Source organism: Dermacentor andersoni, chromosome 1 (genome assembly GCF_023375885.2).
Source record: "Dermacentor andersoni chromosome 1, qqDerAnde1_hic_scaffold, whole genome shotgun sequence".
Classification (NCBI taxonomy): Eukaryota; Metazoa; Arthropoda; class Arachnida; order Ixodida; family Ixodidae; genus Dermacentor; species Dermacentor andersoni.
In genome coordinates, this window is record NC_092814.1 from 136,326,197 (window position 1) to 136,398,285 (window position 72,089).

The 72,089-nt window shown below is 47.1% G+C and overlaps 1 protein-coding gene and 1 long non-coding RNA gene across 3 annotated transcripts; one reads left to right on the forward strand and one right to left on the reverse strand.

Annotated features, from left to right (window-relative positions):
• The first annotated feature begins 13,001 nt into the window (after window positions 1–13,001).
• On the forward strand, window positions 13,002–49,058 carry LOC126545969 (uncharacterized). 2 transcript variants are annotated; one of them, XM_050194019.2, is made up of 3 exons: window positions 13,002–13,103; window positions 47,729–48,128; window positions 48,870–49,058. In XM_050194019.2, the coding sequence occupies exons 1-2, from the start codon at window positions 13,086–13,088 to the stop codon at window positions 48,092–48,094; spliced, it is 384 nt and encodes a 127-aa protein (XP_050049976.1). In that variant the 5' UTR covers window positions 13,002–13,085; the 3' UTR covers window positions 48,095–48,128; window positions 48,870–49,058. The 2 variants fall into 2 exon arrangements, with proteins under 2 accessions (XP_050049976.1, XP_054918052.1); XM_055062077.2 differs by having other exon boundaries at window positions 13,015–13,103; window positions 47,717–48,128.
• A 3,541-nt stretch (window positions 49,059–52,599) lies between these two features.
• On the reverse strand, window positions 52,600–57,404 carry LOC129388229 (uncharacterized). The gene is made up of 2 exons (XR_008615258.1): window positions 57,163–57,404; window positions 52,600–55,405 (listed from the first exon to the last, which is right to left on the reverse strand). It is a non-coding gene; the product is annotated as an uncharacterized lncRNA (long non-coding RNA).
• Window positions 57,405–72,089: the final 14,685 nt, after the last annotated feature.

Genomic DNA, 72,089 nt, shown 5'->3' on the forward strand with positions numbered 1-72,089 from the left:
TTACGCTCAACAATTATAAGACTTCTGTTCACCTTCCCGTCACGAAAGTGCTGTCCTCTCTAACTTAGCACCATCTGTATACGTAGCGTCTATTTGCCGCGGTAGGTCAGTGACTATGGCGTTGCGCTGCTGTGCAAGATGACGCAGGTCCAATCCCTACCGCGGCTGTCATCTTCCTATGGGGGAAGAATGCAAAGACGCTCGCATACCGTGCATTGGACTCACGTTAAAGAACACCAATTGCTCAAGCTTAATCTGGAGACGCTCACAACGACATGCCTCATATCATATAGTGGTTCCGGCAACTAAAATGTAAAAATTTATCTTTTTCATAGCGTCAGAGCAGCAACACTATAGGTTGCTAATGCATTTGTTTTTCTTTAATTTTAACGGCGAGTAATTTTTCAAAGCAGCAAACGTTCACGTTAGTTAATAATGCTCCCTAAACAAGACAAGCCCATTTATTGATGAAGCGGGACAAAGAATGCTTTGCTTTAAAGATCCGGCGGGCCCCGCGATGATTGGAACTCTGAGCAATACGATGCCAGTGGAAGATTTTATCTCTCAGACGCTCCACCGATGCAACAAAATAGAAGGATACTGCGCCTGAAGAGCATGATCTCACCGCGAGCTCTTATAAGAATAGCTGGCGCTATGTTCTGCAGGTTATCCATAAACCATCCTCGTGGAGAAATAATTTAAATAATGCCGGTGGTAAGAAGTGAAATGCAAAGTAGGAACCTAAGGGGAGGACGAGAAAGACGGGCCTCTCTACTTTTTTCCCTACTAGGGAACACTACCTCCACAAACGAACGCGTCGCCGCAAAAGCTACATCGCGAGCTACCTGCAAGGAGCGAACACCTATTTCTGAAGGCGCGGCTGCAAGGAGCAGACCTCGCCGGCGCGCGCTTTCGCTCCCGTGCACTGACATGAAAATTATCATCCGCCGGACCTAGGTCCTCATCGTTCAAAAACTACAGGCCCATCAAGTGGCCAAGGCGATCATCCAAGCCACCGGAGGGGCGCCCACCTGCAAGGGGGACGACGTCACCATCCGCCTGCGACGCGGCTCGAACATCATCATCGTGAGCACCCCTCATGAGGCCACGGCGGCCACCCTCATGAAAATTATGAGCCACACCTTCCAGGGATGATCACAACCTGTGAACGTGTACCGAGGGCTAGCTTAAAGGTGTCGTACACGGCATCGACACAGGCACCGGCGAAGAAGAGCTTATGGTGAATCTTCGGGTCCGCACACATGGAGTCCGCATCGTGCGGGCACGTATGCTCGATCGATCCCAGGCAGGCCTAGTCCACCTCGAGGGATCCCAGGTGCCTAGATTTGTGTGCTTCTACGGAGGGGAAATGCCTTGCCGAGACTACCACCCGACGAGGCAGTTCTGCCCCATCTGTAGAACCACCGGAGACCGACCGGACGCCTGCCCCAACCGAACGGTTCGTGCGTGCAACGTCTGCAACCACCTTAACCCACACGCCGGACACACTTGTGTTCGGAAATGCACCCTGGGCGGAGGGGCCTATCTCCCGGCCACAACAGAGAGCAACAAAAAACTCAAGCGCATTCCCCTGCGATGGAAACCTGCATCCACCACCACCCCCAAAAACTCAACGACAGCCGCGCCTGATCACTCAGTCGATGAAGGCGGCTGACATTCGCCCGCGGTGGTTCAGCTCCGAGCGGGAAGACTCCGACTTCGACTACTCTGAGTCGTCGAGCACCTACGGATCCTGGTCCGGTTGCAACCGGAGGTCCAGATTCCGCTCCGGCTCACGCCCCCGGCCTCACTTCCGGTCGCCCAGATGGCGATCTCGGTCGACGCCCAACCAACAGCAGCAGGCAGCATCAACCACCGCGGCACCCAAAAACAAGCGGCCCCAGATGCACCAACAGGAGACCAAGGAAGCCTCCCTCAAGAGGACTGCCACCAAAAAACCCGAGGTAAGCTGGTCACTTGTAGCCTCCCCCTCGTATAGAAACCGCAGACGCCACCATCTATAAAATTCGAACAGGAACTCGCGAGCATCCGCCTACAGATACAAACACTCACGCAAGAAAACAGAGAACTCAAACAAGTGACATAGCTCACGCAAATACCACAAGAGATGGAACCACACAAGGCCATCACTGACCTACAAAACCATGTCGGTGCCATCCCCGCCCAGATCCAAGCCTTCATGGACGCTACACATGCCCAGTTGGAACAAATAACACAGACTGCAGTACACCAAATACACCAGATCATAACATCGCCAACCACAACAACCAACAATGCCTAGACCATACAGGCAAGTCGAAGAAAACTTGGAAATTTGACAATGGAACTGCCGTGGGTACCGAAGGAAAAAAGGGCTGCTGACACAATTGATCGCTCATTTCTTAAAACCACGGGGGTCATAGCCCTACGAGAGCCTGGTACCTGACCAACACTACATGGCTACGAGGAATACCACACAAGTCTAGACGACAAGTGGAAGGTAGCCACACTAGCAGACAGAAACATCACAACCCACAACCCTACAACACAAATCCATAGACGACCTAGACGCCGTACATGTACTCCTCGAACACGTCTACAAAGGCAACCAGAAACAGAGCGCCTTAATCCTAAACATCTTCGCCCCCCCCCCCCCCCCCCCCCCGCCAAAGGCAGGCAAACATAGGCAACCTCTTTAGGGACACCGTCCGCTTTGCCAAAGACAACCCCCTGGTGATCATAGGCGATTTCAATGCTCAGAACACGCTGTAGCGGTGCCAGAGGCAGTACTGGAAGGGTCTCTAGCTAGAAACATTAATTTAACAGTGTCCCCTCACACTCACCACAGACCTGAAAATACCGTCGAGGGAAGGGAACAGCGTAACACGCGACACCCCTCCCGACCTCGGCTTCATCAAACAAACAATACGGGCCGAATTGCTCAAGACACTCGAAACCTTAGGCAGCAATCAATCCGTATTGAACATAACACTACAGATCGGACGCCTACGCAGGCAGATCGGCACAGCGAAACTCACTGACTGGCGAAAAATCAGGTAAACCCAAGAACAGGACGAAGACACAAACCTCGAAGACTGGTGCGACAAGTTTCGTTGACATAACACCACACAAAGGAAATCGCCAGAACGGAAGAGACCCCAGAGGTGGATGTCCATTTACTGCACTTGTGGGAGGCCAAACGGGGCCTCACCCGCCGCTGGAAAACACAGAACAACGGGAAACTGAAGACAAGCATAGCACAAATAACAGCGAAAGCAGAATAATATGCCATGCAACTCGCCTCGGCGAACTGGTATAGATTCTGCGACTCCTTTGGTGGCACCCTGGATACGGCCAAGACGTGGCACATACTCAAAGCCACCCTCGACTCCACCAAAACCTAAGGAGGACACACGGCCCTGGAGCGGTTACTACACATCTACCCAAATAGTCAACAAGACCACATCGACGCCATCAAGACCAAGCTCTATGGAGATCCCGCTCCCACACATCCTTGTAGAACAGGCTACACATTACAACCCAACCAACTAATGGACGAACCTATTACAGAAAATGAAATGAGAGCGGCCATCGCAGCGACCGCCCGTAATACAGCGGCGGGAACTGACCGCATCACGAATTTCATGGTCAGAAACCTCAGCGACAAGTTCGTCTCCGTGCTCACAGCCTTTCTCAACCAACACTGGGAACAAGGTACGGTGCCGGTGATTTGGAAACACGCACGAATAATCATGATCCCCAAACCGGCGAAAAATTGGCAATCGAAAACCTCAGACCCATCTCGCACACGTCCTGCCTCGGCAAGGTGTACGAAAAAATTATAAATACGAGACTATACAGAGACACTTAGAATACAACAAACACCTGCCGGACACCATTTTCGTTTTCCGCGCAGGCCTGTCCACACAAGACGTACTACTGCAAATCAAGAACGAGGTCCTCAGCAACGTTCCCCACTGCGGCGAACAAGTGCTCCCAGCAATCGACATCAAAGGGGCTTTCGACAACGTCAGGCACACAGGAAACCTAGAAGGGCTTGCCAACGCCAACTGCGGCGAGCGAACGTACAAGTACGTTCAGAGCTTCCTAGGCCACCGCACGGCGGGGCTGAAGATGGGGGAGATCCAGACTCCAGTGTACCAGCCTCGCAACAAGGGCACACCACACGGAGCTGTCATCTCACCCCGCGCTCTTCAACGTCGCCGTGGTCGGCCTCGCAAGAAAACTGCAGCTCGTAGAAGGTCTTCGACACGCCATCTACGCAGACGGCATAACACTTTGGATCACAACAGGGCCTCTCATTGAAAAAGAAGAACGGCTGCAAAGTGCAGCTCACCTCATGCACGAATACGTCAGCCAACGAGGACTACAAAGCTCCCCCGAGAAATGTGAACTGCTACGAGTCTGGCGAGACTGGGGAAACCAAGCAGTCCCCCCAGACCCAACAAAAAAACCCGAGGGAGACCTCAACGGGGGCCTCATGCCCTAGAATCCATTGCTCAGGGTACTGGGTATGTGGCTGCAGTACAACCAGCGGGCCACACACACCCTTACGCTCCTCAAAGCCAGTGTCTAGGAGATATCACGCATGCTCTCACGCGTAACATCCAATAACAGAGGCATGAAGGAAGGGGGCGCCCTTCGACTGGCCAGAAGCCTGGTGGTGAGCAGAATCATATACAGCCTTTCCTACTACCATCTCACACAGTCGGAGACGAAACAGGCCGACACGCTCTTGAGGATGGCTTTAAAGACCGCTCTGCGCCAGCCGATGAGTACATCGACTGCAAAATTATTGGCGCTAGGGCTGCACAACACCCTCAACAAACTGACAGAACCACTTTACGTCTCGCAACAACAGAGACTTGCGCGAACTCAAACTTTGGGCTTGCAAGCTATAACAACACCAACCCAAGAAACCTGCTCGATACCTCGTCCCGTCAGGGACAGGTATTACATTACCGCGATACTGCGCAACATGGACCCTAACCTACACTCCTGCAGGAGGAGAGCAAGGGCCCAGTACATTGAAAAATATTCGGGTTCCATACCATGGCCTGTTTTACGGACGCCGTCATGTATGGAACGAAGAACAATTGCGCAGGGCCAGTAGTATGCGACCGCCAAGGCCACGTTGCATCCACTGCATCGACCCGCCCGTGCATGATCACGGAAGCCGAAGAGATGGCCATCGCGTTAGCCATCCGGGAAATCCAAAACGCAAACAAACCATTGATCATCGTCACGGATTCCCCGCAGGCTTGCCGCAACTTCCTACAGGGAAGAATCGGAAGACCTGCCGCACAAGTCCTAGCCCAAATAGTCAAGGAGGACACTGAGGACATCACCACCCAAACCATCGTCTAGATACCAGGCCACACTGGCATCGCGGGTAACCTGCAGGCCGACAGAGAAGCTCGAGGATTCGTGCATAACTGAGCACTGATCACGCCGGCTGCAGAAAACCCGGACCTTGTCAACCTCGAGTATTCAGCCATCGTGAACTACCACAGAGGGAGTCCGTTACGATATCCACCACCCTATCGAAATCTAAAGATAGAGGATGCCGCTGCCTGGCATAGGCTTCAGATAGGCACTTACACGAACCTACACATGTTACGTCGCATACACCCCACAGCCTACAGGGACGAATGCCCGTGGTGCGGGACCACACCAACCCTATACCACATTACATGGGGGTGCACGCTACACAACATAGAACACCATGACACGAACACCACGAGGCAGCAATGGGAAGTACTGCTGTCGAGCTAGGCCCTCGATGACCAGCTCAAGCTAATCCAGAGAGCTGAGAAGATGGCAAGAGCCAGCAGAGCCCTGGACTAGGGGCCCCGACCATTAGCGATTTTTCTGATTATTCTTTTTAATGAAGTTTATCTTTCCTATCCTAGGGAACTAGAGTTCATGAAGAAATGATGATGATGATGGTGGTGATGATGATGGTGGTGGTGGGGGGGTGCTCTTTTATGGCTCATACCCATTAAGGGGGATGGGTGAAGAATAAGACGGCAGGAGATGGCACAAGAAAATTGTTATTTCAAGAAGAGAAACGCAAATTAAAAGGAAAGACGAAAGGAGATACTGACTAACCAGACTGGTATGCGAGCGAGCAGTCAGATTAACTGAAGGGAAAATCTTAAAAGAGGATTTAATGAAGGAGAGAATAAATGACATGTCAATAAATAATTTGGACAAATCAATGTCATTATAAAGATTGCCAATATGATAGGTAGAGTAAAGCTGCGATAATTAGCAGGTTAATCGCTTTGTTTCAGTTAAAAAAATAAAACAATGCGGAAGAAACATCTCTGTGGCTATTATCTAGTATGGAGGCCCTAAATGATATACTTACCGGTATACTAGATCCAAACAGAATTTTTCAGAGTGAAGCTTGGAGTAATATCTTATCTTTTGAATATTGTCCAGCAGAGCTGGGGGAAAGCCAATAAAGTAGTGCCAAACCGCACGCTTAGTCGAACTTTTGCTGGGCTTCCCCCAGCTCCGTTGGTCTCTGGTGATTGCGATATCAGAGCAACGCATGATTTTTATCCACTGCGAGAAAGAGGACCACCAAAGCGAGCGCGCAGGTTTTTATTGGAGAGCAATGACGTCACACTACCTGTGTCCAGCTGCGCTGCATCTTCTGCCCTGCTAGGCTCCACCAACCATCCCCGCGTCGCTATGCTGCGCGATGCTATTCTTATACTCTGTTTTCACTCTCTCTCAGCTCTCCTTCCCTCAGCTCGGCGAAGCTGCGGACGTCAAGAGAAACCTAGAGAGGTTCTAACAGCTCCACTGTAAAAGTGTTCTATTGATTCAGTTTCCGTACAATTGTGGCATAGAGGAGACATTATCAGACCAGCTCAGCTCTGTGTAAATAAAAAGTCGATTACAGGATGCGACAACGTAATCGGGGGCTCTGTAACGGCTCTGGGGCTCTGGTGCTCTATGGCTCTGGGGTTCTATGGCTCTGGGGCTCTATTCTAAGCTGTTTTTATTTGAACCTCCTGACGTCATATACGTAACCACCGACGCAAGCATCGGGCGGTAACCCGATGCGTTGTTTGAAAAGGCTAATCAAACGCGCTCCTCGTTTATAGGAGGTCATTTTTTTTTTCAAAGCCAATAGCATTGCCTATATTGAGCAGATTTTCTTATGGAATTGGCTGACAAGGGGAGAGGAGCACGCGCAAGTGGAGCCGAGCCCGCACAGGGAAAGTAGATATTTGGATGAAGAGGGCGGTGGCGGCGTCTGCGATTGATCGGCTCCCCCTTACTTAGCTTGCAGTGGCTGGTCGAAAATCGCGGCGGCGTGCAACGGAACGTTAAAAATGCCGCCAGAACGGATTCTCGGCAAAGAAGAGCCGGCAAAGCGATGTCACATACGTGCTGAAAAGGCTTCATAACTTTATAGTGTCACGGAAACTTGTTTATTATGCGCTAATAAATCCATACTCCGCGGCCGCTCCGAGCAGCTAGTGCCAGAGCAAACGGCGGCAGCCATCTTTTATCCCTTTTGGAACGGGGCAGTCTCCGGCTATCCAGAAAAAAGATTCAGTTTTGTTCTACATAATAATGCATCTTTAACGCGTACACGTCTCTTTGACGCTATGAGTTTTCGCGGTTTTCTGACGTCGCGTGACAGACAGGCTAAGTGGGCGCAGCCCGAAAACGTTTCATCAATGACAGACTATTATCACGAAAAAGGTGTCGAATGAGAAATAATTATTTTTCTTTCGTTCGGTCTAATCATGCATAACCAGTGTGCACACATCAAATCAGATGGGGCGTTTTCGCGGTTTTAGGGACGTCGCGTGAGAGACAGGCGAAGTGGGGGTGGCCCGAAAGTTTTTTGGTCAATCATGGAGGGCTGATTGCAGAGTTGGAATAGAAAAGTTTGAAATAGCTTTACGATATAGCGCCCCTGGCGTATGCTACTTTCAGTTGGCGAGAAAGATACCAATGTTTCCTCCAGCAAAAACCGAGATGCTGAAATTCTGAAAATGTCAGCGATAATTTGTTGAAATCATTTTGTAGGCAAGATTTTCTGTATCTCGATGCAGTGAAGTAAGCTGTACATGGTAAAATAGGAATCAAACTTCAGTATAAAGACGTTCTGGCTAATAAATTTGCCATTTCGTTTAATTATAAAGCAAGGTTCGTTGATGAATAAAGTTTTCTTCTTCTTCTCGAAAGAAGATTGTTCATGCGCATCTGCGAATGTTTACTCCAACCGGTACCGCAAGGAACAGTACAAGATTTGCTAGGTATACAGTCATGCTACTATTGCGTTACTGAAAATGAATTCAACTTTAGGAGTTTTTCAGACAATTTTATTACATGGAACGTAGAACTTTATTGTTTTCTACCATCTCAATTTTCTCTCTGGATAGCATTATGCTGTGAAAAAAGAAACACACCGATGTATTAAGCCATGGAAGACTATGTGCGAATACCATAATCATTAGCAATTATTTTAGCTATAACTTTGGGTTTTGCGTAGTAACAACTATTTTGTATAGAATGAACCAAACAAAAGAAGGTTGTCATAACCTCACTGAAGCGTCGACAACGAGAGCTAAGCCGTCGTCGCACTCAAAGGCAGCTTGGTCAGGACGGCGAACCGAATCAGTCGTATGCTCAGATTTGGGTTCAGATCATATTGTTCAAGTGCTCCTACAGCAGTTATGCCCTCCACGTTTTCTTATGTTCAGGTGTGGCCCACTTGGAGAACAGGGCAGGTCTGCACTCAGCCACCGGTGCTGTCTGTTGGCTTTGTGGTACAGAGTCGAGTGTAATGAGCGCAGGTCTAGTGAAAGAAGCGACTAGAGTGTTGCTCCGATTGGATATTGGCGTATTTTTTAATTGTGCTAGAAGGAGTGGTAGATAGCATGCCCATTTCCTGGTTCTATGAGGGATGGCCTTTGTAAATTACGAAAATCTTAACAAATGTTTTCTCAAGTGACAAGTTCTATACAGGCTTCATGCGATTATTCTGCATGTACAGAAATTTGTTTCGTAACTAATCAACGTCGCGGGGTCTGAAATTTTCCCCAGGTACATATTAGTTCAAAAGGCTGCAGTTACGAACTCAAAAATTATAGTATAATACTCAATGGTAAGTTATTGTTCTAATTCTTCTGCTAAGAAAATAGTAGGACTGGGCGAGGTGAGCGATCACCCCTTCTCATCTTTGTGTCCATCATTCACACTACGTATTTTTTGTTGTTGGTGTTGTTGAGATCTTTGTCAAAATGCGGCCATCGTGGCTAGTAACCAAACCCGCGACGTCATGCTCCTCGGCGACAGAATGGCAGTATACCAATAATCCATAATAGCTAACAGGATCCATGCATGTGCTTTCAATAACACGCACGCTCGTTGCTTTTGCACCAGACATTATCTAGACGAAAGCAGTCAACAGTGGCCCAAAATCTTGGAGGAGACTAGAACTTCGCTTTAAGAGTGGAATGCGATAGTAACCAAAGATCCCAGACTGTTTCTCACGCTTCCCGGCAACTGCGGCTTACGCAACCATAACGTTTAGCGGGAAACTCTTGCAGCTAACGCTATGCACGAAGGCAAGCTCACTGGTAGAAACGCGGCCTCTTGCGTGCGCTGATCGCGGAGATAGTGCACAGCCCCACCAAAAGCTACATAATTTTCATGTTTCTGTTATTGTTTCACATATTTAATATTTAAGTCTGCGAAGGCTTAACCTAGTATGCGTGCGTTGTGGAGTTTTGCTTCATGACATTTGTTTGTGGGCTGCCATTCTCGAAATTCGGAGGAATAAATTTGTCACGAATGTAAGACTGGGTACGAGCAACTTTGGTGATAGAATGGTGTGGCAATATAACCCGCATATACCGCATGCCATATAGCGAGGCGTGGCACATCCTTATACCTAAATATATACGGAAACTTTCGCTCAAGCAGAACTCCGCCGACGCCGACGCCAACACCGGATTTTCTACGATACCGGGCTTTCGCATTAAAGTGCATGTCGCTGGAGCTGGCGTTTCGCGAGTGGCATGCACCTCTTCATCAGGCAACGAAGCGTTGGCTCCAGCGAAACTTGGCTCCAGAAACGTCCTCTTTCGACCACAGCTGATAACTTCAAGTCTATCTTCCTTTGGTCCTTCATATTTGGCTCTCTAGACGATAGCGTCACGTTTCTGATTTTCAAACATTGCTACACAAAGAAATACGTCACAACGCGATACTACTTCACACCAGGCGAGAAGAAAGAAAGACAGGCATAGATAAGATGAGAGATAGGGAGGCTAACCAACGACGTAATCTGGTCTGAATTTTTCTGCTTCAGTGCATGAGCGCTGTTCCGTGAATTACGGTGGATGTTATTGATTTCACAACCTTGGCAGTTACAGCGTAAATGAAAGAGCGTGTAAGATGGACAGCCCCCTAACGATTAAACTCAGCTTGAGTGTAAGCTACCTTGTTTCTAGACTGCGCTTCTCCGATTAATTACTCTATTTCCATGTGCATTTGGTTCTCGTCTCCGCCACGCCGACTTGAACTAAATACCTTTAGTACAGTTCGCGAGACACTTTTATATAGCATTCAATTGAATCATACGCTATTCCATATCTAGAGCATGAGAAACAATGTGCAGTGGTGATCTTGGTGTGAAAAATTATGTGCGCATGGATGCTCGGGGCGATCACACTGAGAGTATAGCAACGGCAGCGTGTGCTTTTTGCTCTGCATACCCAGCAGACCATGCTTATCCTGGCACATTCATAGTCGCTCATTTTGCCACATAACGGCATTTTACGATTCCAGAAAATGAACGCCAGAGTATGGGCAAATAGGTATGGCCAGCTATTATATTTGACCTTGACCCCTTAAGCACTTAAGATACTTACCGGGCTGTGAAGGTTTCAGCTAAAGAAAGGCGTCTTTGGGATCATTGTTTAAGACATTGTTCTCCAGATTTGTTTGTTTCCAATATTATTACGTTCTTCCTGCGAGCATAGTGATGTAAGATGCACTACTTTGTGTTGCAGTCAATCGGCATTGTGCGCGGTCAAAATCCTATTTACAGTGTATAAATGCTCGGCTCACTTGCACGAAGCATTTAAGTGCGTTCGATTAGTTCACACTACTTTAGTGCTTGTGACCGCAGTATTCGATCGGTTCGATGCGGTCTACCTCCCAGCAGCCTTTATTTCGCGTCAATTCTTGGATAAGGACGCCATGTCACACACTAGAAGGGATAAATGCTTACACTTTCGTGAACATTGTCACTTTTTCGTAGCATATCTAAATACGGAACCTGAGAAACGACAGCGCTATAATTAGGTCGACGACGATCTAAGCCGAGCATCGCTTTCACCTGAAGTTCGCCCGCGGCAAGCAACCTCTCGCTGCTTTTCGGATTCCAATATTAGTGCTGTGGTAATCGCTTCCTCTTCGAAGGCACAGTGCCAATACTGCTGAAACGTCAAGGCGTGGCTCCGGGGTGTTCGCTGATTTCCCCCCGATTAACTAAATATAGCGAATAGAACGGATGCCGAAAATGGCATCAATTACCTGGCACGCTTTGCTTGTTCTTTGGGACGAGGCCGGATGGCGTTGTCAGAAAATGGGTGCCTTCCGATAATCCGTCTATCAAAGTACTTTAGAGTGCTGCCTCAGATTACATCCGGGAGCCCTGCCAAGCTGCACCATGTGCTTATATTTGATTCACAGTAAAGAAACGCAAGTAAATACACATTGAGAAGTTATCTTGATATGACTCATGCTTCTCAAATGGTCAGGAACGGATGAATGCTGTCTCCCAAGCAACAGTGACTTTTTCTCAGTACAGAAACAGAAGGAAAACGTATTCCAAAAGCAGCTCATGAAGTATGGCTCACAATAGGGGTTAGTCTAACAACGTCGTAGACAGGAGGAAGTACATGCAGCCTGAAAATAACATAGCCTGGAATGTATTTTTAACATCTCGTTTTCTTTGTTTCGTTTTTGTTTTTGTTGTACCAATTCTAAGAAAAGGTAAACGATCACGCTCGCAACTGCAGCGTTGTTATTGGCCACCTGTTCGCTGCGCTGAACTTGAGTTTTCTCAATGGCGAATTTTTTTGCTCCTGCCGCGGAAAACACTGGAAGGAGGCGCGCAAAAACAACACGACCTCAGCGTCTTCGCTTGGCGAGCCGTGAGAGGTCCGGCGAGACGTGCGGGCGGCTAAGGTGTAGAGAGAGCGGTCCGTAACGGTTGGCTCCCGAAGTGGCCAGCTGCTCCCCATGGAGAGCTAGCGGCTCGATTCAGGCAACGCGGACAAGCACCTCGCGTTCCGTCAGCTACGCGCACTGTAGACGTCCAGAGTGGCCGTCCTAAAAATAGTCCACGCACTTGGTTCTTCTCAAAGAAGCACCACGCAAACGCCGCCGCTGCCGGTTAAGGTCGCGCGCGGCAAACGACGCGAGCGCGCGCGCGAGGATGAAAGGGAACCACCACCGGCGGCGGTGGCCGGATCGGCGCCAGAAACAAAACACGGCTGGCTGGAGGATATGCATGCATGCCGGCCTAGAGCACTGCGATCTTCCTCCAAGCAGCTATTCGTCTCTCGCCGGTGCGAAGGTCGGTATAGGAGGGGGGCGGCCGGTTTTTCTATAACTGGTAACTGTGCATCGAGCCGAAGACATAAACAGAATCGCGTACTGTGTATGTATACGGCTCCCGTGAGGAAGAGAAAACAGGAACACGCGGAACGCGGAGCGAGACTATTGCAGGGTTGTTCGCGGATGACGTGTGAAGGGCCGCGCGAGAGGAAAGGCTTTCGCTGGACGGTAGCCGACGGCGACCCTCTTTCCTGGTCCAGTGCGGAGGAGGCCGCCCTTCCCGATTCCGTTCTGGTACACTCCCTCCCTCACCGGTGGCTCCGGCGGCAAGGGGGCAGCGAGCCCCCGCACTGCCCAGAGAAAGCTATAAATGGCCCTTTGCAAACGCACGCGCGGTTTCTTGCCATTCTGGATTTCGTACAGCGTAGGTGGGGACAGAGCGCCGTCTGCGAGACGACATGACGTCTCAAATCAAGGTAAGCGTGGAGCAGCAGGCGCCTTGCTACTGCCCCAGCCGTGCATGCGATTCCAGTGGCGATTAGTTGCCGCTTTCAACGGAGTGAAAAAAATTGGCAGCATGGGGAATGCAGTTTGCGTACAGTAGCAACGGCACGTGAATGCAACCAGGAACGGTAAGAGCCCGTTGTCCCGTCGTTTCAGTCTTCACAGCGCTGCAAGTGTTCATGTTGCTGCAACTGTAAGACGTGTTCGCGCTACGTCTTACAGGGGGTCAAAGGGCAGTTGATGTGGTTTGCTCAGATGTGCTTTGGCGTTCAATTTTACAGAAAAATACTTTGATAGTTGCTCCTTTACTCGCTCCGATGTTGCAAGATAAGGAGCATTGTACACGCTTTGTAATTCAGGGAAACCTCGCCCCAAGTTCACGCAAATGCATTTACTGATCGATCTGTTGCGACACCTTGATGAAAACGTAACAATTTCATTTCGTATATAGTTCTCCTCTATTGTGCTACGAAAACCACATTGCTATAATCGGCTACATAGTTGATTTGAATGACATGCTGCGCTTTTATGCGCTTGGGAAGGCTGAAATAGATTTATATCAGCTATGCTCACAAGAGTTATGCGGTGGAATGTTTGTTTGCAGTATGAAATTGGGCGTGTATTCACAAAAGAATTCTTAAACTAGAAATTGTCGCTAGAGCAGATGCTATAGCTATTCATGACATGGAGGTGCGGTAAAGACGGCGGTTGCTTAATGGCAGAGAGAACGTATACGATAGAAAAAGTTTGTGAATTTGGCCCCCTGTTTCCTCAAGTGGACATACAAGTGGTGACAAGTTGCTCTTGTATTCCCACTGGAAGAGATATGGGTGGCAGGCATAGCTGTGCAGTCAGCCTTGATGGTAAGGGCAAATAATAAAAGCGTGTCGTATATACTTATTTGTACAGGAAAGCAGAGGTAATTTTCAAGCTAACCTTCGCGACTACTGCAGTTACAGCAACCGCGTGTCTAAGGGCACTGACGAACACCCTAGTGTAATGACTCAATCCGTCTATGTTTAATGGGCATCATTTAATTAAGTCTTGCGTCACCTTTCGCTGCCTTTTAGGGCTAACTCTGACATCTAGAAACTGCTGGACATGGACGGTCTTAATTCTTCTTCTTTTGTTTTAAAGTTAACATGTCCGAACTTTAGCCCGTTTAACTTACCTACACAATGCGAGAAAAACTATATTACTTGGAACAAAATAATACTGAACTGAAGTCTGAACTGAACTAATACTGAAGTCCTCGGTGTGGCTCTTGTAATACACGATGAAGGACAAGCCATTTAGAGAGAAGTATAGATTATATTGCTCGGAAGAGCACGGCTGTCATTTGGGCCTATTCCACATTAGATGGATATATAGAGGAGAAGCTGATGAAATCATTCTTAGAGCGCAGAAAGAGCGAGGGGCCAGTATGTCGCTTCGATGGCAACTTCGTGAGGCAAGATGTTTCAATAGAACATGCCGCCCCATGTATTTTAAATTAAACACCTAGACAGCAACTTTGGCATCATGCCAAAATGTGCACTTTCTATATATGACGGAGAGTCACCTTCTTTTCTCAAAACTTGCTTGTTGCGCTTCCTTAATGTTACAAGAAGGTAGAGGCTGCATGGACGCTGACAACGGGAGTAAGCTTTTCCCGTTTATGAACGTGCGACAACGCTCGGAAATTAAACGGTTCGCAAGGCATAACAATAGCATGCGATTTCGCAGCCTGAAGCGTTTAATTAGAAGGCTTATCGTGACTTTTATTTCATCTTTCAGTCATCAGCCACTTCATTAACCCGGCTGCCATCGCGAGCATTGCATTCTGCAACAGTTCAGGCGTAAGTTAATCATCTGCTCGTGCACCTCTGACAGCTTTTGTTTGTTATCAGGATGTAGACCGACCATTTTGCGAAGACCATTCATTGTTCTACTGGCCTAATACCCTACGAATTTAGGCCACAAACTGCGAAATCGCCAGGAGGCAAGTCTTCTTAGTTGCCGTCTCAACCACAACAGCAATATTTGCCTGCCTCTTACCTAGCACCTCTGTTAGGAATGGATCGTTATTCCACGTTATTACAACGTGCTTCAGAAAAAGGACCGATGAAATATCTCCTTGGCAGTGACTAAACTAGCTTCATGCGTAGCTACTTCACCGATCACGTTCAAAAGGTTTGGCTTTAACTCTATTAACCCAGAGCTCTTAGATCTCACTAAATAAAATATATATATATTTTTAGCTGCTGAACTGTTGCTAGCCAGGCGATAAATTTATCTGATTGAGTATAAAACCGACTTTATTGGCGTATATGTTTGAATAATTATCGCATATTACGTACAAATACCAGGAACACATTATATTTTTTTATGTGACAGTGCGAAATGCTCTGAAATCTAGGATGGAATTTACTAAGCTTTCCTTTCGTAAAAGGTGTTTCTTATTGGCCGACCACATTCGCTAACAGTGCATGTGGTGTTACTATAGTGGCTGATAACTTTTCCTAAGGAATGGTTTACAGTGCAGGAAATGATTTGTGAACACAGGCCCTGGTTTATAATGGAACTCTCACAGCTTTTGCGCTTACTTGCTGCCACTTGCATATGTATCGGATCTGCCATTATCTGCCGTTCTTCTTGTGCCTTGGGCACGTTATGGTACGCATTGAATTATGAGTGAGCAGCAAGCCGCGTGGAACAGTTGCGCAACGCTCAGACGACAAAGAAGTCCTTCCTTAAGATGCGAGGAAGACAACATTGTGTCATCACTCCGGCTGATGGGGCAAGTTACATAAGTTTAAACGCTGACAGTGCGCTCGTCTGTACTGCGATTGCGCCGTGTATTTCGAAGTGACGCCACGAGATGACTCGCTCATCATAGGTTTGTCGTCTAAGAGGCAGCAACGTATTTCGACAATATTTTTTTTTTTTTATTGCCGTCAGGTCATGCATTCTCTTTCACATCAAGCCAGCACAAAAACCTTGCCTACATTTGTTCATCCATTGAGCCGTATATGAGAGGTGACCACAGCCGCTGCAGCTACCGCGTGGTCCGGTGTTTTGAAAAGCCTGTTGGTCGAAGGAGCGTAGTTTTACTCGGCTACTCTAGCAGCAGAAGTGATCATAATGTGGCTCAGCTTCGCTGAGTCATTTATCAGATACGAGAAAAGAGCTATGAACACTCTTTTAACGAATATAGGTCTTTATGACGTCAGCGTCATGCACGGGTCTGCTGAAGTTCCTACTCGACATCTTTTAATAGTCTGGCGCAAAAACACGCATCAAACGGTGCGACGCGTGACCACGGTCGTGGCGAGCACATTCTGGTGCTTCAACGACAAGGAACCACCGCTCTCCCGTCCGTGCGACCGGCGGTTTTCTCCGCCACCAAAGGAGACGCGATCCCGCTTCGTGCGCTTTGTTTCAAGAGCCGCGATTGCGATTCTTTGCAGAGCTTTGAGGAAAATTGCCGAGAGCGTCCAAGCCCACGCCCTCACAGTGGGTGCTCTCTTTCCGTTCTTCCGAAATAACCTGCTGCCTTTGCCGGGCACGTACGCGGATGCGGACGCCCGGCTGCGGCTCTTACTTCCAGGAAATGCCTCCGCACCAAAGCCCCAGGCCGTTACGGGACCACGTCACTTCGTGCTTTCTATCTGGAGGTTATGATTTTTGATGTTCCGCAGTTGTAATTCCTTACCGTTTCCTAGGATTTCACTCTTAGTCTCGAATACCTTTCACAGAAATGTAGAAGCCCCTCTCGGCTTCCCACATACGTCCTTCTTTCCTCGCTCATGTGTTGAGCCTTTTCGCAGATAGGAGCCACCGCGCATGTAGCATTATTCATTAACCTAAAAATCGTACAATGTTTTGACGGCCCTAAGCACAGGCTTGAATATTTCTCCTTCGCCGGCGTTCTGGAGAAGGAAAACTTTTAAACAAGTGCTGCGTCCGTGGCGTACGTATCGTTAAGCGCGCCAGCTAATTACGTCGTGACCTGGATGACGACGCGACACAGCCAAAAATTGTCACTGATATGAACCTTTCTTTAGCTGTCCGGTTATTTTTGTAACACTGAATATGTCAATGCGAGGTTTGTAGAACACTTTTCGAGACAGTAGGTGCGATTTCTTGCGGTGCGTTATCTTTGGCGAAGCTGTTGCCACCGCTGTGAAAAGGGAGTCCACAAAGTTTATAACCTGCCATCGTGTACATATATATATATATATATAACTTCTGCAAACGGTCTGGAAATGACTTTCTTGTTTGGCAAGTAGCGGCGGTTTATTTAACGGCACGCAAAGCAGACACCACACAAAGAACACGACGCGCTTGTGTTTGTTGTGTTCTTTGTGTGTTGCCAACTTTTCGCGCCTTTAGAAAGAATGCATACCCGGAGGAAACACAGAGATGTGAATAAACAGCATCTCTTTCATATTACTCCAAGCCTTTGTTGCATCGCCATCGCCCTCCTGACGACGCCAGGTATAGTTTTTGTTTTGTTTTGTTTCATTTGTCCACATTACTTTCGAACTCCCAGCGCTTAAGATCACAACGCGAATAAAGAGAAGAATTAAACGCTTCTATATTATGCGAGCCGTGGGTGTGACAGCGCTGTAACCAACCCTCATCTCCGTTCACTAAACTGCTTGTGCGTATATAGTGCCTCCTTACAGCCACACGTTAGGTGTACTGAAGGGCTGGTGCTTGATTATCCACAGCGGTGACTCAAACACCATGGCGTTCTGTTTGTTATCACAATGGTTGGTTTCTTTTATGCCATATTACCAAAATGATAATGGAGCACGATTTCGGTGAGCATGAAACGAAGCCCGAGTTACTGTACACATTGCATTCAATGACTTAACTTGAATGTTCTATAGCTTTCGGGTGCAAAACCTACAGGAACTCTTCATTAGGAACAGAGAGTAAGCTGAGGAGGGCGGGAGGGGGGTTGAAGTCAGGTGAGGAGCTAAGGAGGCTCTAGCTTTGATCACAATAATTTGTCACAGCTCATCTCAGTGTGATCTCTGCTTTGAGCATGGTAACATCGCATCAGCAACACGAAAAGGAGGGCAACTTATTTTAGATTCTTGAAAATCGTTACAAAAGCGAATAAAAATTCACATTTGATTCGTGCGTAATCTGTAAAAGCATATATACATTATATCAATAGATATTGCGAGTTATGAAAGAAATGTTTAAATCCATTTTCTTACGTTAGCTAAGTACATAGATGAGTTGTACATCTGCCCCGTCGCTTACCTATGCAATGTTGTGTTGCATAGCACGAGCCGGAAGAAGAACCAAACGTGAGAAACAGCTTATCGTCGAGTTTTAAAGTACAACAAAATAACGAAAGCTCGCATAATACAGCGTAAAACGTGTAGGTGCACGTTTTCTCGCGAAATGCCACCCCCAGACTAGATGTTTCTTGCGTTCATGCGTGCGCCTATGCTTTCTGCGCAATAACCCTCGCATCCAATGATAAGAATCTTCGTATATATATATATATTGCAATGAAGAGTGGGCCGTTGGCTCAGAGGCTGGGTGGAGGATGACGAAGTGGGGGAAATAGAACAGCTTGCCCCTGTGTAAAATCTGCCCGACTTTTGGCCAATCTCCGTGAATGGGTATGCGCCAAACAAATCAACGTCATCATCATCATCATCCTCAAGGAACAGGTGTTGTGTCTGTCTTGTCTCTTACAATGACGCAGTCGCTAAAACCCTACCCCGTCGAAGGCCTCAACAGCCCTGCGTGCATGGCACTCCGACGATGACGTGTACTCTCGGACTCGCCGCCAGTGCCGTCCACGGACGGCGTCCAAGCCTCCACGACAGCTCCGCGGCAGGACTGCAGCATCGCCATTTCAGCTTTTACAGCTCAAAACATTGGGATTCGGATTCGCTGTTTGAGAACGAAATTCCATGTTTTCATGGTTTTAAAGATGACCCGACCGCATGATTCACCATCATCAATTCGGTTGCGCTAAGCACTCCTGGCCAGAGATTACTAAAGAATATGTTGCCGAAGGCCGTCTGCGAGGATCCGCCCAAGCATGGCATCGATTTCAAAGCAGTGCATATAGGAAATGGCCGACTTGGAGTGCGGCCTTGACGGCCGCGTTTACATAGCTTTCGAGCGCTTCTGACGCGCGTTTCATGACGATGCGGTCAACGCAATTAGGCTCAACGGAGGATATTGCAACCTACATTTACGACAAGCTCTCCCTATGAATGCTTGCGACATACCATGATCTACCCCGGTAGCCAGGCAGTTGGTGGTCGGTGGGATACGACTCGACGCACGCGGCGGTCTGGTCCCTGCACACACACCAGGCTGACATCTCCACTTTCTTACGCCGGGTGGTCGAGTTGCAGGGCACTTCTAGTCGCCGCTTGTCACAGGAGACGGCTACACTGAGACGCGGCTGCTTTGCGTGTGGCTGGTCTGGCCATGGATATAAGGACTGCCCCCAAGTCCAACTCCATCCATGCAATATCAAACACGCCCACTTCCAACACTCATGGTCCGCGTCGACGGCATCGGAGAACTTGCGGCGCTTGTCGATACTGCAGGACGGCGTACGGCGTTGCTTCAACGCCACGCCCCAGAAACTCTCCAGCCTTCCACTGAGGCTCCCCTACGGGGCCTCGGTGGTGACGTACTACTGGTCGGTGCCCTGAATGTCCAGCTCCAAACCGGAGCCAGCACGAAGTTCTTGGATTCAGTGCCCGTCTTCGAAGACTTGCCTGCAGACTTGGTTTTAGGGGCCGACTACCTTCTTTCAGGAGAAGTGCGGCTCACTGTGGAAGGAAGTAGCGTCAGCCTCCGTTCCATGGCTCCGAGTACGCCTTCAGCCCAGGCTTCACAGGGTGAGCTGACAACGCTACCTACACTCTCCGCTATACTCGAAAGGCACGAGTCGCTCTTCGCTAATCTACTGCGGAGCTACCTGGCACTAATGTGCTAGAACACAATATTCCAACCGACAATCATCCGCCAGTGTCCATACTACTGCGAAGGTACGCCGAGCGATAGCGGACTGTAATTGACCAACAGGTGCAAGAAATGCTGGCCGCTAATCTCATCCGGCCATCTTCTTGTCCTTGGGCTGCACCTGTCGCCCTAGTCAGTGAAAACCACTGGAATCTCCTATTCTGTGTCGACTACCCATAGTTGATCAAACACACCATACCAGCCTCATAACCACTGCCACGCATTGACGATGCCATTGATGCCGTACGGAATGCCCGGTCCTTTTCGTCTCTATATTTGAAAGCGGGGTATTGGCAGATACACGCTGCTGAAGAGTATAACTTTAAGACTGCCTTCCGGGCTCCATCTGGCTTGTACGAACTTAACCGAATGCCTTTCGGGCTGCGAACTGCCCCAAGTAAATTCCAGCGCGCAATGAACATCATGTTGGGTGCACTGATAGAACACGCCTAGGTTGTGTACGTCTACGACATTCTAGTTATCGGCAAAACTGAAAAAAAAATCTGGGAAACCTTAACAAAATACTACAGAGGTTGCACAACGCGGGGTTTCAACTTAACCGCTAGAAATGTCAGTTCGGATTGACTACAGCATCTTATCTGGGCTATAAGGTCTCTCGTGACGGCGTACGACCCCTACCTGAACGCATAGACGCTGTCGCCAAATATCCTGCACCAACCTGTACTAAACAGTTCCAAGTATTCCTCGGGATGGCGCCGTACTTACGCAAGTTCGTCCCGAACTTTGCATCAACTGCAAGTCCACTCACGAACTTGTTAAAGTAAAGAGCTCAATTTCAATGGGGATCTTCACAGGACAAAGCCTTCCGAACCATTAAACACTAGCTGACGCATAGTCCTGTGCTGTGCAACTTTAATGAAAATTGGGCGACAGAAGTATATATTGATGCGAGTCAGATTGGCATGTGGGCAGTTTTGCTTACGCGTGACAGAACTGGGCGTGCACACGTTGTCGCTTACGCTAATCGTGAACTCTCAGACGCGGAGCGTCATACTATTCGAACGAACTGGTGTGTTTGGCTGTAGTTTGGGACGTGGATGAGAAGTTCCGTCGTTAGTTGTTTGGCCGACAATTCATGGTGGTAACAGATAATTGCGTGATTGCATGGATGTTCCGACAGCAGTACCTCAAACACAAGTTTGCCCAATGGATTGTTCAGCTACAGGACTACACATACGACGTGTGTCACCGTGCTGGAGCTCAAAATCAGCTTGCGGACGCTTATCACAAAACCCAATCGAGGAGGCCTCCCCGCGGAGCCGAGAAAGGTGTATCATGCTTTCTGAACATGACCTGACAAAGGCCCAACGCGCCAACAAAGGTTTGGTTTCGTGTATAGACTATATTACGGATACTGACACAATGCCAAGTTTGTTTTACGTGATGATACGTTGTATCGATCGTCACCACTGAGCCAATAAGGGAGACGAACGCCACCTTCCGATGATTACTGGTCTTTTACGACCAAGCATTTTGCATGCCATCCACGACAACTCCGAAAGAGGCCATGTCGGCTATCGAGCAACCTTTAAACAAGGCACAAGAGCGATTTTGGTGGCCGAGAATGGAAAATAATGTACGTTCTGACGTCGCCAGCTGTGAGGTGTGTCAACAATACAAACGGCGTCCTGGAGGTCAACATGGATTTATTATACCCATTTCGCCTCCCTAGACGGCTTTCTACGTGCTGGGGATAGATCACATCGGGCCTCTTCCAATGTCGGCAGCATTAATCGCTATATTATGGTCGTTGTGGATTAGTTGTCCAAGTTCGTAGAGGTCGCTGCCATGCGTTCTCTTGCCGCCAATTAGGTCATAAGATTCCAGTGGGACCGCTTCGAATGGAGACATGGTCTTCCAAAAAAAATTGATCTCCGACCGGTCGACCACCTTCCGCAATCGCGAGCTCCTCACTTACCTACAAGAAGCTGCAGTTGCGCATCACTTCGCATCTGCCTACCATCCCCTAGCGAATGGTCTGACGGAAAGGTCGAACCAGACTATACAAGCTCGACTCGTACCGTATATCAAAAATCGCCAACGAGGTAAAGCTCATTAGGAAGACCATCTCCGAGCGGCTGCGCACGCAGTGAACACAGTTCTACAGAGCTCTACAGGAACTTCCCTACACGAGATCGTGTGCGGAAAACTACCGTAACTGAGCGCTACATTCGGCTTGGACACACCCATAAAGGTTGGACGTTCCGTGGCAGAAGAGGCACTTTGTCGCAATATCCGAATGCAGGCGCGCAGGATTGCTCATACGCAACATGCGCAAAAACGGTATTACGATCGACGCCACCATCCAGCGGCACCACAATGCAATATAGGTGACGAGGTGTGAGTACAATGAGGTACACCGTCCTCTTCAAACAAACGGCACGAAGTACAAAGGACCTATCGTTATTACCAAGCGACTGGGAGAGAACACTTGGCGAGTACGCTCCACGCCTTTTGACTCTCGCATAGACAACAGAAAGCGAAATAACTTTGCTGTGCATGTGTCATGCATTTAAAACTGCATCCGTCGATAGGCGTAACGTGACATCATATGATTTTCCTACAGGAGCAAACCAGCCGCAACGTTGAGGCTCGGAGGTGGTGGTGGTGATAACTTTATAGTACACAGGGGAGTTGCGGACACGCAGGTCCTCGGGCCCCCGCACGGCCCCACTGCACTCAAACGTTCATGTCCCGGAGGCTCATGACACTGGCAGCCCGGCCTGTGGCGATGGCTTGCTTGGCCGGGTCCTCGGAGCGCAGTAGGGTCTCCCAAGCCTCCCAAGTATTAAGGTGCTCCAGGCCCCGCGGAGGAGGACCCGCCGGTCAGAGGAAAAGGATGTGCTCGAGAGTGGCTTTTGGGTGGTAGCAGAGGGTACAGGAGGGGTCGGTGTGGACGTGGTGATAGCGCGAGCGTATGTAAGGGGAGGGTAAGGTGCATGTTTGGAGCCGCCTCCGAAGTGTCTGGTGACAATTGTCGAGGGAGGGATGGGGTGGGGGTAGAGCCGACGCTCGGCTTTGCTGGCTTGCGTCAGTTCACTGAATGAATGCATGCGCTCCCGTGAGAACCCTGAATCGGAGGCCGCCGGTGCCCGGTTGAGAGAACCTCGGGCTAAAGCATTGGCAGCCTCGTTTCCAGGATTCCCAGAGTGGGCAGGCACCCATATGATCTCCATGTGGCGGGGCGGGTGTGCAGCGAGGGAGTTCAGTATGCGAAAAGCAGGGACGTGAACTCTCCCGCGAGCAAAATTTAGTATCGCAGTTTTAGAGTCCGATAATATATACCGGGCCTCCGTGCGCGTAATAGCTAGGGCAGTGACGGCCTCTTCAGCCTCCTCCGAAGTGGCAGTTATATGTGAATGGTGGTAATCGGTTGTAGGGAGGGGTTCGTGATGGCAACAACCGCGTCCTCACCTGTGCATGCGGCAGCCACCCACACAGCATCCGGTTCCGTGCCATAGTGTTGGTGGAGCACCCGTGCGCGAGCTCTGCGGCGGGGTTCGTGGTAGGTGGGGTGCATGTTTTTAGGGAGAGGTTTAATAAGAAGTTCGCGGTGAATGTGGTGGGGGACCTGGAGCTGTGTGGGATCCGTGGCTGGTATCCTGATACCGAGGGTGTGTAGGATGTGTCTGCCGGTGGTGGTTCTCGCGAGACGTATATACTGTGTCTGTCGGTGGGCCTCAATAAGTTCACCTATCATATTATGTAGGCCTAGCTGGAGGAGTTTTTCGGTGGAGGTATTTAGGGGTAGGTTTAGTGCTGTCTTAAATGCTGTTCGGATCATGGCATTCAGGGTGGAGATTTCTCTGGCCTGGAGTTTAAGGTAGGGGAGCGTGAAGAGAAAAAGAGAAAGCGGCTGAGGACGAAGGCATGAATGAGACGACATAGGTCATGCTCCTTCATACCCCGGTGGTGTGCAGAAACTAGGCGGATTAGGTGGGATATCGACACCGCCGTCCGCTGGAGTTTGTGGATGGTGAGAGTGTTTTTCCCGTTATTTTGGATGTGGAGGCCCAGTACCCGGAGAGTGTGTACCTCAGGGATGTACCGGTTTTCCAGTGTCCCGGTTATAGAGGTGGTGGGGCAGTTTCGGGTTGTGGGGCGGAGTATGAGGAGCTCCGACTTCTCCGGAGAGCATGAGAGTCCGATACTCCGCGCATGTGTTTGGACGAGGGTAGCTGCCGACTGCAGAGTATTCTCTATGTCTCTATCACTGCCATGGGTGGTCCATAGAGTGATATCATCAGCATAGAGTGTGTGCCGAAGGTGAGGGATGGTTTGTAGTTTGCGGGCAAGGGGAATGAGAGTGACATTGAAGAGAAAAGGGCAGATGACAGATCCCTGGGGGATGCCAATCCCACTAAGGGTGTATGAGCGGGATGTGTGGGGACCGAAGTGAATTTCGGCTGTGCGGTTAATAAGGAATGCTTGAATATAGGTGTACATACGTTCACCTATGTTCAAGGGGGAGAGCGCCGCCATTATCGCTCGATGGTCAAGGCGATCAAAGGCCTTGGAGAGACCCAAGGCGAGGACAGCTTTTGTGTGGCCCGATATGAGGGGGTCGAAAATATCCTGTGTGAGCTGGAGCATGGCGTCCTGTGCCGACAGGCGGGGACGGAAGCCCACCATGCTGTCCGGGTAGAGGTCTTGCTCTGCCATGTGTTGGGTGAGTCGGGCGAGTGCGACATGCTCCAAAAGCTTGCCCAGGCATGCCCAGGACATTCGGGGTGCCTGCATAGGGGTGCAGAGGGTTTGAGGTACCGGGAGTTGTATGTGTGTTCCTAAGTATGTCGATGAGTGCGTAGGGAGAAAGGTCGGTCTTGTGTATAAGGCGTGTGACGTGTTGTTGCGTGGCTGTTTTAATTGCGTGGGGTCAATTAAGTGACGGAGGAGTTGCCAACTGCGCTTGGAGGACGGATTACCAGCCATACTATCGCAAATGTGTCCCCAGTTGGATCGGCAGAGCTCCTCAGAGTGCTCAGTAATTTTTGTTCGCATTGCGGCTAGCCGCTTTTTAAGGGCCCGGTTGGAGGATGAGGAAGCGGGAGAACAGCTTGCCCAAGGAAAGGGTGTTGTGTCTATCTCGGCTCTTTGAACACACACACACACACACACACACACACACACACACACACACACACACACACACACATATATATATATATATATATATATATATATATATATATAGAGAGAGAGAGAGAGAGAGAGAGAGAGGGGACGTAGTTCTTCGGATCCAGTGTTTGATAAATTGAAAGAAGTGCACACGTACGTTAAAAAGCAAAAACAAACGTTGAATTTTGTCGTTTCGGTCGGGGTCCGGCCTTCTTCTTCACTCTTAATGAACGCCGGACCCCGGTCGCAACGTCAAAATTACAAACACACACACGCACACACACGCCAGGGTGCGACATTCATCTGGAAGCGCCGGTAACAGAAATGCGCGACGCAAAAATGCTTTTATGAGAAAACTACCGCACCGATTTGAATGAAATTTGTTGCATTTGTTAGACAGAAAGTTAAATTCTAGGGACTATAGGTAAAGGTTTGTGATTTAGGACCAATCAAGTGTTACATAAAATTGGTAAATATAAAAATATTGAAGCGTGATGTTTAGAAATCGGTAACTCTGCAAGAATACCTGATATCGCAGTTATGTCAACTGCATTTGTTAGAACAGCTAAAGCGGAGAAATTTTACATATGAATGTGTGACTTACGTGAAATGGTTACAATGTTTGCACGGATTTTACGAAGGTCCGGCTCACAAATTAGTGGCACATTTCTGAGTGGTGTGGCAATTTTGCCCGCTTTTGATCATTGGGTGCAGCTTAAATAATATTGATATCGTTTTTCATTGCACTGTTAAATGGTTGCAAACTTGATAGTTGAGCATTCTTATATTTTGCAATTTTCGTAAACTTTTCTAAAAAGCTGACGGCATGAAGAAGAAACCTGCTTCCTACAGTCACTCGATTTTAACTTTTACTTTTAGATGCAACAAATGTAATCAAATTTGGAGATGTGGTCTCCGAGAAAGATGATTTCTCCATTCACGTGAATGTGCATACGAGCTCCTGAGCTACAGCTTCCTTTAAAGTAATGCACACATGTTATAAAAAAAAGAGTGGTGGGGGAGGGGCGAACAGTCGCTCAACCCCTTTCAGATGGCACATGACCGAAAAAAAATGTCCATCAAATCAGGCCAACAATCAATAACACCGATAGATGCGCTGCAGACTATTTGTATGCAACTGAAACAAAGGCAAATAGAAAATTAACTACCAATTCGGTAGAATTTTCATGCAAAGCATATAAGGAGGGTTGCAAAAAGGATACAAAAGGTTGCGCCAAAGAAGTTTTAATAATCAGGTGACAACCGTAGTTAATGAAACAAACACACGTACAAGACACAAACTGAAGAATAGCAGACGGGTATACCTAACTAAAAAGTTCGTGGTAACTGAAAATGTGTTAGCAGAAAGTTTTAACAGAAAATGCGTAAAGGAAAAAGGATGGACAACATGGCTGTTTAATAGCAGTCATCAGGAACTGTCAGAACAGTTCTTCATTTATTACGTTCGCTCAGTAGGATTAAAACAATCGTCAGCACAGAAAAGTCACGTCAGAGAGGTGTGACTAAAGTAATTTAAGACAACGAGACAAAGCGGGGACGTGAAAGGTGCAAAGGAAAGGTGCATCAAAAAAGGTGCGTAAACGCGCATAACTGATTTGTGACGTATTTGAAACTGCCGAGTTGCTAGTGCGTCGAAAGATATGTTAGTTTGCATTGATTGGCTTTCGTTGACGCAAGACAATACAGCCTTGAATTTGGTTGTAAGGAATTCCTCACGAACTTACCTTTCGTATACAAAGTGAAATCAAATTTTCATATAACGTTGGTAAGTTTATAAAAAAAAGTGGCTGTGAATGTTAGCGTGCTTGGAAAGAGGGCTGTGTGGAAGGCTTGTGGCATGCGATTATTGAAACGCAGTCTGAAAGGAGTTTACATCTGTACAATGCATTGATGCTTATATACCGAGCATACCAGCATTGTGCACATACACAGCGTTACCTTTGGCACAATCAGCCATCTTTTATCCTATAACAAAAATTTCATGCTGCGAACTTTGTTGTAAGTGTAGCGGTCATTTGGGTGCAACCTGGCAATGGTGCTTACGACAACGATAGCAACCACTGTTAAATAAGGGTGTTATTATTTAGGACGTTGTTTACTTGATCACTATATGTCTTTCTTTAGTTTCGTCTTTGTGGTCTGTCATCTTGCTGTTTCTTTCTGCTTTACTTCCCTTCTGCTGATCTTCAAGATCTTTGTCTGTCCGCTTCTTGCCGTGGTGGCTTAATTGCTTTGGAGTTGCGCTGCTAAGCACGACAGCGCGGGATGTAATCCTGGTCGCGGCGACAGCATTTCCATGGGGGTGAAATGCAAAAGCGCCCGTGCGCCCCACATTAGTGCATGTTAAAGAGCCCCAGGTGGTCGAAATTAAGCCAGAGTCCCCCACTACGGCGTGCCTCATAGTCATATCGTGGTTTTGGCACGTAAAACGCGGAATTTTGTCCCGTCCTTTTGAAAGAGTAGCCAGGCTTTGGGCCCCTCTCGAAGGCAATTGCCAACATACTCCTTGCCTCTTTTCCTCTCTGTGTATTGTATGTGTGTTTTCATATAAAAAATAATAATGATAAGTCGTGTGAGTTACTTGTTGTTCAGTACGCTGCGCGTGGTGCTTTAGAAAAGATGTCCTTGGAGCAGTTATATATATATATATATATATATATATACATATATTATAACCAACATTAAGCAGTAGTCTTCCTTCACTAGCTAAGAAAATCATTTTTGTTATTTATTACTTCTATTTTAGTTTCTTCTACCTAGGGTAGACAACATTTCAAAACTAACTTTTGTCGTGTAGATACAATACGTCATAAGAAAGCTTTATTTGATAAGTATATTCAAAGTATATAAGCACGACGGTCACTACTCCCTATAAAAACGGAAGGCAAGACGACACAACAGGATTGCGCTGTTGCGTCCAGTGCCAAGGTGTGCGTCTCACTATATAATAAATGTGACAAAAGTCCAGTATACATGCGGCTTCACTCAGTATAGTGTTGAACTATGGCTGTCAGAATGAAAAAAAAAAAAGCTACTACTGAAGGTGAGACAGACACAGTTTGCAGCTGCAATGAAATTTTTCGCAAGGCTTTGCAATTATCAACGTTTTATTTTTATTATTATTAGTTATGGAAACATACAAACACACAAAGGAAACAGGGAGGGAGGAAGCTGACAACTGCCACCGAGAGGGGCCCAAAGCCTGCCTAATGCTGTCAGAGGGGGGAATGAAACGAGAAGAGAAGAAGATAGGAAAAATAGGAAAGAAAATAGGAAATAATCAATCTTTTAGTGTATGGAGAGAAATTCAACGTGAATTCCCTAATTCTGAGAGATATCAGACTTCTGTGCCGACTTCCTTGTCATTTTGATGCGTCTCTTGCGAATCTACATTGTGCGAACTTTTTCACTATGAGTTGAAAGCACCATGACAAACAGCTTGTAATGTGCAGAGTCGTCTCTGATTATTTCCGCAGTAGAACATGTCTTAGCTTGTTGCCACTATTTAATCCTGTATACTTTTATTGTGCCATCGTACATATAGCCACTCAAGGCGCGTTCGTGCAGTCACTGACGCTACCTTCGTGCTGTCCTGGTGTCGACAGCGTGTGCCCAGCCCGCGCGGGGAAGGGTAGAAGGTCTCCAGAGCCGCGCAGTATGTTTGGCTGAAAAAAACGACGAAGCGATGTGGGCGCACCGTCACGTTCTGCATGCAGCCGATTCCATCGGAGCCTGGGCAGCGTTCTGGGTTCCTTGGCTTGCATGAGCGGCGCGCGCACCCGCATTAGCGTTCGAACTAAAGATCTCTGTGCACGCCACGCCGTGGTGCATACGCTGGTCTGAGCGGAACGACTATATAGTAAACGTCAAGCTATATATATCTAAACCTTTTACATGGCGTTGGTGTTCCTTCGGTCTCACCTCGTGCACCATCGATGTGTGGCGACTATAATGCGCCCATTCCGCGCTAATCATTGTGCAAGCGTTGAAACACAGCTGGTTTCTGCCAAGGCGCTCTTTCTACTGCCCAGCAGCAGTTGTCTTGCGTGCTGCTTCGCGCCTAGTAGCCCCTGCGTATTGTTAGAACACCGTTGGGGGAGTTACAGCGCAACGCTAAACCTCGCGGCCACTTTGAATGTTTCGCATGCAGGCGTAACTGCCATTTTGTCCTCGCGCCGCTCGCTTGGGCCTTAAAAAGCAAGGCACTGCCCGTAGTGTAATCGTTCAAATCTTCTTTCGTGATTTCCCTGTTGCACTCTTTGCGAAACTCCATGGACGTTTTTGCTTACATCGTTTTCCGAGCGTATGAGAAAACTTTGGCGGCCACTCTTCTCGACATATCTTGAAGTTTCGCGACACTGCAGCGGTGCGAAAGAAGACCTGCGCTCTTTGCACAAGAGGAGAAAATTGAGAAGAGGAATTCTGCGAAATATTGGATGCTGTTATTTTAGGCCTTTTGCGTCGCCGTCGATGGACCCCAAGTAAGAGCACTTCATAGGTTGAATACACTGCCTGTACACTAAAAGAAAATATTTCACCAGTGCCGTTCACCGTTGACCATAAGGAATGGCGATAATCCAATTACGGTGCTTATCGCTATCACGAGTGGCGGCGCGTTCCCGAACACCGTCTAGCGAGTAAACGTACTTGCGTAAGGTAAGTATGGGCCTGGAGCTGCAGCTGGCGTCGCAAAAGACAGCAAGCAGGGGCCGTGACGTTGATAAGTGCGCTGCTAAGCACCAGGTCGCGGGAGCAAATCCCGGCCGCTGCGGCAGGTTTTCGATGGGGGCGAAATGCAAAAACGCCCGTGTCCCATGCATTAGGGGCTCAATAAAGATCACCTGGTGGTCGAAATCAATCCGGACTACTCTACTATGGCGTGCCTCATAACCAGATCGTGGCTTTGGCGCGTAAAACCCCAGAAATTAATTCATTCGTGGCCAAAGTGGCATAAGGTGGCGTACGTTATCCCGTCGGCACCCGGCATACGACAACCTTCTACAGGTAACCAAAGCCGCTTCAAGCTCCTGCACAAAGAAAACCATGGGTGTATTTGTATCTCGTACTTTAGGAACATTGTGTAGAGCCGCATCGTTAGTAACTATCGCACCAGCTGCATACACACAAAATTCGTCGGCGTCTATAATCGACGGCTTTGATTGAAGGCCAGTGCACAGAAAGGGTAACGTTGTTGTAGAGAGACTGCATGCTCTCCACAACAGACTGCATTTATTATGCATGCGCCTCGCTAGCCTAAGGTTGAGGACTGACTTTCTCTGGATCTCCTTTCAATTTGAAGTATGGCGCGAAGCAGCTTGAGTTCATCATCAAGTTCTTAACGGCTTGTTGCTATCTGAAACGAGTGTGTTGAAGCTTCCATTGCTTGCGATATAGCGTACTCTACTGATTGATTCAATCCGTTTTTACACGTCTTCGCGATAAGAAGCCGACAAGCTTGCTAATAAATTTGTTCAGAGGCATCTGAAGAACGGGTTTATTTGAGGGCCTTTATGATAAAATAAATTGAGATGGGGCTGCAGCCATCATTCTAAAACTTTCCTATCCAGTGTAAGAAGCCAAGTCCAAGCAGATGCTGTATGTTGAGCAATGGAGGTAAGTCGATCGAGTTGCTATTGCTTCAGACGCAAAACCCATGGTCTGAAGCAAATGATGCAATATGTGTACCCCTTGTATTTGTCTTCCCACTTCCCCAAAGCGGATGATGGCGAGTCAGCGATTATTATTCATGAGATAGGAGTCGTAGCTATGTTAGTTAACCTGCTGTGGTCGAACCCACTCGAGTGAGAAAAATAAGATGCTATGAACGGAGAAGCACTTCCTGATGCATGGACACCAGTATTGTTTACCTTTGTGAGACTGAACCACAAACATACGTGTTACATAGTTACAACACACGTGACGTGTCTTACTGTATACGACAGCACGCCGTTCGAAGGTTGGAGCATGAATCTTTATTGCTTCCGTCTCGGAGCGTATATATACGAAACAGAGAGGGGAAAGGGGAAAGGGAGAACATGGCAAGGATATCAAACGATAAACGCACGTGCCGTCAGCGCTTGCAAGGCAGTCTGATTGCGGCTGACGTCACTTTACAACAATACGTCAATTCTTTCTTAACACAAACGATGACTTTACTTCTTTTTGCGTATGTTGAAGACGTGAGTGATTCATAAGCAAACAATTTGATGGGGCTTGGTACGTGAGATTCACAGATGACCAGTGTGAGAAAACGATTGAGAAAAAATCATCAGTACCAGATGCAAAATTCTGTGGCTAAATTTGCGCCGGTTCTCTAGGAGACCGCAGTTGTAGCAGTGCGGGACAAGCCACATGCATCGCTGCGTTCCGTGCCTCTGCGTCGTTTGTTCTCTTAGAATTGAACAAGTTGGGTGGCGGCGGTGGTGGCAATAGTGGCTGGCAGTCAGGCGATCTGATTAGTGGTCTGGTGATCTGATGCAGTAGAACAGTGATGGTTCAGGGTTGGTGGCTGTGTTCTTAGGCTTCTGTCGGGGACCGGAGCGTAGTTATTGCTTTCTGACGATGTCAGCTGCCTCGCTCTGTTCCAAGTTACAATCTGTTCCAATATTATTCATTATATTTTTTTAATAGGCAGTTTTTTGAAGAAGCTTCATGGGATCCACGGCAGTTGTGACATTTCAGAATAGTTACTCGGCAGGATACTGCATATTGTGGCTCTGCGCAAGGAGGAAACCGCCGCGCTTTCGCAAACTCCACTCACATGACCAATTTTCTGGAATTTACGGCACTGAAGGGGTCTTCGAGTAAACAACAGAGTGACGAAAATGTCCGACCTTCATGCGGAAAGGTAAAGTGTCACCTCTGAAGACAACCTTTATGCAACGCGAGTTTTCCATGCAGGAGACCTGGATGACGTCATTATGGCCAGTAACATCAGTATCTGAAAGTCGCCATAAGAAATGGCAACGTCAACATTGCAGGTTACGTCAGTCATCATGGTTTGTTCGGTGGGATGGGGGCGTGGACCTTGATCCCACTGAGGTCCGTAAAATTGTGCAGGTCACTCCGAGTGGCAGTGTGTTCAACGTCAATGGCTACGACATTCTTGCGGATGGTGACTCGTATATGCTTTATTTCGTTACAGCACCAGCGTGTCGAGCCTTACTGAGATTGCCTGCAGGTTCAGGTGCCTCAAGTTCTCCGGAGGAGTTACCGGTGCAATTAAGATGGTGCAGTTTGTGAAAACATGGGCAGACTTCACTGCCTATGCATTTGAACGATGCGAAATTTTTAGAGATGGTCTTTCAGCCTTGCCGCTCAGAGCAGGAACGAAGTTGTGAGAGTCGAGACTGCTCACAGAACATCGTTCGTTCGACGCGCTGTCGGCATCTCTCGATCGGCTGCGCCGCTTCCTCACCTGCAGGTGTAAGGTGGCGGATGTCGGTAGGTTAGACAGTTGGGTCTATATCAAGCTTGACCAATTAAATTGCTGATGATCGCCTGAAGAACAAGACACAGAGATAAACAGAGGAGATGAAAGGCAGGGAAAACAGACGCACGTCCACATTGCTACACACTGGCGATAAGGCATATGCTGAAGAAAGAAAGACGGGATTCAGAGAGCAGAGTTTCACTCATATTTCAAGGTGCGCACCGAGCCTATAAATGGTCGCAGAGATCTGTCGACTTGAGGTACTGCAATAACGCAATTTTTTTTTGCTCTCTGTGCTATCGACGGGCGTGGCCATGGCCCAAGGATCTCCATTTCCGAAAGTGGTCTAGAGTCTAGAGTTTCATGCCGTGAGAACAGGTTCACTCTCGACGTAGTACCGGGTACAGAGACACCAAATGTGTTGAGTAGCTTCTGATGATACACAAGAGTCACACATGGCCGTATCTCATATTCCGATGTGAAACAAACAGTTCTTCGTAAATGCTGCCCTGAGCCAGAGGTTGAAGAACAATAAATACCTCCAAAAACTAGGACCTGGTAAACAAAGCGCTGTGCAAAAGGGACACTTTGTCATATTCGATGAATAGGTGCTTTAAAGTTTACTCTCCGCTATATGTGCTGCAAGTAGTACATACGCTATTGCAATTGAGAATTAACAGGCGTTTGTAAAAGCAACAGCTATTTGATGGCGACATAGTTATCTTCAGGTTCGAATACGACCGGGCAAGAGTTATAGTTTCATATAAGAGTTTATTCAAGCTATCAGCCGATATTCAAGCTGATACTCGAGGGAGAAGTGGAGTGGGTAGGCCTCGCAATTCCTAGAGCAGATAAATGGTGGTCCATTACAGTTACAAACTGGCTGCTAAGAGAAAGGAAGCGCTGTCTTGGACGACAGAAAATTAGGCGGGGTGATGAAATCAGGAAATTTGCAGGCACAACTTGGAATCAGCTAGCGCAAGTCAGGGGTAATTGGAGATCGCCGGGATAGACTTTCGTCCTGGAATTGACATGAAAATGGGCTGAAGAAGTAGTGCAACATGTTTATTCATGCGGAGCCTTAACGCACTGTTGAGCCGCAGTTCGCTTCGTGCTGCGAGGCCACATTCTCATGTTTACAAAATGTGTGCCGCAACTTGGATACCACTACGTACACCATGGCTTCCTACTACATGTGCAGTGACGGCTACATGTGCAGTGACGGAAGTGCCCGAGTGTAGCAAGGTCTACGACCTAGACCGATTTGATCTGGAACCAGCTCGAATATTGGAATCGTTATGTGCTTTGCCTGTGGTGCTGAGCATTGTTCTGACATGCACTTGAGCGTGTGTTTTCATGAAGCTGGTAAATTATGAAAACGTTGGCGCTCATCATTGTGGCGATGTTGACTGATTAGCCTTGACTTCTATGAGGTGCCACATGGGCTATGACAGACAGCGTGGTTATGGGCAACAGGCCTTGACGTCAACAACCTGTAATTTATTACCGGGCTCCAGAATTACAGTATACGGGCCTTTCTGTACTTACCCTCCGTCAAAGTGCGGTCACCTGAACCTACAAAATGAACTCTTGACTTGGCGCAAGACACCATCGTGTTTTATCAGCTGAGGAGAAGCGAAGGAGAAGCGATGAACACTGATATACGACGAATGCTACGTAGTGAAGTTTTCTGGCATAAATTTGGCAATGCCGTTAGCCAATACTTATTTCTGCATTTGTATTTCATATCTGCTTTCATAGCCCTCTGTGACTTCGACGGGAATCCTGTGCGAAGGGCCAGCGCGCAAGTTGCCGCGTACTTTGTCGTCGGTTAGCGCTTGACGACATCGTCGATAAGTCTCTTAGACGGTACCAGCTGCCGAGGGAACAGATATTGAGCCTATGCACCGCATTTGAACCGCACCTGCAAGCAGGTGAAGTGCGATCACATACTATCCCGATGGACGTGCGAGAGAGAGACAGAAAGCTGTTTATAAAAAAAAATACGACAGAGTGATTAGCAAGCGCATTTCCCCTACGTGTTATTCTTTTGGGAATGGGATAAAGGAGAAGGCTCTAAATAAAGGTGGGCATAAAAAAAAACAAAAAAAAAGAAAACAGAAAAGTGCATGTCTTGTGATGTTATCAGAAGCAGATTGAGTATCCAAGACGGCGAAAGTAAGTAATCTAGTTAAAACTTGACGCTTACCGCAAAATAAAATGAAATCGGTCTTGATGAGGTGATGTGTGTGGTTCATAGTTTAGATGGATGTGTCGGTACTGTTGGCCTTGCCTTGAATCAATAAGAACTATATATTATGCAGTTTCTTTTCTTGTACGTAATTATTATTGACATAAAGATATTCAGTCGTTTTGTAATATAATGCAGGTGGTGGTGGTGGGGAGAGAAAGAGAATGATAAATGAAAGGAAGGGAGGTTAAGCAGAACTGCGCCCGGTTGGCTACAGTACACTAGGGGAAGGGGAAAGGAGAGAGAAAGATTAAGAGATCAAGAGAAAGTCCACTGTGGATATCGCCAGCGTGAGAAGGTTTTCTTGTCTATATACACTGACGGTCACTCAGTCCGGATCACAGACGGTCGCTCAATCCGGTAGCCTTCAAATATCGCAGCAGTGCTTTTGCGGCATTTTGTAGTTGCGATATGCGAGGCCACGGTCTCGAGAGTTTGTTCAAGGTGAACAGTTTTCTATTTGATTTAGCGTTGTGAAGAAGTCATGTCTTTCATTTTCAAACGGTGGGCAGGAGCACAATATGTGTTCTATAGTCCTGCAGCAACTCGGCTTCAATTACCACGTCCAACATGGTCAGAAATAGACCATCCCACCCGATATGAGCAACACGCTGATCGCCGCCCCTACCCCTCGAAACATGCACCCGGACATAACGGGGGCCGACGCTAGGCCCATGCCAAGGCACTATTGCGCTCCTTTGGTGCGAAGAGGACTACGCGCTTTGTAGACGAGGCAGAATTCACACAAGAACACCGGTTCGCAGCGGTAGTCGTAGACGTTAAATTTCGGCTTACGCACGCATGTGGTGTCGGCACGGAATACCCAGAAAGTGTGGAAGAGGTTGCGATTGCGCTTGTGATTACCGACCCCCTCTACGAGGTAGTTCTTTTCTTAGTGACTAACAATCCTCAGTTTGTAACTACGCGTGGGGGCGCAGTTCCTCCGAAGCTCTCCAGATCCTAAGGAAAGCTGGTCGACAGCACTTCGACAGCACCGCGATCATGTGGCTCTCAGCGCACGTTGCCACCCCCGCCAACGAGGGCCCTCCTAACTTGAACGAGGTAGCACACCGCTCTGCCCAAGAAATGACCCACTGTTCGGACCTCCTGGTGCGAAACACGCAAGAACGCTTAGTCAGATACAATGACATCACCAAGCACTACCATTTAGCCAGGCGGATATTGCCCCACTTCACCCCAAACTGAAACGTCGCCAGGCAATCGTCTGGCGACAACTGCAGACACACAAGTTCCCCACTCCGGTACGATTGCGGCACATTATACCCGCGCAATACTCGAGTGCTCTTCGCACGCTATATCAGGCAACTAGAGCGACGCTCTCGCACGTGTTGTGGGAGTGTCCTGTCATAGCAGCTAAAATGGCAGTAGCTCTGGAGGCTCGTGCGTCCAAGTGGGCCGCCGCTCTGCGCAGCTCCAACTTCAAGACACAAGAGTGGGCAGTCCAGCTGGCTTGAGAGGCAGCGACGAGGCAAGGCCTCGAAGCCGCCTCATGGGAGATGTGAGCCCGAGTCATTAAACTTTGCCGGATTTTCTATAAAGTTCCCACCATCCATCCGCTACACCGCAGTCCTCAGGGCCCTAATCTGCGCACTATGCCACGGATCCCAATTACAGTTTGGCCCAAACATAAAAGAATACTACCAATTAAAAGTTCAGAAGGAACCTTACATCGTCTTTGAATGGCTACAGAGTCGCTGCAGTTTTAGTGAAAATGAAGAGTGACCGATAGACGATCTTCACGTGACGACAAATGTGTCTCTATGGGTGTGGGGTTTGTCCTCAAGCCCGCGAGCTTGCATTCGCCCAGTGGAAATCGGCCACTTAAATTGCCGGTGTGTCTCTTTGTTAACTACCAACCTACAACTTCACCTTATATACCGATTACTATGGCATTACTTAACTATGTTCCGTAGTAGTAATTGTACAGTAGTACAATAGTAATACATACTATATTACAAGTAATATAGTAATAAGCATTTTTGAAAGTGTTCAATGCAATGATGCTTCGTGTACCAGATACGCAGGAGTGGCAATATTAAATGTGTACTCCTTTGTAGGCGTGCTTTGTCTAACAGCCGTGCATGTGAACTTTGTGTTTGAAGAAAGGAGATCGCGCGCTTTTTCTGTTAGCGCCGGCGCTTTAGTGGGCCAAAAACTGCGCTCTCTGCCACTCTAGGTACACTCAACGCTCGTCCCTTAAAGAGAAACAAAATTCTTGGACTTTGGTAACAACCAGCGTCGGCCCAATATGACTTTGAACGTACTCCTGTGATTTTACTGTGCTGAATTACTATGAAGCAGGAAACCGAGTCGCCTTTTCCGTGAGTCAGTGTGCCCGTCATGTCACCAGGTTATGGCGCTGATATTGCACGTGACGTGTCAGTGAGAAAGCCAGGCTGGTAGGCAGAGCTGTCTAGTCTGCAGTAGTAAAGCAGCAGTACCCCTATATAAGAGAGATGTTTGTATGCGTTGATGAAACTGAAACAGATCTCTCGCATCGGCACACCAATTCTGAGAAGGGCTAAGCGCGCCTTACTGCTGAGATGGAAAGAATGAGAGCGTATCACACATGAAAGCGCTGCATAAAACATGCGTGTCATCGAGACTTGTTGTAGGAGTACACGGAATGAAAAATCGGGTTCAATAGAGAGAGGACCTATGGTTTGAAGACATAGTTACTCAGGCAGCACCTAGTGAGTGGTTGAGGGATGGAGGTGGCACAGTGGTCGTATAAAGTATGCTTGAGGAGCTGCGTCGAAAATTCTTGTGTTTAGCGCAGTACTTGACCCTGTGCCGTCGTCAGTTTGCGGACTTTTGAAAACAACCAATCGGCGCAACTGACGGGATGTTGCCAGAGACCTCACATCGTACGTGTGATGATTTTCTTCTTTTGATAATAATGTTGCACTCTGCGACGAAGCTGTGCGACCTTGTCGCGCCTACAATGAGATGACAGCAACAAGAAATGATCATCATGATGTCGTAATAGCTACTATTAAGAAGCTCATTTCAGAATAGCTATTAGTTATGTGTTGAGGTCGCAACATTATTTACTTTTAATATCAAAGTCAGCGCCAGAGCTGTGTAATCATAATCCGTCATCAACGATAAATAGCCATCCTGATATCATGACGACGGTAAAATTCTGCCAACTGTGCCATTAAAATATTTTGGCGTGGTAGTTACTGCAGTGAACATGTGGTGGCTGGAGAAGACGTACAGAGAGAAGAGTGCTAATGAAAGTTTTCTTTACATATACAACAAGAAAAGCACATACGAAGAGCACGTAAGAATTCATACTGTAATCTATGGCGCATACTACACAAACTACGGGTCAGCTGTATTTCTTTTTTTCCCGTTATTTATCGTAAATGGACTCGCGGGCATTAAGTAAAAAAGGGGCAAGGGGAGGAGGAGGCGTGGACAATGAAGAACCACTCAGGATACTGATTACTAATATATGACCCCTGCTTCTAAATAAAGAGCTCAGGATTTTTCTTCAAAGAGCAATGTTAAGATGTATAACACCATGTTAAATCATTCCATCATCTAATGAACACACCAAGAAGAAAAACATGGAAATCAAGATAAAAGCGACTATATTCTTATTAGTGATTAACCCAAAATAATATAATATTTGATTGCTCAAACAATTTGTCGTCGCTTGTTGTCTCAGCCACGGACCTGGGAAGGGGTACTGACATCACACTGCAGCACAAAACGAAAACAGTCAGTGATAGTAAAATATACCAAACACTCAAAGACCTCCCAAAGGCAAGCGAAGCGAAACATGAAATGGCATTCCAGTGGATACCAGGGCATTGTAACATTCCTGGAAACACTGCATCCGATGAAGCAGCACGACAAGCACACCTCAAAGATGACGTGGTTCCGCTCCCGATATGAAAAAATGAATAACGCTGCATTATAAGGACAACGTCTATAAAAATGTGTAGAAATTCGCGGTTTGATCAGAATTCTAAGCGCTCGGATTTATATCATACTGATCCGTTTATTGATTCAAATTTTCATTCTCTTTAGACAAAAATATGGAAACCCTTATTCATCTATTAAGGCTAGGCACTGCCTACACAAAACAATTCTTACACAGAGTTGGCCGTGCGGAAACCCCCGAATGTGATTGTGGATTTGTAGATGAAGATATGTAACACCTCCTTCTAGATTGCCTACATCACGACACACCAAGACGCCGACTTAAATCAGCCCTAATTACATTAGACCGCAGACCTTTTAGGTTAAAGAAACTTTTGGGTCTTTGAAGGGAAGAAGACGAAATTCTTCTCTTGTGGAACACATCTCGGCCGTCTCTGTGCTTTTCTGGACTTCTCACTGCACTTGTGGGGTCTACCGCCCCCTACATCGTGGTGATGGATGTACAACACCCCGAGGACCCTCCCGGTTCCCGTTCAGCCGCGGACATCGGTTCAAGGAAGCGAGGAAATACATCGAGTGATAGCGAGGACACAGAGCTGTACTCCGCATCAGGCGACGAGTCCTCGGAAGACAGCTTTCGACTTGTGTAGTACCGCAAGGCCAAACGAAGAATTCTCAACGCATCTTCGGCGTCCAGCTTGAACACCGTGAAAACAGGACCTAAACGATGGCCTTACTCCATCCTCTTTGTGCCACAGAACGCTACTGATAACCTGCTCGTCCTCAACAGGCAAGCACTCTCCGTGTATCTAGAAAACACCGTGCCGAAAAAGATCAATGATGTCCGGATAAAGACTAGGCGAAACATCCTGGTAATCGATGTGATGAACCCGAGCGCGCTGAACGTACTACAACATGTAACGCAGCTGGGTAACATGAAGGTCTGCTCCATCGTGCCAGCGAATGGCGCCAGAATAACAGGAGTCATCTATTACATTGACAACGAACTACCTAACGCAGACCTCCCAGTTCCCATAAAACCAACAAGTGAACATAACGTCATTGTGCATGTTGGTCGCTTCGGCAACACACGTTATGCGAGGATTACGTTCAAAGGTGACTGCTTTCCATCCTACGTGAAGGTTGGCCACTTTCGCCACCAGGTTCGACCATTTATTCCAAGACCAATGCAATGCTTCAATTGCCAGAAGATTGGCCATGTGAAGGGTGTTTGCAGAAATTCCGCCGTTTGCCCTCGATGCGCCGAACCCCACTCAGAAGATAACTGCAGCGCAACCATGTTGAAGTGTCCTAACTGTCATGGTGATCGCTGCGCCTCTTCCAAAGACTGTCCGCAGATCAAGAAAGAGATCACCATTCTTAAACAAACGGTGAAAGACAACTGTACTTACAAAGAGGCCGCTGTGATAGTGCAGCGAAGACGACGTCACCGTCGAAGGACTTCACGACGGAAAATATCAACTTTTCAAGAAAAGTCCACTTAAAGCCCCTTAATCTCCCAAAGTAGCGCCATTCACTTCCCTCCTCCTCCTCTCGGCGCGGCCTCGACGGTGGCGCCGCCGGTGGTGGGCCTGCCGTAGCAGACCACGGCTAACACGCTACAGGAAGAAATCCGCGGAAAAGCTTGTTCGAGCCCTGCGGAGCGGTTTTCTCAATACAGATGTTGCTTCGTCAGTCGGTAACTGGCCTTGAAAATGTCGTGTTGGAATTGTGGAAGAAATAGAGAAAAGGACTATTATTCAAGCCATATTTAAGGCGTAAAGTGCGCGCACGTTGAGAGTTCGTGTTGCTGAAACACGACGCAAGCACGCGGTGTGCTCAAACACGCGCGTAATTACCAAAGTTTCAGGTTTTGACAGCGTGAAAGTATGCGTACGTGGTTTCGTAGGTTCATTTACGTACCTGCAGGGTACTTTTGTTCGGCCGGCGAATGAGAGATTCCGACCGTCTGCGGTCAGCGATGCCTGGCAATAGGGCCGCTTTTTTCACTGCGGGGTGCTTTGGTAATCGTGACGATAGATTGTTTCTTTTTTTTAGGAGTACTGCTCCAGGAGGGCACATGTAACGGCTAACGGAGGCTTCTGAAGAGCACGTGACATTACAATAAAGCAGGCGGCGCAGGGAGCGTTCGCATACAAAATCGGCTGTCCGCTATAGCGGACAGCCTATCTTATACTCCCTTGGCATGCACAGGCTTTGCGGAGCCCCATCCAGCCCTGGTTCTAGCTTTGGTGCTCCCGTTGCAGCTTTGGTGCCCTGGAGGCGCCGTGAATAGTACGAAATAATGACACGTTGTTAAAACTAGTAAATAAAATATATTGAAGAAATACAATCGCGCTGAGGCACCAACTTCTAAAGCAGCGCTAGCGCGCCCGCGCGAGAATTATGAAACGCCAACGAGGAATTTACCGGCCCATCTACGACTCTACGATCAAAGTGCACGTTAAACATCCCCTGGTGACCTAGATAAAGTTATCGGGAGCCATGCACTACGACCGCCATCAGAGCTTTAGTCGCTTCGGGACGTTAAAAACGTTAATCACCACAAACCAAATCAATATATGCCGGCGTACATTCGAAGCTAAAAGACTGCATCCATAAGTGGTAGTGAGCCTTGCAAAAGCATCGAGAATGTGCTAACTTCTGGTGGAGCTCAAAACACACCCATTATAAAGTCGCTTCTATGTCACAGGCCAGCTGCAGATGCGTGCACTTTCACCACAAGACGGAACTACATGAAACAAAGAGAGCACATTCGAAAAAGAAAAGTCAACTTCAACGCGCTAAAAACCACGCAGAGCATGAACACTTACACTTTTTCGAAGCGGAAGGTGTCTACCAGGCTCAAAACAAGAGGTAGTGAGGAGCCGTGGCACTTACTTCACGAAGCCGTGCGTTCTTTGCCACTTCCTCGAAGTCAACCCGCCCGATCCTGTGAATCCACACTTTTCTTTTTGCGTTGCGCCCGCCGGATGGCAAAGCAAAAAGCTTTTTGCCATCGCTGTGTCTGGTGCGGCAACCGAAGGCGCAGCAGCACGGCATCGCAATTAAGTTCTCAGCCCTAACACATTCTATTACGCTAACGCACTCTGTCAGTCCGCCTGCCGTACTTTCGTCGCGCAGGCCCAACAACAGAGGTCGGAGCGCGCTGGAAAGAAAAAATATACAAAAGCGCGGCGCCTGCTTCCACGTGACACAGATTGGCTAATGGGGGAGCGGGGGAGGCTGGGGAGACCAGAGGCGTGGAGGAGGAAGCGCCAGGGTGAGCGGGGTGGTGGAAACATCTAAGAATGGCGCTACTTTTGAAAAAATGAGGGGTTTTAAGTCCACTCGTCAAGCAGCGCCATCAGCGGAAGTTTCCAGCACTCCAAACACCGATGTTGGAAGGGAGAAAACTGCCAGGTCTCTCTCTACAAAGGAATCGCCGCCACTTCCGCGTTCACGACCGGCAGAAGAGCCGCAGAAGAAGCCGCCTCCAGTACAGCAAGGTACTGTATCCGAGCAGTCGCGGAAAACAGATGAGCAAGTGATAGCTCTTATTAGGCCTTTAATGAATGCCATTTGCGTGTTGCTAAACAACTTGCACACACCGTATGCCAAAAGTGCGCTTCAAGTGCTGGACGCTCTGAGTCCGGTGCTGGCAACTCTTGAGTAGATCATGGCTTCCCAGCCACTATCTTTCAGGGATGAGGTCCGGCAAGCAGCTATTTTTCAGTGGAATGCCCGCGGACTCAGATCGCGCATTTCGGATTTCTGTCGCTTCGTATATGCGAATATGTTTCCCATTATCGTCATTTGCGAGCCGAACATATCGAACACGATCAGGCTTTCTGGATATGAATCGTTTATGTCGTCAACTGTTGGTGAAAACAGTAAGGTTTTGGTGTTTATTCGCCGTGACCTCACTTACATTCATCAGCCTGTGCCACCTAATGACGATAATAAATATATATGCCTAAAAGTAAGGAAAAAGAATTTGACATTTACTTTTGTGGGGCTTACCTATCTCCGTCAAGTCGATTTGATCACAAAAAACTACGATACATCCTCTCTTCAACTCCCAATCCCTGGGTCATTATTAGAGATTTCAACGTCGATCATACACTCTGGGGAAGTTCGAATATCAACGCGAGAGGCAGAACTCTGGTATCGTTCGCCTCCAGTAATGAACTTAAGCTGCTGAATGAAGGAAGTCCTACGTTTCTACGTGGCTCCACATACAGCAGTTGTCTTGACTTGGCTTTTGTCTCACGAAGCCTTGTCAGACGTGCCTGGTGGTTTGCGGACATAGAGACGCACGGAAGCGACCAAGATTAGGGGATTGTCGCTTTCCAAAATACGGGATACGATCCAAAGAGTGGACTGGTATAAATTTCAGCCCATCATGGAAGAACACTGTGACGCCAATCCATCTTTCGACTTGGAAGAGGCAAACACGAGCGCGGTGCAAGACACTATTCGTGCTCTCACATGCTCTTCGAAACTGACGGAATTTGATGTGGAACTAGAACGACTTCGAGCAATCCGACGACGTGCCGAACGAAGACACTGACGTACGAAGACAATGGAGGATTTGCGAACCGCCAGACGCACGCAAAAAAAAAAATATATGCATACAGCGCCGGTTAGACAAGCTCGAATAGCAACGTTGGACTGCAGTCCTGTGAGTCGCTAGATCCACGCAAGCTTTATCGCAACTATGGAGAACGGTGCGCGGTCTCCGGACACTCCCCGTACAGCGGTACGCATTTAAGGCTCTTGCCCTCTCTCAAAAGAGATCGGAGATTGACGTGGCAGAAGATTTCTGCGCCAGATTATCCGGCCAACTCACAGCTACCAACATTCCATTGCCTTCAAGTAGCTATCCGCCACCACTGATCACCGTATGGACCTACCATTCTCAATGCACGAACTTAAGGCAGCATTAGCTTTGTGTGGCCGTACATCAGCACCAGGACCTGATGGAATTTCCTACCGAGCTCTGTGTCACCTGGGGGAGCGAGCGAGAGGTGTTCTTCTTGAGTTGTAGAATGAATCTTGAAGAGAGGGCACGCTACCAACAAGCTGGAAGACAAGTCGCCTTGTTTCACTGCTGAAGCCTGGCAAGCCGCCGTTGGAACTCTCATCATATCGCCCGATCACTTTTGCAAGCTATGTGGGCAAAGTAATGGAGAGGATTATCCTAAGACGCCTGGAGTGGTACGTGGAGTACCACAACACCTACCCGGATGTCATGGCGGGCTTTCGACGTGGTCGATCATCGATCAACGTCGTCGACCTGGTCACATACATTCAGCATGAGAAATGCCGTAAGCGTCTCTGCGCTTCTTTATTCCTCGACGTCAAAGGGGCCTATGACAACGTTACGCATGAAGCCATGTTACGCATGAAGCCAACGTTACCGAGCTATCTCTCCATGCGATCCTTCTTTGTAAGCACCGAGGAAGGTCATACTTCTCTGCATTATAGGTACAGCGGCGTCCCTCAGCGCGGTGTACTTAGCCTTGTGTTATTTAATCTAACCCTAATTGCTCTCCTTGAGCACGCGTCAACCACAGTCAGGCTATCAATGTACGCGGATGACATCTGCATATGGACGTCTGCAGTAACACGCCTACAGTTGTGAGCGAGAATTCAGAGAGCCGTCACCCAAACTGCTATCTACCTCCGCAATCGAGGCCTGGAAATTTCCTCTGAGAAATTCGCACTAGTGCCATTTACGCGCAAACCCATGACAAACTACAGCGTAATGATAAATGGCCAAATAATACCACGTGTTTGATCGTACAAGTTTATACGAGTCATAATCGACAGGGACTTGTCATGGAGTCCTCACATATCATACGTGAAAAAACGGTTGACAGACATCTGCCACCTGTTCAAGTTTTTCACTGGCAAGACCTGGGGAATGTCGACAAGTGCCATGTTACAACTGTACAGGGTGCTTTTTCTCGACTTTCTGCGATACCGCTTGCCAGCAATAACCAACGCGAGTAAAACGAATCTACGCACAATACAACGTCTTCAGGCTCAAGCACTCCGGATTTGTCTAGGCCTGCCGCCGAGTGCTTCAACCGTGGCTATGATATCAATCGATAGAGACCACTTTGTCAAGACCCACATTGAAATTGAAGTGCTCAGGACCCATATAAGGACCCACTCCGGCTGCGAGACCTTCGATTCCTCCATGGTGCCTCGCTCAGCCAAAAATCAACTTCACAATACGTGGCGTCACAAAAAAAAAAGCTGATCTATCATCACCAGCACTTAAACAACTCACGCTACTATTTTTGTACGAGAACTACCACGACTCTACGCATATCTACACTGATGGATCTGTCCTGCCAAACAGCTCCGCGGCGGCAGTCGTGATACCAGCGACAGTCACAACAATCACATTTAAGACGACTCACGCCACAACATCGACGGCAGCAGAGCTCGCAGCACTCTTTACTGCCCTTCATTACATTGGTCATGAACCGCCACAAAAGTGGACGGTATTCTGCGATTCGAAGGCGGCACTGCAGTCTCTACTGTCACCTTTACGATGCGGACGGCACGAACAGCTAACATTTCACATTACAGAGACGTTACATCATATAAGTTACGCAGGCCATGAAATTACCTTCCAGTGGTTTCCAAGTCACTGCGGGATTATCGACAATTAACGGGCCGGTCAAGCTGCCCGCTCAGCCCATATTGAGGAGCACCACGTAGCAATTACACTTTCTAGAACTGACGCAGCACGGAAGCTCCGCCTGCTTGCTCGGCAGTGCACCACGTCGCAATGGAATGAGTCACATTTAATAAATACTCGACTGTACTGCCTTGATCCCACATTAAGTCTTCGAGCGCCATCACAGCTTCGCCGTGGAGACGCCACGCTTTTGTATCGACTGCGGTTGGGCGTTGCCTTTACCAAAGCCTATGCATTCCGCATAGGGATGACCGACACCGCAACCTGTGAGCACTGCGGCCATGAAGAATCGATTGACCATATTTTGTGCGCTTGCCCGCAGTACAATCCACAGAGGGAATGTCAGCTGGACGACCAACCGCTATCATAAAAAAGAATTTTACACCATCGAAAGGACCTAACGTCACAGAAGGAGGCCGTACAAGTACTATTGCGCTTTTTGCGGTCTACCGGTCTCTGTGAACGTCTTTAACTGGAACCGCTTTTGTGCGTGTGTCTCCGTGTGTGCGGGTTTTTTTTAACGCTTTCTTCTCTGCCCTCTTTCTCACCCCTATTTCCCATCCCCAGTGTAGAGTAGCAAACCGTAGACTAATATCTGGTTAAAATCCCTGCCTTTCCTCTTCATCTCTCTCTCTCTCTATCTCTCTCTTGGGTCCTTGGCGAACAACGTCCTGGCAGAAGAACGCTTTAAAAGCACTGAAGACTTTTCTTAGAGACAGAGGCATTGTTGGCCGTTATTAACGCTTTTATTGTTCCTTTTATTTCACTGTCGCTGTATATATCTATGTGTTTGTGGATTATGTTACGTTGACTGTTCTGTTATGAATATATGTGTTAATGCGTTTACACGATGTATCTACCACCCGCTGACAAGAGACAGTGTTATTAGGCGGCACTATCATTTGCATTATTGAGAGTTTCTTCTACATAACTATGGAGACATTTAATTTGTATATTGTATGTACCATGTGTTTGTTACGTCGGAGTGTTACTGTGAAAACGTTGCGTGACAAGTCCTGGTGCTTGTGTGAAAAGGTTATTTTATATGTCATCTTGAACCCTGTATGCTGTAAGATGAAATAATTCAAGGCTAAGGCGTAGCCGGTGCCTTAAATTGTGCTTTAACATCTCCTTATATCATATCAATAAAAAAAACTGGGTTTCCATTCAGTTACTGCTAAGTAACTCAATGAAATAAAAACCTTATAAGATCAGTGCGTGCATGTGCGGGTTCAGCTTTGTATTTGTGGTGATTGCGTTGAAATATTATGGCAAAGCTTTTTTTTTTCCTACGTTCGCGGCGCTTCGCATGCGTTGGAAGATTGGTGGCTGGGTTTCTATAGCATAGCACATGCCATATACTAGAAGTGTAGGTGCGCCTGAAAATAGTTGAGGGCCAGCACTAGGTCGTTCTGAATTATAAATTTACGTGTCTTTGTGGGATTTGAGCTAAGACCTTCAGCACCGCAACCCAAGTCTGTACCCATAAGGCCACAAAACGCATGAACTGCACAATGTCTTACCAGTCCATGCATCGTGCAAGGTAGCTTTAGGGAAGCTTAGCGAGTGTGTCGCGTTTAATAGTAAAAATTTACTTATAAGCAAGAGAGAGTGACAGTTCCCCCATCATTCCTCGTGGCATGCTTTTAGGCATTATGCCACATTGCATCGCATTCGGGGTCGGCCAAGGTCGGCGGCAAAAAGGACGCGTTTGTCGTTGCCTGTCGGGTGACACTACTATATATACATGACAAAACCGAGACACGCGTTCGCGCCCAGTTTCTCGCACCAGCGCGTGTCTCATTTCGTGCCTGCACCGGACTCTGAGGTGAAGCCACGCAACAGGCGCACAAAACGACATCCCCATCACGTAGACGAGAAAGAACGGACAAGCGTGTTATGGTACAAAACAGTAAACAGGTACGCTTGCCTTGAGGGTTGATTTAGATGATTCCTGAACATTTCTCTAATTATCGCTAGCTTTAATAAACCTACGGTGTACGTTCTAGGGTTGTGATGCAAATAACAGGGCATTTCTGCTGTGTCTTCTTGCGCTCAGTCCATTTTGCGGCGCTTCATGAACACAGGCTGGAGACCATCCCTTATGTTTTAGGTTCAACCGCAGATATCGGCGCTGACCTTGCTGGCGTGCTGCCTCGCGCTGGCTTCGAGCCATGCCGGTATGGAGCATGGCGCAGGACAGCACGTGTACGCGGGCGGCGAGGACTACCCGCACGGATTCGTGGTGCGCACCATCCACGAGGGCGAGGACCGGCACGGCGATCGGGGCCGGGGCTACGGTCACGGCCACCGTGACTACGTGAACGAGCCGGAGTATGTGGTGCGGAGCCCGTACGGCGCCCTTCTTCAGCAGTCTGAGTCGCAGCACATGTACGCCACCGGTGCAGCGCTGAGCCTTGGAGGCGCCTTGGGCCACGAGCACGCAGCCTTCTTTCCCGGACACATGGGCGGTTACCTGATGGCGAGATGAAATGTCCAATCACTTGGCGCTGGACAAACTTGATGTAATGTGCTCGTTCCGTGTACCGGTATTGAGTTTTTAATTTATATTGCAAAGCACGGCATCAGCAAGTCCCCAGGGGCATGACCATTCCAGAGGGCGTATAGAAGCTGTTTTGACGTCGCCTATATCCTGCTATTAAAAGCGAAAGATTGTAGACCACAAGAAAATTTGTGCTGAGTAATGTTTTGAACAGTTGCTAAAATCTACATTCGCATCGAATGATAGTGGAATGCACAAAGGCACGCGCACCGTATATCGGTAGCATATGAAGGAACCTCAGATGGTCGTAAATGACTCGGAGGCCATTGTGCAGCTTCAGGATATAAAACACATAATATTTTTTTTGCCGAGTTTGTAATATAGTTGCTGTCAATTTCCCTTTCGAATTCTTGCTAAGTGTCATATTAATATGAAGTTCCTTCCTTTGGCAGTGTGAAGGTGCAAAAAACGATCAAAATATTCAGACGACTTCCTGAGAATAAAATTCCTTTATCCCGTAGTCGTACCCGTAACCAACGGCGCAGCATTTTGAGGGAGGTATACGGAAAAAATTAGCAGCAGTGGAGAAAATTTAGGGAAGTAGTTATTTAATTTGGGCATTGGGGTACCATTTCCAATTGGTAAACTTGCAACACTTATTGCTCAACGGGCCATCAAACGTGCAGCAGAATTTTTTACAACTCCGATTGCGTGTGATGCAAAACTGACCGCATATTTGTATTGCTTTCGCCCACAATTGCAGGTTGCTTCTTTAAGCAGCAACGGTACGCTGGCATCCGTCTACCCAGGAGCGCCTGCAACGTCGGTTCTTGAAGCAATGACTTAAACTACATGCCATAACGCACCCTCATATTTTGTAATATAGTATTCATCCACCATAACAAAACTTCTACTGTTGTTAATAAAGGTCCTGCATACGTTTTTTCCGTTATCATTTGTCGAATATGTCAAAGAGGCATGTGCGGTCACTGGATCTGGAAGTGGAAGGTTCGATCCGCGGCTTCTACATTTGCCCTTTGAGCGAAATTACGATTTAACGTCAAGCTCAATAAAGATTCCTTACGTTTGCGTTCCCGTTCGCTAAACTGAAATTCTTGAAGGGACGCACATCAAAACGCACTTCAATGGTGATTACGTAAGGCGACAAACACCATTTTAAACCTGTCTATCTTCTGCAGACCAATATCTGGGCTCTGGCGGCCTCACAAAAGTACGAAAGTATTTCTACCAAGGCGAAAATATGAGCCAAGTGGACGCGCCCTGGCGCGCGTTTTGTATGTTAAAACCGCCGTTACTCGTGAGGCGCGGCAAACTCAAGGAGCGCGGATGCGAGTTTTCACACGCCGGCAAGCGTACGTGTAGTTTGGCCTTCATGAAGGAAGAGGGCACACAATGTACACGCTGCGCGGGGTATTTGAAGATACAATGACATATCTGGAAAATGAACACTATATCAAAGAAAGTTGGATATATTTGCGCCGATATTTCACGCTTGTATTTTCTTGGTGTTGATCAAGACTCCTTTATGACTCCACTTTCACCTCATAATTCACTGAATATGGTTTCGGTAACGCTACTTCCTTGGGTCAGGTAGTCCTTGTTGATATTGGCCTTTGTTTTTTCAATAGCAGGACTTTGGCTGAGTGTTTAGTGTTGTGTAGCTGTCTCTGGGGAGGGGCATGTCACTGATGCTTCACAATGACAGTCTAGCTAATTGAAATCTCGGCAACTATGGATTCTAGGTTTGGGGTGACGCGGTCGCAAATGTTCGCAGCTGCAGCTGACCGTTCGATCATAGTGGCTTGTGCGGGATGTAGCAAATAGTGCACCTGATTCGCTCGTGCCGAGAAGGCTTCATTGTCGACTTTGCCACATGGAGCCAGTGGAGAATGGCCATCATTCATTTCCTAAAGTTGCAACTTTGGAAGACCGGCACCTGCTAGATGAAGTCATCCATTCGGACGAAGTTTATTTTTTTCATTTTCCGTTTAGCCCAACGTTGAGTATAGCAGACAAGAATAACCTATAGTTCAAGGAGACTTCTAAACTTTTCCGTTCACATAAATACTACTTTTTCTCACTCGGGAAAGCAAAAGATTTTTTATCAAATTAATAAACACGGCGAAGCCCAAGTCACTGTGGATAGTGTCTAAGCCAACTAGGACATTATGGTTTTTCGTCGTCATCGGTTAGACTGGAAGCTTTTCAAATGGAACAGATATCTTAATGTTTACGATTATTGAAAATGAGTTCTCATATACCTCAATCGCGCAGTTGTGATTTAAAAGACTCCGGACCACATTCTCAAAGCTCTTTTTATAAGTGCTCTTTGCCATTGTTCGGTTGCCTTTGCTAATACGTCCGACATCCCAGTTGCCTGGCATCTGTTCTTATAAACTATCTCAGCGTAAGGTATCGTGTATGGGCCTTCGTCCGTAAAATAATGACGCCGGATCGTGATGTGCCTGCATATTAGAAGAATGGTACGAAATGAACGTCAACTGAATTTTAGAGTGTGTGTCGTGCTTTACCGCTTATAGCAGTTTATTCACACGCGATAGACAGACGAAGTTTCTTGTTTCCAGCGTGCCTATGCCTCCCGTGCTCAGTCTCGCACTTGCGTCCCGGACGTGATATCACGAAATTTCTGCGGGACTCCGCTCCAGCACTTTTTTCTTCCCTTTTGTAGCTTCCTGTCTCCTAATCATTCTTCCATCTTCTCCGAACTAATCAGCCTACTTCCTACAGAAGAATACGATAGTGGCTCTATTTTTCGACAGGTGAACGCAAAAAAACGAGAATAAAGAAAAATAAAGAGGCGGGAAGGCCGCGAGCACTTACTTGCCGAAATGCAACGTCGGGTGCGAGGGCCCGATCCTTTAAACCATATATCCAGCACCATTTGCACTCCACAGCACCCTCCTACGCAATATTTCCAACAGCCTTAACGCGGCCTTCCATACAAGTGGGCTTTAGAACAAGGGCGCGTGACAAAAGGCTTCAGAACGCCCCTCGGGAGTGCTTTCCTTCGATCGAATTTGTGTGTAGGAAGGGGAAAATGTGTAAACATGGTCGTAATAAACGACTGGAAAGAAGTGTTTATCTTATGCTGAGCTTTATTGTATGCTACATCGCGATGGGTCTGAATAGTCATCTTCATGACCTCGTTGGACTACACTGCAGTGACTTGGTATATCCTCTTTCTTTTCTTTCGTGTTTCAATTAGTGTACATTACATACTGATCATGTTACCGAAGAATGAAAGTAGGCTTGGTGGGCGCGTGGGCGACTGACATTGACTACTGCGGTTCTCTTATATTAAATGCGATGTTTCAATCTAGGGAAACTTCGCGTCGCACTTTGAAAATTTCGGCTATTCTATTTATTCCATTTCTCTTAAGGTTTGGTGCACACAAACCATTATTCTGTGTAACCATCGTCGCACTGTTATCATCAGCGCGAAACATGTACCGGCCTCAGCTAGATACTGTCGTGTACAAGGCATATAAAGCATAATTAAGGAAGGGGGTCAATACGATAGGCATTCGTTTCACCAAGTGGTGCATGCTGCGTGAAGACATCGCCCTTCGCGCAGCATGCGACGTCAGTGATTTACCCATAGCCTTTTCCGTAAAGTAAGCTACGCAGCGCTGGAAAATGTGCGACATTGTGGGGCTAAACATAACGACTACCGTGTGTGTTAATGGAGAAAGTTATGCAAAATTCGGTTGTTTTTATTGCACTTAAACTTGCGCCACGCTGGAGTTCGTCTAGCTCAATGAGAAAGCCTCAAGGTCCTTCCTTGTGGTGCGCACGTCGAACTTCTTGTATTTATTGTCGGGAAGCTGAGCCCGCTTTTGTGTAGCAACAATAAATGTCAGGATGCTATGTTCTAAACAACGCTCTCAGAATCGAAATCTTTTCAGTGTTCGTACGGAACATGTTTTTTGAGCCCATCCCGTACAAAAAAAATTATTGAGAAGGCATTGAAATATTGTTGGTCAATGTTGAGTTTTTTATTGAGGAATTATTGAGAGTATGTTGGAGAATTGTTGGGTTGAGCGTTGAGCACTCCTGAATATTGGCCACTGAAATCGAATTGAAACACCATTGGGTACCTCAATGTTGAATAATTGTTAAGTTACAATTGAAAGTCCATTGTGCTTAGACGGCCCGTTGTGTTCGTTTTGTTGAATGGTTGTTGAGTTACCATTGATTCTGCGTTTAACTAACGTTGTGGTAGTTTTGTTGACCTGTTGTTGAGTTATTATTGCCACAGCATTGAAAAGCATATTGTTGCACACTTGAGATGCCATTGAGATTTCAGAAGTAGCCATTGAAATATGATTGACGTTTCGTTGGGCTAGTGTATTTTTATTCATATATTGAAATTGCTTCGCTGTTCACACTTGCATGCCCCGGTGCCTGCTCGTAACTTTCCCAAACACAAACAAAATCAAAGGAGAGACTGATCAACTTGAAGTACCTTTATTTACACTAAAGATGCGTGCACGTGAAACATTATTACAGTACATAAGGCACCACTACATCGAACCTGGAGACATAGGCTAGTACCTACAGCACTCTAGCAGTGTAAATACATCTGAAAAAACCTATACACATGAATCCAATCAAAACGATCATTGTGCTCTTCACTTTCGACTTGAGTTTATGACTAGAAGGCAAAGCGACTCAAAAGCCAGGCCTTAAGGATACCCTTGTAACAACCAACTTTGAACACATGAACACTTGGAGCTGCTTGCATGTGAATACACAAAAGACATCTGAATATGTTACATTAAAATGTTGCGCACACTAACACATCACAGGAAGAGCTACGGCTGACTGTGGGAAGGCAAAATAACCAACTTGAAACAAATGACTTCACGTAAATATATACAACCTTTAGCACACGTCTTTCACCACGATTAAAATTTAATGAAGTACCAAAGTAGACTTGCCTGAGCTTTGTCTTCGAGATATATATATTTTCATGTTGCCCAATTATTTTATAAAATAACATCACTCAACTTAGCTATTATTTGACGAGACATAATTTAGAAAGTTGTCGGGCATGATGAACACCTGAATCGTGTTTCTGACAAGCCAGGATTGCTTTCTTCAGAAATAAACTTGTAAAGCTTTTGTGTAATGAAAGCAGCTTATCTCCCTGGCACAAGTCAAGAACAAACAGTACACCATTTGATTATGTTAATGTGGGGTACAGAAGAGTTCCTTAGTGGCATTTCCTCAATTTAGTGAGCTCATTTTCAGGTAATCTTTCTGGACCTGCACAAAGCTAATTAAAGCAGTTTTGGGGGCCTTTTTTCTTATACCCAGCAACTAAGTGCTACCTCAGTCAATAAACAGATAAGGAAAGGCTAATACCTTGAACGATAAGAGAAAAAATAATTATTTAGCGCAGAAAATTGGTAGTAACACATGGCTAACACAATTCCAAACAGCCAAATAAATGGTCACCTGCACTTTCAGTATCAAGCACCCCAGAAATAGTCAAAGTATGAGAAAAGGTTCCAATGACTCGACAGCCAGATTGCTGAGACAGTGAAAAAGGCCAATAAATGCATATACGAAACACCAATTACCTCAATTTCGCAGATAAAATGTTATTAAAATAGCAGCAGAATTTTGCTGCATAAAATACATAAAGGTGGCATAAAAATTGCGACAAAGCAGTAACTGAAAGACAGAGGGAGCTACAGCACCCATGTTGAAAAAGATTACAAGGAAAATTATATATATGCATATTTAAGTTTACAATTTTCGCTCCAACATATAGAAAAAGAGCGCATGCACTTAGAGCATAAAAAGGTCCATGTGCCTGGAGAATGCAGCGCAGTACAAAGAAGCGTCATGAGAACCGAAAAATAGATCTTACTACGAATGCTTGCAACCTACAATCAGGCGTGTGCCATGTCATGCCTTGAATGGATGAAATTCATAAATCTTACACACAAAGGAAGTTACCATCACTCTTATTGGCTTCCTTAGGGGACTCCTTGAAATTGAACTAGAAAAATGTACTCAGTGTCAAAAACATTGAGAAGATAAGACCCTATAGCGTTCTTCCTGAAATAAACAGCGCAAATAACTTCATGTATCAATTCTATGGACACTTCGCCAATTCGGTGTACATTTATATTTCACAACCACCCAAACAGAGACGAGAAGGATGAATTAAGGTAGGAACACACATGAACGCTGACTCAAGTAGAAGTTTATTCGTCAAGACGAAGATTTTAAACACACTGGCCAACTTCACAAAGAAAAAGCCATGGATGCGCAGCATACACAGCCCGGCACAACAAAAAAGGACCTAAATACGTCCTGTAGAATAAACATGTGCGTCAAAAACTAACAAAAACATGAAAACTGAAAGGTTTCTCCTGTAAGTGATATTAACGAGAAGTACTGCAGCAACTCTTTCCCACTAATGGTCACAGAAATCTTGCTTATGAATATTTCTTCGTGATCAATAAATAATGCTTCCATAAGTCCTCTTGTGTTCTGGTCTGTGATGAAACAATCGTTCTTTCTGCTCTATACCGCAACACCAGAGGAGTTCCAGAAGCAATATTTATTGATCACAAACGAAACAATTGCATAACCAAGTTATCTGTTGCCCTTAGTGGGAAAAAGTTGTTCTCAAAAGAGTATTTCCCGTTGGGTAGTATCACTTATCGGACAAATCTTTCGCTTTTTCAATAGATTTGACCGATAGTTCTCGTTTTTCACGCACGTTTATTCTACATGACATGGCTTCATATTTTTTTCTTGTCGCACGTGGCTGTTTCTGCCACGCATGCACGGATTTTTACATTTGCCAAGTTGACCAGTGTGTTTAATACCTTTGTCATCAAAAGCAAACTTTTAGTAGAGCTTGCGCTCGTGTGTGCTCCTACCTATTTCGTCGTCCGCCTCTGTTCGTGCTGCTGTTTACAGTACCCACGTATCACTTGGTTAGGCTGGTAAACATTCTCACAAACAAAAGTAAATGCCTCCCCTCAAAAGGTAGCCCATCCTTTACTACTAAACGCCAGAGCAAATCGAAAGTAAGCCTTCACAGCGTCCATGCGGCAGCTAGTACACCACAGAGCAACACAAAAGATAGTTGAAAATCCCACTTGATGGAGAGTGGCAACAGAGATGCGAGCTTGCTAGTGAATCAGCCACATATCAACGGGTGTCTCTTGCACGACGCCAAGGTGCTTTTGACGTAGAACACTTTAGCATCTGGGAATTTACTGCATACGTAACCTGTGAGAAGGGAATGTGGACAGAAAATGATATTGCGCGGATTAAGAATCTGCCACACACTGCACATAACTACGCACGAAATAGAACTACACACTATACTGGCAAGTAAAAATTTGCGACTCTTTACGAGTGCCGTCGAGAAAAGGAAGGAATGGGTTGCTACGGTAAATGTTAGCTAAAACACGCACAGCGATGTTTCACAGTGGGGAAAATATTCCCGGCTCTCTCGCAGAACCAAAGACCACGCGACAGTGCATAGCCCATACCAAACAGATATCGAATCTTTGGGCAGAAGTCCAGTAGAAGGAATGACCTAAACAGACGCCGAGAGCGATGCGAGCGTGAGCGTGCCTGTACGAGTGAGAACATGTACCGCTTCTTTGAAGCTAGCCGCTCCGGCGTGGCTCCGATCATCCCGCGCGATTTGTGTGCAGAACGTCGCGTACACGCCCTTGCGCGTTTTGCGCGGTAGCGTCCCCGCAGTGAGCTAGCTTCATGCACGCGTCATTCTCCACCGCGCAAACGGTGCTCGAGTGCGACGCTTAGCTCAAGGCGACAACGCGCCGATTGGCGCTCCTTTCGCTTCTGGAAACAACGCACATTCGGATCGGTCCAACTCAAAGAGGCAGCAGAGAACGGTGGCATGTTTCGGTTATCGCTTATTAAAATTGTACAGTACGCCTCCAACGGCAACCCGCCGCGCTAGATAAAGATGCTTACTGCGGTAGTTTTGGCGGTGATAGACGATAAGGTGAGCCCGTCGGCGGCTGTGTTCTTTGACCACGTCACCACACCTCCGTTCATTTGCGCTGTGTATCCGTGTACAGTCACCGTGCGGAAGCTGTGACTAATCGGTTGGCCGTTCTCCGCAAATCCCAGAGAGGCGAAATATATTTCGCGGTGCGCCGCATCATTAGCCGCAACCTAAATCGAGGCGCGCTAACCGCTACGGCACAAAAGGTGATCACACTAACCGTATGGTATACGATGAGCCACTACGGAAAAAAAAAATAATTCTGATGTTCCACGTGCCAAACCAACGATCTGATTATGAGGCACGTCGTAGTTGGGGACTCCGTATTAATTTTGACTTCCTGGAAATCTTTACGTGCATACAATGCACAATGCACGAGCGTTTTTGCATTCCGCTCCTTTGGAATGCGGCCGCTGCAGGGATCGTATCCACGACCTCGAGCCCCAAATTGCCACGGAGGCCGCCATAGTTACGAAATGCGTAAGCGTGAAGTGCAACACTGCCTTCCGGTACGAGTGTGGTACAAGCGTAGCACAGCTGCACACCTGCTGCACGATTATTTGTCGCGGTTCTCCTAAACTCGTAGTGCCTGCCTAAATACCTTGAAAGGCAGCGCGCCTCTCACGTAACGGAACGCGATAACAAGCGCTTAGACGGCATACGTGAGCCCCCATGAAAGATGACGTGGCCACTGTAGAAAATTATCACTGCGCAGAGAAGCCGATCCTTATGTTCGAATTGTGTTCTCTCATACAAATGAAGGAAACGTTATTAGACAGGAACAAATGAAGCAATGCAATTTTACGCACATGGGGCGCCGCTGCCTCTTCGCCTACCATTGTTTCAAACGAAGTGACTGCGGCAGCGAGAGTTAGTATCGCGCGCATTTGCTCCGGGGCATGCGGTTTGCTTCAAGCAAGTGAACGGTGTGCTTAACTTGTCACGCTCGTCAATGTCAAAATAGAAAAGAAGGCTACGTGCCCAAGAAAACGAGATTACTTACCTATCTTCAGAAGTGCGTCTGCGACTGTTTCGGGGTGCCTTCTCTCCAAGAGGCATCATGGCCTCTGCCGCGCAACTCATCAAAACCGTCAGGCTCGCACATCAGTAGAAGACTAGTTGTTGGGTGAGCCAACCACTTCACCGGATAAACGTCCCACTTATCGTCGTTAAAGCATTTCACTAAAATGTGCGTCATGATGTACGAAAAGAAAATACTTTCATCAAGAAGCACGAGGCGTGAACCACCGCACAACTGCAACCGAATAACTGAGTCCGAGAGCCATTCACAGCTTCACATGGCTTCACTATCGTATTCAGTTATAAAAACCTTTCAAACACAAAATAACGGCACGTAAGAACCACTAATTGATTAGCAATAATTTTTCATCAACTAAACTTCATAATTTTTTAAGAACTACCTAATTTATAGCGTAAACAATAAATACTACGACCAAAAAATGCGACTACGAAACTAGCGGTAATCATGTGTACTGTTGCAAAAGTGTGCGCAAAACGAAGCTAGGTTGTGCCCGTTTGCGCGCACACATACACACCCGAACCTACCTTAACGTTTGTCGCGCCAGCTAGAAATAAACATTACTACTAGTTTTGCTATTTTTACAAAAATAAAACTTCTAAAATAGTTTGCACCATCTTTGCAGATGACAAGGCGACAAGTAAGGTAGAATAAGAGTCCGTTACCTGTATTTCTTTCGTTTCCCTGTGGTGTTCTTAACTGAACATACGAGACCTGCAGCATAGAGAAAGCCTGCAGGCTTGGAACATGAGAAGACGACAGTTCGGCGAGGCTCAAATAAATCGCGTGCTTCTTGCAAGGCGAGTAACGGGAGCAGCCGCAGATACAGCGATTAGCTGTGATACTGTTGCGGCTGTTGCTGAATCTGAAGCTCTTTGAAGTCAATGGTTATAGCGGCTGCGCGCTGAGATCTCAAAGCGCGTTCATTCTTTGATCTCTAGTACCACGGACATTGGACAAAAATCTATATTTGCTTTACGGACAGAGGGTACGTCGCAGGAAATTCGAAGACCTCACCGTGTATGTTTGTAGCGTGTGCGCGCTTGCATCCTACGGTTCCCACAGTGCGTCCGATGCTCGAAGGTAGCGTCGTCGCCTGTCGGCACCTGTCTTATCGCCGGCCGCGCTGCCGCCGTGTCTACTTTTGCGGAACTCCACATGCGCGTAGTCACCGTGTTTGCAAGTGAATTTCGCATTCTTCTGCTCCCCGAAACGTGCTCATTTCGGATCGTACCAATGGTTATGTCATCTAGTGTATGTTAAAACGACGATGGCGTTTGTACACCGGCGAAGAAATAAATCGTTATGAACTTGGGCGGTCATGAATCTAGTCTAACGTTGCAGTTTTTACGTAGCGAAAATGGCTACGAAAGTGGGGCGGTCCCGGAGATAGGCGCTTCAAAGCGCCAGCTGTAGCGACAGTACCAGGAAGTGGCACGCGGCGCACACGCCAAGCATTTCAGAGCTTACTAGCTTTCGAATGAGAGGATTATGCGCGCGCTCGTGGCTTATTGGTTAGAGTACCGGGCTCGACGGCCGACGTTCGATTCCACCCCATCGGTCAGACATAATTTTCTATTAATGAAAGCGAGGCGAAAGAAGAACCTACCTGCCGCAAAGTGACAGGAATTAGGTTGGAACGCATCGCAAAACATGTTTGGAATGTCTTCATATGCGATTTCTAATTATTGTATACTGGACTCAACTGCTACACAACAAAAGAACAACTAGAAAAATCAGCACAAATTACCCAATAAATTGTTTATGGAGAACACTCAACGGTAATATTGTTGTGCAAGGATTGAGTGAACTCAATTGCTCTTGAAAATTTGTTGAAGTCCGTTGTTTCAACAATTCCCCAACAATATATCAATGGTTAATCAACACTCATTTTTGTACGGGATTAAGCCCTGAGAGATATAAATTCTCGTCTAAGCATTTCGCGCTCCAACCTGCTTGAGCGTCTATAGTCTACCACCGTTCTAGACCTGGCCTTAGGCCTTCAAACTAACTCACAAGTCGGCTCACTCAGACTTGCTCAGACAAACCCGTTAGTCAGAGTTTGAGTAGCCCGGCTTAGTAGAATTTTGGTGAACCTGGGCCGAATCAGCCCGGCTGAGTAGGGGACTTGTGAGTCTGGGCGTGAGTGAGCCAGGCTGAGCAGAATTCTGGTGAGTTTGAGTCCGAGTGAGCCTCAAGCAAAAAAAAATTATTTTTGAGTGTGTCTCAGTGAGTTTCGTTTATTTTGCGGACCTTCGCGCCAAATGGGAAGTGTTCTGTGCGTGTCTTTCTTCAACCTTTGACCAGCGTTTCGCCGCACCTTGCGTGACGTCCCTCCACGAGCCACGGCGTCGACGTGCCGTTGGGGCCGCAGTTAACGTGAGTGGAGGTGAGACCCGGATGACGCAGCGGCGCGGCGGCAGAGAGTCGACGACGAGACAGCAATGCGTGAACGAATACGTGCGTGTACGGGCAAACGAGTGACCCGAGAGCGGGAGAGTTTACGTTCTTTCTTTTAACATGTAAGCTGATTTTATAAGTTTTACTGAATCATCACCTTCCTTTCAAAACATGAAGACGATCCCGTAAGATGTCATCATTTCGGTTTTATCCACCCGATTTAAAGGATAACACACTAGACGACTTAAAAACTAGCCGTAAAGAGAAAAAAAATGAAGCCTGCTAATTCCAATAGATAAACCGTAAAACATGCATGCCAGGATATGTGGTGAGCAGAAAGAACGGTGCTCTCGAGGAGGGAAATATAAAAACCAACCATTGCAGCAGCCCACTCTACGTGCAAGGGGGTTATTAGAAGAGTGAACCTCAATGACAGTCAGAGTGTGATCACGAAAAAGATTGTGCATGAATACAACCCAACGGCGTTGGCTGCACAACGTATCAAAGCTACGGGATCGGTTATTGTGCTTTTCGACGGATTCAGGGTGCCCAACTTCATCAAATATGGGTCAACCCTCGTGAGGTGCTATCTGTACAGGAAGCAATTTGACGTATGTTACGCATGTGGAAGAATCGGACACAGATCAGACGTTTGTCCAACACCTGATGTTGTGCAGTGCAGGGGATGTGGTATGCAAGACCCAGGTGAGGCTCATATCTGCTCTCCCAAATGCAAGTTCTGCGGTGAAGATCACCCCACAGGTGACAGGGCTTGCAAGCAGCGGTACCAAATACCATATGTAGTAAGAATAAGAAGAAGACAACGCTCCAAAGTGGAGACCGAGATGGAATCGGCCCAACCGACAAAGGCAACCCCTCCAGGCGCCGGAAGGCGCTCACGCTCCAGAAGCACATCAAGATCAAGACAGCGCTCAACATCGAGGGGACGAAACCGTTCCTGGTCTCGGGAGGCGCAGGTGCGCTTCAAGGAGCAGGAGCTGAAGACAAACAAGAAAAAGGAGCCAGGAGCGACCTGGGCAGAGAAAGTCAAAGGTATTGTGAAAGTCACAGATGCGCTAGCCTCGCAGGAACAAAGTAATGATGCCAGAGTAGAACAGCTGATCAGAGAGGTTATATCACTAAAGAAAGCAAATGAAGAACTTAAGCAGCAGATTCAGGAAATGAAAAAAGGGTTGAGGACAGAAAGCGGCAGTGTGGCAATAGCTAAGCCGGTGTGTAGAAGTAACAGCCAGGAAGAAGACACACCGGCGCCCAAAAAGAGAGCTGTAGTTCCGGAGGCAGAATCGATGTGCTCGGTTCTGGCAGAGATTAGGAATGCGATTAGGGACCTAAAGGACACGGTAGACAGCGTTAACCTTAAGGTAGATAAAACATGGAAGTGGAAGTTAATAGCCGAGAAAAGGTTGAAAAGGCTAGAGGCCCAAGGAGAGGATGAAGAATATCTGCCCTTGGAAGCAGAAAGCGCTAGAATACCCCCAGGAGCGGTAGGTGGTACAGTCAAGCGAACAGTGACAGGGGGTAGCAAGTCAGGGGGCAGCGACAATAATAATGGATAATAGAAATAGACTTAGTGTGTGGCAGTGGAACTGCAGAGGATTTCAGCAAAAAAGAGCGTCACTAGCACAGATAATCAAAACGGTTGAAAATAGGCCGAAATTAATAATGTTGCAGGAAACTCTAGCGGAGGAGATCGGGCTGTCCGGCTTCAACTCGGTCTGCAAAGGCAAAGAACCAGGCAGAGGAATTGCCACCCTAATTGACAAGAAAATTCCCTACATAGAGCACGATCTAAAATTAGGGGCGAGTAAAATTGAATACATATTGATAGAAATGGTCCTAAAAAGGCACAGAGGTAAAGCGCAAAGCTTGTTCTGCCTCAACATATATAGCAGTCCCAGAGAGATGAGACAGAGCTTCAGAGCAATTTTTAATAAGGCCATGAGGGTAGCCAAAACTGCGCCACTCATAATAGGAGGGGACTTCAACGCCCCACACCAATCTTGGGGTTACCGCTGGAGTAGTAAAAAAGGGGAAGGAATCTGGCATCTCGCCACAGATTTAGGCCTTTCTCTTATCACGGACCCAGCCTTTCCTACCAGGTGTGGCAGTTCCACGTGTAGGGACACTACCCCGGACTTATCCTTCACTTATAACTTACCCAGGGCAGACTGGATCAACTCTGGTACGGACCTAGGAAGCGACCATTACATACTACACATAATGGTCGAAACGACAGGGGGGGAGGTAAAGCATTTCACTTACACAGACTGGGAGCACTTTAGAAAAATCAGAAAAGACAGAGCAGACACAGATAGAAAGGGGCGCATCACACTACAAGAGTGGGCGGGTCAGCTTAGGGACGACTTGAATGCAGCAACTAAGGCTATAGAGACAGAGGAAGAGGTTGAACAAATTGATAGTAGATTGGCGCATTTGATCGAAGCCAAGCAATCGATTTTACAAAGATGGAAATCACAACGCCTAAACAGGAGACTTAGAAAACGAATTGCTCAGCTCAATAAGAGTATAGAGGAACACGCACGATATTTGCAGAAACAAAAATGGGATGAGGTGTGTAAATGTCTAGACGGAAGGATAAAACGTGGAGGCAATTGGAGTCTGCTCAGGCATCTGCTCAACGAAAAAGGCACTGAATCGAATAGACGTACGGCAGTGGCGAAACTGGTACACCAGGAGAGTCAGACTGCAAGCGCAGAGAGCATAATGGAGCGATTGGCTACTAAATACTTGCCTCTCAGGAAAGAAGATCAGGATGTGAGTTATCCCGATTACTTAGGGGTAGAATGCAAATATATGGATCAGGAATTCACCGAAAGTGAGGTACGCACGGCACTGTATGATCTGAATAGTAGGTCAGCAGCTGGCCCGGATGGCATCTCTAACAGATTGCTTAAGAATTTGGACGACGATTCAATAAAATATCTGACCACATACATTAATGACCTATGGAAAAATGGGGTATATCCAGAAGAATGGAGGACGGCCAGTACTATCTTAATACCAAAGCCGGGCAAGCAACTCAACTTGGATAATCTGAGGCCAATTTCGTTAACATCATGTCTAGGGAAGACAATGGAGCATGTCATATTGAACAGGTTAACGAAATATGTGGAGGACAATGACATCCTACCGTACAATCTGATTGGTTTCAGATCAGGCTTGTCCACACAAGATGCCATGTTGTTAATCAAACATCAACTGCTATTAGCTAAACCAAAAAACACTCGAGCTCTCTTGGGGTTGGATGTCGAAAAAGCTTTTGACAGAATTAAGCATAGAGCAATACTTGAAGTGATTTCCGAACTGGGATTGGGGAGAAAACTCTACGAAGTGGTCAAAACCTTTCTTGGCAATCGTTCAGCTCACCTTAGATTCGGGGATATTAAATCAAAGAAGATGGATCTCGGTGACAGAGGGACGCCACAAGGGTCGGTCTTGTCACCTATGCTTTTCAACCTGGCCATGTCAAAAGTGGCAAAGGGACTAAAAGGGATAGAGGGCATTCACTTTACCATTTATGCAGACGATGTGACTATATGGACCGCTGAAGGAAGTATGGGACATGCGGAAAGCAGACTTCAGAAGAGCATTTATGAGGTAGAGTCTATTTTAGAAGGCATGGGACTCAAATGCTCTGCTAATAAGTCTGAATTCCTTGTACTCAAGAACAGAAGAAGGGGTAGAAAACCGAGGGGATACGTTCCCGAGGAAGAACCCAGGTTAGTACTGACCACGAAGGCAGGCGAATCTATTAAGAAAGTAGAATCCATTAGAGTCTTAGGGTTATTCCTGGAGGCAAACGGGGCAAATGGAAGAACAATACGACACATCGCAAGCAAGACTGTGGAGGTAATAAGACTGCTAAGGAGAATCACTAACAGACACAGAGGGCTGGGAGAGGAGAGCGCCATGAGACTGGTCCACGCTTTCGCCTTGTGTCACTTCTCATATGTAGCTGGGATGCTCACTTGGACACAGACAGAGATAAACAAGTTGAACAGATTAATTAAAAGGCTAGTCAAAACAACAGTGGGGTTACCGATTAACACTCCGGATAACAAATTAATGAAACTCGGGCTCCACAACACAATAGCCGAGATAATTGAAGCTCAGCAAATTGCCCACAGAGAGAGGCTCTCTGGAACAAGGCCAGGTAGAGCAATACTAGAAGAGGTAGGATGGTGCCCAACCGAATCCAAAATTTCAGGTGAAGGCACAGTAGAACTAAAAGATAGCATAAGAAAGGTAATCAAGACGACTCCTTTCCCCAGAAATATGCACCCGGTGCACAACCTGGAAAGACGAAAGGCAAGGGCCAAAGCTCTCCTGCAAGAGATAGAACACGACAGAGAACATGCGGCATTTGTAGATGCTGCGTGGGTCAGAGGAAAGAAAGCCTTTACGGCAGTAGTAGTAGATGCAGATGGTCTCACTCGGGATGCTATTACAATCATGACTAAAGACACGACAGTCGCGGAACAAGTAGCGATAGCATTGGCTTTAAGGAATAATAAGTGGACGAAGATTTACAGTGACTCTAAGATGGCTATTAGACACTTTACCAATGGCTTTGTAACCAAAAGGGCTGCCCAGCTGATCGGTGAGTTGGACAGCCAAGAGATCGAAATCCGCTGGTTTCCTGCGCACATGGGGTCTGTCGATCCATCTCGGAAGAATTTAAACGAGATGGCTAACGCAGCTGCACGAGGACTTACTATCCGTGCACTACGCGACCAGGACCTTAATAATATACAGGAGGAGAACAGGGACCAATTACTAACATATAATGAAATCACGAGGCATTATTACATCAACAGAAGGGAATTCCCAGTGCCACACGCTAAGCTCAATAGAGCTCAAGTGGTGACTCTGAGATTGTTGCAAACAGGAACTTATCCAAGTCCAAACTTTATTAACAAGATATATCCTGAAAGAGAGATACCAATCAATTGCGAGAAGTGTAATGGCATCATTACTCTGGATCACATGCTTTGGCATTGTCCTGTGACTTTCACAGACTGTGACAAGGAGCGAGACTGGTGGCAGCGAGTCCTACACAGTGGAGGTCTTTTCGATCAAGTACAGGCCGTCCAGAAGGCCCATGATACGGCGGTAAGGTTAAACCTTACTGTCCCGACGTGGGAGCCGCCTGCGTCAACCTAAGGGTTGATCTTCAGGACATTAAATAAAGTTCATCATACCATACCATACCATTGCAGCAGCGCGTATTCTAAGAGTGCAGCAGCGAATGAATGCCGTCAAATTTTCCGTGCAGGTGCGGTAATCGATGCGTTAAACGTCTAATGATTCTAGAGGAGTTCATTGTTGGGCTAGTTGGTTTTCGATATTTGAGCCAGTAACTTGTCCACCTCTCTTGTGTCTGTAGTTTTTATTGCGCTAAGGCACGTCCACGCTAGCGGCAAAGATGCCGTACCGGTGAACGGGCTCCAGTGCCGTAGAACGTCTGCCCCGCGAGAGGTGCCCAAAGTAGACGGCAGTTCGACCGTCGCACCACCCGCCGCACGAGGCTGCATCTTCTGTTCGAAGCAAAATATTTTCCCATAGATAAAGTGATGCGCAACTTGTACGTACATTTTATGAAAAACGATATCCACTGTCAAACGTTAAACACGAACGAGAGCTCCGATACTTGTCGAGCTCAGCTGCAGTGCACAGCTGCCGACGGCAGACGACCAGCTCGGCTGTGCTGGCATCGCAGGCGACGGCGCCGCTATATTAGCGTATTTTCTTCGTGTATAAGTATTGCGAAGAGCGAAAACAACGGTAAGAAAATATTGCGGCTTCTCGTCGGTTATTCATTCTGAAGCGTGGTCAGCTTTAGCTTTGAAGTGAACCGGAGAAGGCCTAGCGATGATATCGGCGCCGGCGAGCGGTCAACGGCCGTGAAGCTGCCGTCGGTGCCAGAGTGACCAATCCTCGTACGCTGATTGGCCACTTCACTGTACGGCTGCCGCACAAATGGGTTCCGGTCCAATCCTCTCTACGGCGAGGAAACCTCGCCGTTCGCGAGCAAAACCACCGTATAACGGCGGTCCATGAATGGCAAACGGCATGCGGCGAGTTGCCTTGCCGGTAACGTGCACGGGCCTTTACCGGTTCAATTAAGGGCTAATGAGACCTGCCTTTGCTACGTGTCATGTTTCAGTGGATGTTTGGCGCATTCAAACGGACTGAAACGCTAGTAAATTTGTACAAATCATTCCGCGTGTTCAATGTGCGTGCTGTCGCCTTTATCGCCTGCCCTTAACCAGCCCAAGAGCGCGCGCCACGTGCAGCTAAGTAAAAGAAAGGTCGACGTGGGGTATGGCACAAATTACCGTTCTTCTGCGTTCAGGAGCATCAATGTCCTCACCTGTTCTGAATAAAAAAAGCAGCAGGCTGGGTGAACTATCCAACAGTGTCTTCTTACTTAGGTATTGGCCCGAAGCATGGGGTTGGAATTTATATCATACAACGTAATTAGCCCTGCCTCCGCAACCACAGGTCATATATGCCGCAGTTTGCTCACGACCAGTGCAGCAGTAAATACATGAACGAAAGCAAACATTTTGAGGGCGCTTGAGCCTCGCCTATAAAAGTGAAGCGCGATAACTTTCAAAGACCCCTGACTGCTTCTTACGCTTCCTGGCGACTATAGCTTATGTAGCCTTAAAGGTAACCGGGAAATTCCGGCAGCGAACGCTATGCACAAAGGCGAGCTTTCTGGTAGAAACCCGGCCTTTTGCGTGGGCCGATCACGGAGGTTGTGCACAGCCGCGCCGAAAAAATATCAATTTCAAGTTTCTGTTATTGTTTCGGACTTTTAATAGCTCAGTCTTGCAAGATTTAGCCTAAAAGGCATGCGCTGTTGGTATTATGTTTCATGATATTTTTTTGTGGGCTGTCATTCTCAACATTCCGAGGAATAACTTTGTCAAGAATGTAAGACGAAATATGAGCAACTTTAGGGATGGAATGGTGCGGCAATATAACCCTCGTACACCGCGTGTCATATAGCAAGGCGTGACGTATACATATACCGAAATATATAAGAGAATTATCGGTCACAGGGACGCCGGCGCCGGACGCCGACCCCGGATGTCCTGCTACACAGGGTCCTTAACGATATCGCGTTAAAAATTGCCTATGGAGTTGTCAGGTGAACGAGGCGCACCTTCCCACTACGCACATTTCATGCGGACATGGGGATTCTTGTTTATAAACTCTGTGTTTAGTAAACATCAAATATTTCCACATATCTACGCAATCCGTTCGTAAACTGCGTGTTATAATGAATAACGTGTGCGTGATTTTTATACTGGTGCGTCGGTTTATATGTGATGCGTTATAGTTAAAAAATAGTTTAATTCATGGTGACGTCGGTAACGCGAAATGGAGCGCAGCATGCATTAGAACGAGGGTATAAAAAAAGCCGCAGTTTCGCCCGGCAGACGAGGCATCGATTGCGCTAGCAAGTTTGTAGACACTTATACGAAGTAAAGATAGTAGTTTATTGGCCGTGTAAACTTGGAAACATTCGCTTACTAACTGAATTAACAAGCATGGTGTCAGCGCGCACAAGCAAACATGAACGCGTCCGCTCGATGACCTCGGACACTCGCCGTCAAAGCGCTGGCCTAAGCAATTAAGCGTGGCAGCAGCAGCGATCAAAGTGACCTTCGTGCTGTCTATCGGTTCAACGCAAACAGGGGCGAGAAAACAGCGCGGACAAAGGTATGAGCCGTCTGCAGATCGCTTTCGAGATACGACGCGCTCCACCACGCAAAGAACGCAGTCACTGGCGGAATAGAAGACACTCCCGCGCCGCCTCCCCCCTTTAATTCGTTTAGCGCGCGAGATTGAGCTGCTCCCGGTCGCGAAATACGCAGTAGCTGCCGGAGCCTAGTGCCACTCCCCGCTCCCTCCGCCCCATACCTCTACGGCCTTTCGCGGACGGAAGACAGCGTGTTTGCTCTCCGCCTTCCTCCCTGGAACGCGCCAGATTGCGCCGCGATAGGCTTTCCTTGCGTGCCACTCGCACGTACAGCTTACGGCGCGCGGCGTCGGCGTTATCGCCCTTGGACTTTATACGGAACATCGTGGCGATGGTGACCCCGACGGCGACGGCAAGAATGCGCCTGGTGTGTCCGCATAATTGCTATCCCAATAAAAAAAAGGCGCTTGTACAGAACCTTTTCACTGTTTAGCCCTTGTGATGCCTCTGCATTCCCTATATATGATTCCGTTAATTTCACATTTTATTCATTATTGGATGCGTTCAATTTTCGAGCAACCATGAGTGAATGAGGATCTCTAGTCAAAGCGTATCTGCCCGAGTCTCACTCTGGTGAGGGCGACCGAGTGAGCCCGGCTGAGTATAACTTTGGCGAATGTGGGTCCGAGTGAGTGCTAAGCAAAAAGTATAATTTGTGAGTAAACCTGAGTGAGTTCAGTTTGTATTGCCGACCTGTCTGCCTCTGCATAATAAAGACAGCTGCAGGGAGTGTATTTTTTTCTCCAAATCTATATGTTCCTTTATTGGTTTGTTTTGTCACCGTACCATGTACATATTCATGGAAATGCACCTTGATAACAGAAGGCGAGCACTGAAAAGACGAACTAGCCGCATATACCCCACCTTTCATTGCATTTTAACGCCTCTTATTTGTAACTGAGGCACCGAAAGATGATGCTGTTCTCCTATCATCAGGAGGGGTTACCTTGATACTGCTGCTGAAAACAGCTTTTTATGTGGATATTGTTTGTAAATAATTCATTGCGGGGTAGCGGACAAAGCTCTCGAGGGAGTGATTAACTAATCGCGGCCGCACTGCGCACACATCCAACTCCCGCATGCATATCGCAGAGGCCTGGTTGTTTGTGCAGCTTGAAGGATGAAGGCTCTCAAAGCCTCTTCCAGTTTCACTTCTTTGTAAATGTGATATCGCTTCGCTTACAGATCGCAGACAGACGCAGCCCTTCTCGATTTATAAATGTCGGTGCTTAAGCTCACTGCTCCTATATACGGTCGAGTAATGCGCGGGGATAAGAGAACCGCAGAATTCTTGAATTCCAAAATTTTCTTGAATGTGCTGCGAGCCCGTTCTCCGCAGCACTTTACAGTTATTGCAAAGACCACGTGGCCCTACACTTGCATATATGAGCTCCCGCATTACGCATTTTTGATGGATGACACAAGAGGGCTATCTCGTTTTGTCATCACTTTTTCGCAGTATCGGTTGCATTTCTCTTGTGATTTATAACCTTGGAGTAATGTTTGGAATTTTCAAACTCGAATGGCGGAAATTCGGCCACTTGGTAACACATTTCCGACGCCGCAACAAAGTTACATAGATTCGCATGATCGCACTATTTATCCCTTTCTTTCTTGTGGCGGTGCTCCGATGTGCTGGACGAGACGAGACACCAAGAAGCTAGCTGTTGATACGGATAGCAATTCACATTGTGAAGAGAGTCAGAATCGACTACCATCAAGAGAAGCTTTTCTAGAGGCTCCTCCGTAATGGCTTCATGCGCTTTGCATCAGACACAGCGAAGAACGCCTGCATCACCCAGGAAACACGGCCAGCGATCCGCAATGACCTTCGAGCTCTGGTTTTCTTTGTTATCGATGCGCTCGCGAATATCGAGCCATCTTCACCCGCTGAAGTCGCTTGTCAGCGATGACATTAAGGGCAGTGCGTGAAAGCTCATTAGCGAAATTTTGTTCTGGTTCTCGATAGTGTCAACAGAACGGAGTATTATCGATATAAGATTCCGAATACCTGTAACGTATATGAAACGGACGACATTTGTGAGGCAACAAATTTTAAATTAAAGAAAGGTAAGTGAAATTTCGTTCCCGCATTCCGACGCGAACGATATGTAATGGCGGAGCTGATGGGTAAGCATGCGTTGTAGTTATACGCAGAATGAGCGCGTTGCACACAAAACTTTGCACAAATGATTTCGTGAGGAGCGTGAAATCCCACTGCACAGTAAAATTGTGAAGTGTAGTTGGACAATGATAGAAAACGAAACCTGGTTAACGTTTACGAATTAGGTTGCACAAGAGATCCGAATGCGGTTCGGTGGCTTCCGACGCTCCTCAATGGAACGCCGTCATAGGCATCTGCATTCCGATACCTATGCAGGGTTTCCCAAATATATCATGATCCATTTTTTAAAAATATGCAAATGCCACGTAGCGGTACAGAAGCAAGGTAATGTTGTTTGCCGTCGCTTGGAGATAGTCAGATTATTTCTGCATTCCGTCTATTAACATAATTAATCTTAATTAATTAATCAGCTTCGCAAGTATTTCCATTGGCAGTCTGTTCGGGTCCAGAAATTCTTAGCACCCTCTGCTGGGTTACAGGTCTGACTGATTGATCTTTATATTCCGTCACGCAGTGGTTACAGCAGCTCGCTCCAAAAAAAAACAAAGAATTATCCACACTTTTGCATTCATTTTAGCACAAAGGTGAATTCGTTTAACAAATGGGTGCCTACTTGGGTGAGCTTTTGAGCCGTACCCAAGTCGGTGAATGTAATTATTTAAAGTAAGTTGCCCAATTTAAGGTGTTGGAACTGTTTTAACGGGTTTTGTATAGCGACAAATACAGTAAACGATGCTTTTAGATTCGTATTGATGTGTTAATGCAAAGCTTTCCGTATATAAATGTGCTGAAACGATGCTTCCCTTGTAAGTGGTCATTATGTTGCACGTACAGAGAGCTTTAAGGTCGGATAATGGAGTTTGACGTCGCAAATCAACACACGACCAATGGGAGGCGCAACAGTGGGGCTCTCTAGACTATTTCCGATCCCTGGCATTCGTTACGGTAGCCATAAATCTAACTACACGAGCGTTTTTACATATCTACGATAAGGAAACGCTGCCGCCGTGGCGGACAATCAAGCCCACGACCTCGTGCTCAGAAGCAGAATTGCAATAACCCATTAGTCACCTCGGCTCAGGCAATAAAAACGAAAGGAAAAAAAATATGCAAACCTTTTTGTATGTAAGTGCATAATTTTGCTGTGGGCCAGCCGCTTTCGCTAATAATATGTGCAGATCATGATTGGCTGAAATTGGCTCTTACGAGCAATTCTAGCGTAAACATTTTTCTTGGTACGGGCCCAGATAAATGGATAATTTCTTTTAAAAGAAATGCAAAGAAGATACGTTCAACGACCAAGACTGGAAAGAAATTAAAAACATTAAAGTAGGGATATTAAAGAAATTAGGAATTAGCATGATAAAAATTACACACATCGCCATCTAACTTAAATCTAGTGTCGAGTCCTCCAAAGGGGGAGTGAGACCAAAAAACTTATTCAAGCCACATTTACGAAGCAGCTACAAGCATTATTCATTTTTATTTAGCGTTGATTTAATTAACGATGGAGGGGTAACTACACTTGACAAGTTTGCCACCCCTTGTATGCAATGACTCAAGACTTCAAGTGCACCAAATGGCCGGAAGATTACCAACATTATACTAATTAATAAGAAGGGAGATGTTAAAGGAATTGAAGTGATAGGCCCATTAGCTTGCTTTTAATATTGCGCAAAATATTCACCAAGGTAACATTCAGTATAATTCAAGCGACGCCAGTTGTATTACCTTCACGTAACCGATCGAATAGTTGAGAAAACTGTAATGTACAGCGAAAGTCTCTATAGGGCTTTGATAGATTACGAAAAGGCATTTTATTCAGTAGAGAGACCAGCCGTCATAGACGCATTACGTAGTCAAGGACCACGGGAAGCGCGCGAGAACATCTCGGCAAATATTTACAAAGATTCCACAGCAACCTTAAAGGAGTCCTGAAGCACCCCTCAGGATTGGGGGGAAAACACAGTTGTGAACATCTCCGCCAAATTTTGCAGTCGTGCGCGGGGCAGGGAGCTCGGAAGCGGAGCGCGAAGTCTTCACCGTGACAACGGCGACGAAGTTTTTTTCTTTTTTTGATACCGTGCTGTTCTTTCTAGCTCCGGTTTATTTCTGTCAAAATATAAGTTCATCCGCTGCTCCTCGCTCCCTGCTAGGTCGTGATGTAAGTGGACCACCCAGCAGGTTTGCCGGCGACGGCGGCGTCAGCGGCGGCCGCCTCCAGGAAGTGGATCGGTCAACAGAGCAACAGTGACAGCGAGGACACCCATGTTTACTCTCTCAGCAGTGAGGCCACTTCCGATGACGACTTCCAGCTTGTGCAGTGCCGCAGAGCGGAGAGAAGGAACACCAGGACGTCTTCATCGCCTAGCACGCAAGCAGTAAGACACACGCAGAAGCTGGACGCCCATACAATCACATTTGTGTCCCCGGTGCCAAATAAAATATCGGACATTCGAGTGAACACCCGAAAAAATCTACTGGCGGTTGATGTACAGCGTGCGGCTGCTATGACCACTCTACGCATCTTAACTGACCTCGATGTCATCC